The sequence below is a fragment of the Aotus nancymaae genome, unplaced genomic scaffold (assembly GCF_030222135.1).
Source record: "Aotus nancymaae isolate 86718 unplaced genomic scaffold, 86718_ANA_hifiasm-v0.15.2.pri h1tg000059l, whole genome shotgun sequence".
NCBI classification, from domain to species: domain Eukaryota; kingdom Metazoa; phylum Chordata; class Mammalia; order Primates; family Aotidae; genus Aotus; species Aotus nancymaae.
Window position 1 is genome coordinate 12504561 of NW_026988473.1, and position 55249 is coordinate 12559809.

The window sequence follows — 55249 nt, forward strand, 5'->3', positions numbered from 1 at the left end:
TTGCGGCCGCGATCCCAGGGGCGAGGGGGCGGCGGGAAACGTGCTCGGGGTGGGGGGAACGAGTTCTGGGATCGCAAATAGCATAGGAAAAACGTGTTAATTGGAGTTTTATGCAGATGAGCTGGGACCAGGGACTGTGGGGTAGAAGGAGGTCCGGCCGCCTGCCGGACCTCGAGGAGGGGTGGAGGGCTCTGGCTAGGGGAGTGATGGACGCCTATCCAGATATCCGCGTGTTGAGCCTCCGGGGATGAGAGGCTCCGTCTCTGACCCTCGCCCCAGAAACGAGGTCGGGAGCCTCTCCAGGGTCTCCACGACCTGGATCTCACATCGCCACGAAGAGAGGGCGGGGCGCACCCTGCAAGTGTCTGCTTCGGTTTCTGGCTGCTGACCTGTCTCACCTTGGCTCATGCCCCCTCCTCCCCCGTCTGGCTTGGGCTCCACTCACTTTGCCTCCTCCATCCTTTGTTCCCCACACCTGGCATCACCCTCTCCGCGCAGTACTGTCTGAAACCTTCCCCAAATGTGACCCCTTCCTCTTTCGCATTCTCCTGTCTGCCCCCCACCGACCACTCCACTTCTGATGCTTATCTCAAACTTTGGAGGGGCTTCATAACCCACCTCCACTTGCTAAAATGCAGATTCCAGGGCCCCCTTAGCGATCTGATTCAGCAGATCTGAGGGACTCAGGAATCAGCTTCCTACTTAAAGCAGATGCAAAAGGCCCTTCTTTTCTAGAAACACTGGGCAAGGGATTGGTGGGCTGGAAAGACTCGGCAAAGACGGCCCCCACCCCTCCTCAGTGCTCACCCCTCCACACAGGAGAATTGAAACTTTCACCAAGTGTAGTCCTCTCTGCTTCTGTGTGATGGTACCAGGCGTGGAGGAGACGGACAGAAGGAAGGGAGGGAGGGAGGGAAGAGAAGGGGAAGGGGAGGGGGAGGGGAAGGGGAAGGGGAAGGGGGGAAGGGAGGAGGGGGAAAGGGAAGGGGAAGGGGAAGGGAGGAAGGGGAAGGAGAAGGGGAAGGGGGGAAGGGGAAGGGAAGGAGAGATGAAGGAATGGGTCTGCGCCTGGCTCTTCTCTCTCGGAGCAGGATCTTTCCTTCCTTTCTCCACTGCCCACTTTCCCCCACTGCTAGGGCTTCACCGTCTATCTCCATCTCTCACTCCACCAGCCTTGCCCACTTTCTTATCTCCCTGCCACCTCCTTATCTGAAGTTTCTACCAAGGCCAAAGGATCTTGAGGTGGGCAGTTTGGGCCTGAAGGGAAGGCCAGAACCAGCCAAAGCTCCTACCTTCAAAGCAATAGCCAGAGACACCTTTGGGGTTGGAAGAAAAGCTGAAAGAGGGAGGCAGAGCTTGAGGAAAGAGAATAATAACAGCAAGCATGTAGGTCACCTTTCCTTGGGCTATTGCACTGATTCCCCACAACAAATAGATTTAGGCCAGCACGATTGCCCCCAGCTTACACAATTAAAAAAATAAAACCTTTAATGTTCAGAGAGCTTAAGGAACTTGCTCAAGGTCACACAGCTTACTACTGGGAGAATAACTAGGTCATTCATCCTTCCACTATCCCAAAACCGTTTCTCCAGAGGCCACTGGATATCTGTCCCAGGCCTGCCCTCCTGCAGGGGCAATGGTTGGAGAAGGGCATCATGTACGGAGATGAATGCAGATGCTCAGGTTTCAGAACATTTGACAGGTCCGTCTGGAAGCATTAAAAATTCATGTAGAAACCTGACCCCAGCCGGACCTTGGGCCTGCCACCTGGACTATCCCTGGCCTCCTGGCTTCTCAGAGTCTGATGGGAAATTTCCCTTCCACAGTGTCCTGAGAGTCCCAAGTCTTTGTATTTCACAGCAGAGGAGTTCCTCTTGGATTAGGGATGGAAAATTGGGAGCCCGCAGCTAGGAAAACAGGGCTGGGAACCCTCCCCCTACTCTGGGTGTAAGAACCTTAGAGGCTTAAGGGCTTATAAACCTAGTCATCTGGTGTCCTTCTATTCCTCTCCCCAGGCGGTTAGATGCTCCCTCTCAGTTCCGGAGGACTAAAGCCTGGCTGTGCTTCCCAAGGTGGCCAGTCGGGGGCAGCCGTCTGCTTAGAGGGAGACGGAGCCTGAGCCTCTATCTGCTGCTTTGAAGAACCCCCATATGTGGTCAGAGAGGTGCAGTGTTGGCCTTGGGAATGGGCTCTGGAGTCTGTGATCTGAGGATGAGGGAGAGGTTTCCTAGTTCAGGGGAGACTGAGAAATTTTACAGGGTATTCAAAGTTGGTTGGTGGGTTTCAGATACGGGATAACTGGTGGCCAGTATGCTACACACATTCTAGCTGGAGTGAAGGTTTGGGATGAGACTGTGAGAGAAAAGGCTGGAAAAGCAGTTGGTACCAGACTCTGAGGGATCTTTGATGCTCTGCTAAGGTGTTTTACTTTACCCTATAGGATTAGGAAGCCATTATAGGCTCTGGAGTGACATCATAACATATGCAAATTTTGATCAGATGAATCTGGTCACCATGGTATGGCTGGGTGCGAGGGAGGGAGAGATTGCATGTAGGAAACCAGCGAGGAGGTTATCACTGCTTTCTTTTATATTCCAGGCATGAGGTAATGAGTAGCTGGAGTGGGGAGGTGGTGGGGAGAATGGAAAGGAAGATATAGACCAGGGCTAGGCGGGGGACTGGGTAACCGAATAGATAACAGAAAATTAGAGAAAGGGAGGAGTTAATTACAACTAGTCTGGGTGTCTGGCAGATGAAAAGAATGCAAAATGGGGGTACACTCACAGAATGTGGGAGGTGAATGAATTTTGCTTTTTTCAGGGGATAGAAGAATCTCAGACAAACCCCTTCCTTTCTCTGGCCTCAGCTTCCCCATCAGACAGTTGGTGGGGTTGGGCCGGATGGTCTTGAACGTCCCTCCCATTTCAGGGTGTGTGGGTCAAGGCGGTAAATCTGGGTTGTTTGGAGAGCTTGAGGGTCTGTGCATGTGAGATTGCTGGAGGTGGTCTCTGTGCTGGGTCCTGAGTGCGTGTGTGTGCATGTCAGAATTTGGGGGGCATCTGCCTGTTTGTGGGACCTGTGGGTGGTTTGCATGTTTCCACATGCTATATGGCTTTGCTTGGTGAGAGTGTGCGAGCGCTTGAGTGTGGGTGTGCGCGTGATGGGCGTCCGTGGGTCTGTCTGGGCTGGCGGTGGGAGGGGTGGGGGTTGCTGGAGAGTGGCATTGCTTCAGGCTTCTTCCTGAGGCTCACACACTCCTCCTGCTTTCACTGTTCTGAAATAGCATCTGGACCGAAGGCCCATGAATATTTCACAACGATAATTCTGTGACCTGGACAGCCTGCCTCTAATTTACCAGCAGCCCCCCTCCCCCTGCCCAGGCCCCAGCAGCCCCTCCTCCACCAGAGCTCTTGCCTGGCTGTCCCCTCAATCCAACCCATTAACCTCAGAGCCAGCCTGACACAAGCCCCCGAAAGACCCCAGACTCCGAGCTCCCTGGGTTCCTGACCAGCTGCTCCCCCCAACCCACCCCCCACCCTTATCCAAAGTATACATGCCTCAGGCTTAGATGCTCATTTCTTCTCATTTCTTCCTCTTCTTCTCAAGATCATTTGACCTCCCCGGCCAGAGTCACAGAACCTCAGCATGCCTCCTCAAGCCCTAGCATCTAGGCCCCCTTCTCTGTCTTTCTATTCCCACCTCCCAAGCTAGGTTTTTTGTTTTGTTTTGTTTTTGAGACAGAGTCTCTGTCACCCAGGCTGGAATGCAGTGGTGCAATCTCAACTCACTGCAACCTCTGCCTCCTGGATTCAGGCGATTCTTGTGCCTCGACCTCCTGAGTACCTGGGACTATAGGCACTCACCATCATGCCTGGCTAATTTTTTTGAATTTTTAGTAGAGATGGGGTTTCCACCATGTTGGCCAGCCTGGTCTCGAACTCCTGACCTCAAGTGATCTGTCCACCTTGGCCTCCCAGAGTGCTGAGATTACAGGCATGAGACACCGTGCTCCGCCCCAAACTAGATTCTTCAAAAAAGTTTTTTAAGATACTGGGTCTCAATATGTTGTCCAGACCGGTCTCAAACTCTTAGCCTCAGTGATTCTCCCACCTCAACCTCCCAATTAGCTGGGATTACAGGTGCAAGCCACCACACCCTGCCTGAGCTAGATTCTTAGCCCCAAATTCAAACTACCAAACTTCTCTCTAAGTGCTCAGTCTGATGAGACTCACCCCTAAACCCCAACCCAAGTCCTTCTTAGCCTGAGCCTCTTCCCTGTCCCAGCCTCTCCTCCACACACCAGAAAGATGAAGGTTCTGATTGTACCTCAAGCCAGTAATGCACCCCAATTTGGGATTCCTGTCCCTCTGATCACCCTAGCTCCTTGGTCCCTCTTCTAGCCTGTTTGGAAACCTGCTTCTCTGAGCTGGTTCATCCCTGATGGCTTCTACCTCACAGGAGCCGAGAGAGAGGATCACATATCCACAGGGTAGCTGTGTGCAGGTGTGTAGGCTGTGCACTGCACAGAGGCACTTAGCCAAGGAGGCAAGTGTGCGCTGAAACCCAGCCTTGGTCTCCGTTTGCTAAGGTGTTCACCCTGGCATGGGGCTGCGTTCTCCTGAGGGAGAGGTGCCTTTTTCACATTTACCCAAAGCCATGGGTGGGCTATCTGGGACCGGGAGTGTGTACAGGGGACCTCCTCTTTCCTGAAGGCACCGGGTCTGGAAGAGGTTCATTAACCAGGCAGGAGGTCTTCCCCAGGCTTAGTTCCTCAAGCGCCAGACAACTCAGGGTTGGCTGCAGCTCCTCCCCTGGACAAACGAAAAGAGGTGCCACCAGCACGCACTCTTGGCTGCCAGATTGCACCCCACCTGAATGCAGGGCTGCAACTCTTCCCAGGGAGAGCGCACACCATTTCCAGCCAGCAGGAAGCTCTTTGATGGCGTGGGAGGGCTCCCCTTCTCCAACCCTCCTGGCCCTGAAATCCTTACATCCAGAGACCTCATCCCACTTTCCGGGTCCCAAGTCAACAAATCTTCCAATAGATAAAATAATAGAATTTTTTAATAAATTTTTTTTCCCAAACAATTTCTTTTGATCTTCACCACGCAGGGGCCACGGTGGAGAGGAAAGCTCTCTCCAGGTGCCCTAAAAAGTGTCCAGGGTAGACTTAGGAGAAAAGTATTCCTCCAGTGTCAGGAGGTTGAGGGGCTAGGGTAAGCGGGGGTCAGGGTCAGCCTGGCCCTGACTGAGGCATCCCCCAAAGGGTCCTGGGTGGGGCTCCCTGGGGGAGCTTCCAAAGGCTCTGCTGGTGGAAGATGCTCTACAGACAAAAGCCCCTCTGGGGTCCGCTGTGGGCCCTAGGAGTGCGGGTCGGCGGCTGCCTGGGGGGGGCCCACCCCAGCATTGGGATGGGGAAGAGTTAATGGCCAGAGTTGGGGAGGGCACGGCTGAGCCGCCACACACGCCTTCTTGGGGCTGCCATAAGTCAGGACAGCCCAGGAGGCAGCAAGGAGAGGCGGCCTGGTCCCCGGGGCGGAGAGGAGCTGGGTGGGGGAAAGGGAGGCAGCAAGGCCGGGGCAGGGGCGGGGCGGGGGCCAGAGCCGCAGCTCGGGGTGGACGGGAAGCGGGATCGGACACTGGCCTCTTCAGTCTCAGCACCGCAGTCAGAGGTGGTGGGGCGCCAGGAGCAGGAGGCAAAGCAGAGGGGTGGGGAGCCCGGCCGAGAGCGCAGGGCCTCGGGAGTCCGGGGGCGCCTGGCAGGCAGCGCCGGGGCACGTCTGCTCCCCACGCTGGTCCTCACCCCCGTAGCCCCCCCAGTAGTCGTCCTCGGTGGGCGCGTCCCCGCCCTGGCGCCCCCGCGAGTCTTCGGCGGGCAGGTCTCGGTAGAGGGTGGAGGGGTCGGCGGGGGGCGCCCCGGCCTCGGCCACCCCGTAGAGGTGATTGGAGGAGCTGTTACCGCGGGCACGGCTGCCCGGCCGCGTGGGCGTCGCGGGCGGGCACGCCTGGAAGTCGGCCTCGCGGAGCGCGCGCAGGTCTCGGCCCTGGCGCTCCGGGGGCGTGGCGCAGGTCACGTCGGAGCTGGACACGCGCGCGCGCTGGAACCAGGCCCAGAGCGGCCGCGCGCGGCAGTCGCACGCCCAGGGGTTGGCGTTGAGCCGCAGGAACTCGAGCGAGGGCAGGTCGGCGAGCGCCTCGCCAGGCAGCGAGGCCAGGCTGTTGTTGAACAGGTAGAGGATGGTGAGGCGGCTGAGGCCGCGGAAGGCCGCGCGGTGCACGCCCTGCAGCCGGTTCCCGTGCAGCAGCAGCCGGTCCAGACTGCCCAGGCCGCGGAACACGTGCTCTGTGAGCAGCCGCAGGCGGTTCCCGTGGAGGAAGAGGTGGCTCAGGTTGGCCAGGTCCGCGAACAGGTCATCCTGGGTGGGGGAGGGGCACAGAAGAAGAGAGTGGGCCTGAGGCAGGTTGCGGACCCCGCTGGGGCCTGGGCCGGGGGAAGGAAGGGGCTGCACCGTGGCAGAAGAGAAAGGGTTGATCTTTTGATTCATAGCGTCCTGGGTTTGGATTCTGCCTCCTGTAACCTATTTCCGTGGAAAAAGTGGTATTGGTGAGGTCAGTGGTTCTGAAACTTTCAGGTCTATTAGGATCGATCTCCTGCGGATCTCTGGCGGGGGGCGGGGACAGAGTTTCTGATTCGGGAGGTCTGGGGTGGAGCCTGGGAATCCGCTGGTCCACAGGTTCCCCAGGGAAGCCAGGGCGGCCACGGCAGGACCAGTCTGAGTTCCAGAACTTCTGGTCTGATGAAGTGTGCACACTGGGGAGCCAGCCTTTCTGACTTCAAATCTTGGATCTGTCATGAACTGACTGTGCAACCTTGGGCAAGTCACTCACGAGCCCCGGGACTCAGTTTCCTCATCTGTGTAATGTGGAGATTAAATGAAGCAGCATGCATGAAGGTGCTTGGAACACCTTTCCTTGTGGAGTTCTACGAGTTCCATGACTTAGCCATTATTCTTTTTTCTTTTTTCAATTTTTGTTTGTGTTTGTTAGTCATTATTCTTACCTTGGCCAAGCCGGTCATCTCTTTGTGCCTGTTTCCTCATCTATAAAATGGGGATGCATATACCTACTTCATGGGTTTGTTCTGAGGATTCCAGAAGAAGGTTCACATAAAGATCATATGAAGGAGGTGCTGGGCACGTGCTGGGCACACAGGGAGTCAGTCTGGTGATGGAGCCCACAGGTGCAGCTCTTACAGCCCTAGTGCAAAATCCAGCTAGCCTTTTCCCTAGATGTGTTATTTTAGGCAAGTTTTAACTCCATGGAGTCTCAGTTTCCTCAGTATGTGTACCATTCCTTATTATGTATGACCCCCTCAGGAGGCTAAATGAGGGTTGGATGATACTGTATCCCAGGCCCAGAGAGGTGCTGGGAGCTGTTCAAGGTCACACAGCCCAGTGGCTGATTTGATTAGTGTCAGAGCCAAGAGCTGGGAGTTTTGAGGGAGGCAAGGTTAAGAACAGGATGCTGTCAGGGAAGGGGGCAGGGATGCTGATACTGTACCCTTAACAGGTACATAGTCAATCAATAAATGATGGTTACTATGACAATAGGGGCTCAGTTAGAATTGGGTCCTGTCCCTTTCCTCTAAAAAAGGAGCTCACTGGGGGAAGCAAAGTCCTGCTACTAGGCTGCGTTTTGGAGGACAGGACGTCAGCTCTACCCGCAGAGGCAGCAGGAGAGGAGAGGAAGGAAGCCAAGTTGCATTACTACTCCGCTTAGAGGCACTGTCCCACCTGCCTGGGGCTAGGGAGTCACCTAATCAGGCCATGTTAGTGTGAGAAGGATCTTGGAACTATGGATCAGAATTAACAGGGATGGGCGTGGCCCACGGTGGCAGTGGGGACTCGTGGACTCTGCATTATAACCAGTTTACCAGGGCTTTCTGTTGATCAGCTGACTTGGAGCTAATGCCGCAGCACCCATCAGCCCAGCTCACTTTTTACAGAGGAGAGCACTGAGGCTCAGGGAGATAAGGGCTTGCCAGGGAGGGGAGCAGGGCTTCAGTCCCCTGACCTCACTGCCTTGAGGTCCTCTCCTCTCGTGCAGGGCATCACTGTGGTCAGCAGGTTCCAGGAGGTCCAGTTCTCAGAACAGGAGCATCCATTCTGCTCAGGCCAGCTCACCCCGGAGGGTGGGGGCTGTTTCCTGACTGTGGCTCTCCCTCCCTCACTGCCTGGGGAGCCGTTCTCCCATGCCTGCCACCCAGAGCCTGGTCGGAGGCCTCAGGTTTGGGGAGGGCGTTGACTCCCAGCCCACACCCACAGCCTCCACCTTCCTGTGCTCCTGCATGTTCTCGCCCCCTCCCATCTGGCTTCCGCCCTCTTTGCTACAGGAACTGAGCCTGCCAAGAGCCCTCCTCTTGGCCACATTGAGATCCGTCCCCCTCAACCTTCTCAGCTGCCTCTGACACCAGCATTCTCCGCCCCCTGCTGCCACCACCCCAAATACTGGCTCCAGCCTCCAGCTGGCTCCTTGTACCTCCCTGGCCTCAACCTGGCTCACCATGGCCTGGTGCCCTTGATCTTCTCTTCCAGGCCCATCCAGGGGGTAGGCTTGGAATCCCTGCCACTCAAACACCTAAATAGGGTTCCTCTTTTCATGGAGTGTCAGCAAGAGTAGGACACACCCAGAGATGTATGGTCAGAGGATCGATAAGGGGCTGGGGGTGGGGGGAGAGGGAGCAGGGGTAATCCACACTTTGGGGACCTCAGGAGTTCAGGAGGAGTAGACCAAAGGTTCAGAGATCCTAGGGAATTCAGGTGCCTTTGACCCACAGCCCCAATTTTTGGCCCACAGAATTTCTTGATTCCAACCTCTTCTCTCCTTTTGTTTCTCTGCAAAAGTCCTGCCCCTCCCTTCTCTGAGCCTCCGCCTTGGGGTCCAATGCCCCCTCCCCCCATCCAAGTTGTTGCCAAATCCCATTGCCACTTCCTTGACTGTAGCTCTCAAATCCGGTCCTTCCTCTCTCCACCGTTAAAACCGTTCTCTGTGCATTAATAAGCTCTTGACTTTCACAGCCCTAGCCCTCTCCCCGCCCCTCCCTATCTCCCCTCCCTCTGGGCTGAGAGCCTCTGCTCAAGTCATCCTCTTCTATTTCAAAAACCACATTTCCCTCGCCTCCCCCCTGGCCGGTTCACAGCTCTCTGCAACCATTTGGAATCTTAACGCAGCATCCCTGCCCGCTTCCCTGACAGCATCCTGTTCTTAACCTTGCTTCCCTTCAAACTCCCAGCTCTCAGCTCTGACACTAATCAAATCAGCTGCTGGGCTGTGTGACCTTGGACAGCTCCAAGCACCTCTCTGGGCCTCGGTCTCTTCATCTGTGAAACAAGGGACTTGGGATAGGCGATCTTTAAAATCCCATCCTCATCTGCTTTTTATGAATTGGTGAGTTCTGGGATGTGCCTCATTCATTCAGCAGAGCTGTACTGAGTGTCTGCTCTGTGCCAGGCACCCCCGCTCAGAGTGCTCATCAGTCTATGGTGGGGATCATCGTCATCATCGGCGTCAGCACAGTCAAGCAGGTAACTTATTGAGCTCTTACCATGTACCAAGCTCTGTGCTACACAGATCCTATATAGTAACTTAATCATCACAACCTTATGAGGTGGATACTATTATTATCTCCGTTTCAGATTAGGAGAGGGAGCCTCAGAGAAGTGAAGTGACTGGCCTAGGGTCCAACAGCTAATATGCAGTGGAATGTGGCTTCCAACTCCAGAGACCTCTGGACAAGTGCACTCGATTTAGACAGACCTAGGTCAGTTGTAGGTCATGTTCCTTACTAGCCGGGTGACCTTGGCCTATGCTGTTACTTTGCTGGGCTTCAGTGGGTGTTCTCCCTGGTAAATGTTAATGGATAGCTACCATTCATTGGATACTCACTCCGTGCCGGACACTGGGCTGAGCTCAGCAGTGTCTCCTTTAATTCTCACAACCCCTGCTCCCCAAGGTACAGGTTATCTCCATTTCACAGAGGGGTCCATCGAGGCTCAGTGGTTAAATAACTTGCACAAAGACACAGAGCAAATTGGAGGTGTGGCTGGGATTCAAACTAAGATCTGGTCTGCTTGAGTGTAAAGACTGCTTTTAAACCATTCAGGCCAGCTGCTCTGGGAGGCCGAGGTGGTGGACCGCTTGAGCTGTGGAGTTTGAGACCAGCCTGGGCAACATGGTGAAAGCCCACCTCTACAAAAATACAAAAATTACTGGGCATGGCACTTATCTGTGGTCCTAGCTACTGGTGAGGCTAAGCTGGGGGATTGCTTGAGCCCAGGAGGTTGAGGCTGCAGTGAGCCAAGATTGTGCCACTGCACTCCAGCTGGGTGACCCAGCAGGACTCTGTCTCAAAAACGAAAGCAATAACAAAACAAACAAACAAAAACCATGCAGGCCACGGTAATGATTCTAAGAGAAAACAAGTGTCAGCCGAGTGTGGTGGCTCACACCTGTAATCCCAGCACTTTGGGAGGCCGAGGCGGGTGGATTACCTGAGGTCAGGAGTTTGAGACCAGCCTGGCCAACATGGTGAAACCCCATCTCTACTAAAAATACAAAAATTAGCCAGGCATGATGGCACACGCCTGTAATCCCAGCTATTCATGAGGCTGAGACAGGAGAATCGGTTGAACTGGGAGGCAGAGGTTGAAGTGAGCCAAGATTACGCCACTGCCCTCCAGCCTGAGCAAGAGAGCAAGACTCCATCTCAAAAAAAAAGAAAAAAAAAGTGTCTTTATCATCTGGCTACACTTGAGTAGGGAATATGCTCTGGGAAAGCAGGGCTACTGTTTCTGTCTATTCTCCCCTGAATCCCTCACACCTGGAACTCTGCCTGGCATGTGGTAGGTATTCAGTAAATATCTGTTGATGAATGAACTCACCTGGCATGGTGCCTGGCATACAGCAGACAGTCCCTTAGAACCTCCACCCAACCCCATCTCCATGTCTACCTTCCCTATTCTGAAAACCTGTGGTCCTCTGGTGGAGCTTCCTCTAAAGCTCCCCTTTGGGGCAGGTCTGGCTCCTTCCTGGGTCACACCTGCACTCTGCAGATCTCACCCCAGCCCACGTGTTTCCTCACCTGCCTGTGGCAACTCCTAGCCCAGTTCCGCCAGGCAGAGGCTGTTTTTTCCATCTCCTCTATATAGGGCCAGATGTGAAGATGCTTCCTTTCTGTGATGCCTGGTACTGTTCATGCCAGGGGCGTGGAGAACAAACACTTCCCATTTCAGAAGACCCAGTGCCCACCTGAGGTCCCCTCTGCCCAAGCCTTTGCTGACCTCAGGTCCTGATTGCTGTTCTTGGCCTGAGAATCAGTGGAGGATAGGGTCATAATAACATGATTTCTTCAGCACTGAACAATGTGCTTTTTTGTTTTGTTTTGTTTTGTTTTGAGACGGAGTCTTGCTCTGTCACCCAGGCTGGAGTGCAGTAGTGCAATCGTGGCTTGCTGCAACCTCCACCTCCCAGGTTCAAGTGATTCTCCTGCCTTAGCCTCCCTAGTGGCTGGGATTACAGGCACCCGCCACCACGCCTGGCTAATTTTTGTAGTTTTAGTAAAGGGAGTTTCACCATGTTGGCCAGGCTGGTCTCGAACTCCTGACCTCAAGTGATCCACCCTCCTCAGCCTCCCAAAGTGCTGGGATTACAGGCGTGAGCCACCGCGCCCGGCCTGAACTATGGGCTTTCTAGACACTAACTCATTTCCTATTTACACCATTCTTGGTGGAAGGTATTATTTTCATTATGTCCAGTTTACAGATAAAGTAAGTGAGGTTCAGAGAGGGTTAGCAACCTGCCTAAAGTTAAATAAGTCAGAAAATAGCAGATCAGGGATTCAAGCTCAGGCCCTCTGACTCCAAATTCCTCCTAAACAACCAATATATATTGATAAGCAGATTCTGAAAGCATTAAATGCATGAATAATTTGTAGTAGTATTTGATCTCTACTCTACTACCAGTAGAAGTACTGGTAGCAGCAATTATTATTATACTGCCCATATCTTGAGAGTATGGCCTTGTGCTAAATGCCTTACATTTTAATCCTTACAAAACTTCTTTTGTTTTTTTTAGACAGAGTTTTGCTCTTATTGCCCAGGCTGGAGTGCAATGGCGCCATCTTGGCTCACCGCAACCTCTGCCTCCAGGGTTCAAGCGATTCTCCTGCCTCAGCCTCTTGAGTAGCTGGGATTACAGGCATGTGCTACCACGCCTGGCTAATCTTGTATTTTTAGTATACACGGCGTTTCTCCATGTTGGTTGGTCTGGTCTCGAACTCCCAACCTCAGGTGATCAGCCTGCCTTGGCCTCCCAAAGTGCTGGGATTACAGGTGTGAGCCACCATGCCCAGCCTACAAAACTTTTTTTTTTTTCTTCAGCTTTTCCCTACTTTCTTTCCCACAACAAAACTTAAATAAGGATTATTATTGGCCGGGCATGGTGGCTCACACCTGTAATCCCAGCACTTTGGGAGGCCGAGGCGGGTGGATCACCTGAGGTCGGGAGTTCGAGAACAGCCTGGCCAACATGGTGAAACCCATCTCAACTAAAAAATACAAAAATTAGCTGGGCATGGTGATGCATGCCTGTAATCCTGGTTACTTGGGAGGCCAAGGCAGGAGAATCGCTTGAACCCAGGAGGCAGAGGCTGCCACTGCACTCTTCTGCACTCCAGCCTGGGCGATAGAGTAGGACTTCGTCTCAAAAAAAAGATTAAGTACTATCCTGACTACCATTTTAGAGTTGAGGAAACGGAGATAAGGAAATGAGGTTAAGTAATTTATCCAAAGTCATATCGGAGCCAGGATTTGAACCTGGATCTTTCTGAGTCAGGTCAAAACTGGTTCCTTCTGAGTCAGGTCAAAGTCAAAAGTGTGTGCTTTTAAAAATGAGCCTGCTCAACTATACTCCAGAGTACCGTCCCCTTGTACCAGACTACGAGGCTCAAGCACCAGCTCTTCCTGGCTGTGTGGCCTCAGGAATACTCATTCCATGTCCCTAGACATTTTATGTCCCTCACTGTCCCTACCACCAGGTTGTGTGAGGCTCGATGTGATGGGGAGAAGACATAAGCCTCCGGTCACAGCGACAATGGTTGAAAAGATTTATGATTAGAGGCGACTCTATATCTATAGAGTCTTCAGGGCCCCAGCCTCAGCTTCTCCATTGTGAACAAGGAGGTGAAAATAATCTCCCAACTGGGCTGTGGAAGTGAGATGAGGTGGCTGAGTGCTCTTCATCAACTGTGAGGTGCCAGGCAAATTTAGGACTCACTCATGACCTCAGTATAATCCTTGAAGTTGACCCAGATCTTCAGGATGGAGTCCAAGTTGGGCCACTTCACTGAGACCAATGTTAAATAAGGCTTGTTTCTTTTTTTAAAATAGTATTTTAACAAGCATTTATATAGCGCTTACCGTATGCCAAGCACTATTCTAAGTGCTTTACAAATTATTCATGCATGTAATGCTTTCAGAATCCCTAGGAGATGGGTACTCTCGCTACCCCCATTGTACAGATGAGAAAACTGAGGTCCGAGCAGGTTAAAAAATGCCACACACTTGTCAATGGCAGAGTGGATACGTGTAAAGTGCTCGGCACAGTGGCTGACCCCCATGTGCCCTCTAAGTGGTGTTGGCTACTATTACTATTGTCATTATTTATACAACAATAAGAATAACGTAAGACATATTTCTCCAATATACTGTGAATGTTACTCCTTTCCCTCCTCCTGGGAATGGTATCTCTGTGAAGGCAGGGAGTTGGGTCTGACCTGTTCACTACTGTATTCTTAGCATCTAGCTTGTGGTGCGTGCTCAATACATGTTTGTTACATTGTTATGGCTGTTGTTATCATCATGAGCCTCATTGGCACTGACCTGATTTTCCAACCAGCAGATTGGTGACTAGTTAGGCACTAGCCCTAGATGAGGCAGAAGAAGCACCTTCCAGGGGCAAGCAGCGAGAGGGCAGAATTTGGATATTCTCACCCCCTTCCAGCCAGAGGCTGTGTGGACGAGGGAAGATTTTCTCTCAGGGTGGTTTGGAGGGTGTGTTATTGCTTCCTGGGGAAATGGAGTGGAAGGATCTGAGTGTCAAACAGTCAGCTTAACAACAACAATAAACTATCATTAGATCAATAATCATAACAATAAATAACAATTACTGTTATTCTTTCCATTTTCAGAGCATCCATTTTCCAGCTGCGTAACAGAGATTTACCCTTTTTTTTCCTTTCCCTGCATTGAGATGACAGGTTTGGAAAACGGGAATCTAGAAGGGGTGTGGATTTCTCCCGTCCCATTACCCAGTGAATGGGAGAGAAACGCAACTTTCTGTGGGATGCTAGTGGCCATGGCTCTGCCTTCTCTCTACTTCCCCGGGATGTGGGCAGACTTGAGGGTGGGTGAGAAAAGCAGCTGCAAAGGCCTTTGGGCAGGGGACCCTGGGGGAGGGCAGAGTCCCCCAAAGGCAAACACGTGAGATCACAGAAAGAGACATATACACACACACAGACAGACATGGGGGTGTGTGCGGAGTGGGTGTGTGAAGGGAGACAGACAGAAGAGGCAGAAGACAGATGGGGGAGGCAAGTTAATGGAGAGGCAGTGATGGACAGAAAGGGATAGACAGGAAGAGGCAGAGAGGTGAAGGTTGTGGACAGTTAGAGGGGGCGGGGGCAGCTAGGGACCTCAACAGGTAGAGAGACAGACAGAAGGGACAATTCTCCCCTGGAGAATGTGAGAGAGACAGAAACTTAGAAGAGAGACAGAGACAGAGAGAGATGGAGATGCTGAGGCAGGAAGGGTGGCCTGGGGAGAGAGGAGGGACACACACGCCGGGGCAGGCTCACCTGTAGGTGGAGCAGGCTGTTCTCCTGGAGGTAGAGGTACTGCAGGCTGACCAGGCCTCGGAAGATGTTGCCGGGCAGGCTGCTGAGCTGGCAGCGGTACAGATGCAGCGACTGCAGCCGCTCCAGGCCCTGGAAGGTGTCGGGCTCCAGTGAGCGCAGGTGCCGGTTGTCACCGAGGTCCAGCTCCTCCAGGGCTTGCAAGTGGCGGAATGTGCCCGGGTAGATGGTGGAGAGGTTGTTGGAGAAAAGCCACAGGGTGAGCAGGTTGGGCCCAAAGGTGCCCGGCCGCAGCGTGCGGATGAGGTTGTTCTGCAGGAAGAGTCGCTGAGTGCTGGGCGGCAGGGACAGCGGCACAGAGGAGAAGTTGTTGGCCTGGCAGCTCACGGTGGGTGGGGATGAGTAGCAGGTGCAGAGCATGGGGCAGCTGGGGGCTGCCGGGGGCAGGGCCAGGAGCATCAGCAGGAGGCAGGCCGAGGCAGGAGCTGTGGGGAGAGGAAGCAAAACTTACTAGGTGGGCTTCGAGGGCCGGAGTGCCAGCCAGGGGCCTGCCCACCCACTTGGTAAAGACCTAGGGGCGGCTAAATAGGGTGGCTCACACCTGTAGTCCCAGTACTTCAGGAGGCCAAGGAAGGAGGATTGATTGAGGTCAGGAGTTTGAGACTCTATGGGCAACATACGGAGATCCCTGTCTCTTGAAAAAATAAAAATAACAAAATCAGCTTGAGCCCAGGTGGTCAAAGTTGCAGTAAGCTGTGATCGCACCACTGTACTCCAGCCTGGGTGATGGAGCAAGACCCTGTCTCCAAAAAAAAAAAAAAAAAAAAAGTAAGTGTTTTACGATTACTTTCTCCTCCTGAGTTTCTCAGACCCACTATGGGCATGGTGGCATGTGCCTGTAGCCCCAACTACTTGGGAGGCTGAGGCAGGAGGATCGCTTGAGGTCAGGAGTTTGAGGCTGCAGTGAGCAATGATCACACCCTGGCACTCCAGCCTGGGCAACACAACGAGACCCTGATTTGGGGAGAAAAAATAAAAAATAAAAATAAAGGCCTGGCACCCTGGCGCTCCCACGTCGGGGGACTGAAGGGACAACATCACAGCCTCGAGTGGCCTGGCCACTTCCACTTTCCAAGGCTTCTGGTGTATTAAAAAATAACGCCAAGAGGACATTGCAGAAAGCACTGTGACACGTTTAAGATTATTTGAAGAATGATCATCTTTTCATTCCTGTTTTCACTGTTGCATGTTTGACCTTGTCTAGAGATTAATGTCAAAAGACTAACGTCGAAGTTTCTCTGCGTCGGTATCGACAGTTGGGCTGGATGGTTCCTTGCTGTGGGGGCAGCCCTATAAAAGGCATTTAGCAGCATCTCTGTCTTCTACCCACTAGATGCCAGCAGCACCCTGCCTCCAGTTGTGACAACCAAAATGTCTCCAGACATTGCCAAATGTCCTCTGGGGGGCAAAGTCACCCCATTGGAGAATGAGCGGAAGCAACCTGAGACCCTGTGGGGATCTGAGGCCCATGTGAAATGGACCCGTCCTGGGGTCTGGTCTTGCCAGCCTGCTGGTGCCCACTGCCCTTACTTTCCTGTACTTTTCACCCTTGCAGAGTCAGAGCCTCTCTGTGCCAGGAGGGGCCTTAGGGGCCAGGGCTCGGTGGGGTCTCTAAGTGGAGCCACCAGCCACAGGTGACATCATCAGCTGCAGTCCTGGGAACATGCAGAATTCCTGGGGGGACAGCCTGGGAATCTGCATTTTACACCCCAGGTGCTCTTCTTTCACAGTTACTTAAAAACATTTTTTTTCCTTTTGGAGGCAGGGTCTTGCTCCATCGCCCAGGCTGGAGCGCAGTGGTGTGATCACAGCTTACTGCAACTTTGACCCCCTGGGCTCAAGTGATCCTCCTGACTCAGCCTCCTGAGTAGCTGGGACCACAGGCCTGTGCCACTGCACCCAGCTAAAATTTTTAAAATTTTTGTAGAGATGGGGTCTCACTATGTTGTTCAGGCTGGTCTCAAACTCCTGGCCTCAAACAGTCCTCCCACTTCAGCCTTCCAAAGTGCTGGGATTTCAGGCATGAGCTACTGCGTCCAGCCAAAGCTTTTTTTTTTTTTTCCCCAAAGTAACTTTCGAAGGTTGGATCATATCCAACCTTCTTATACCAATGGAAAAGCAGGCTCAGAGAGCCTTGGGGCTAGAGAGTGGAGTGCAGGTGCCTGTACTCATACTTCAACAGGGGTCCAGGACCTTTTGCCTTCCTGCCCTCGCTGTAGCTGATAAAGTTCAAGGCTGGAACTAGCTTGAACCTGCACTAGTGGAGTGCAGGTGCCTGTACTCATATTTCAACAGGGGTCCAGGCCTTTGCCTTCCTGCCCTCGCTGTAGCTGATAAAGTTCAAGGCTGGAACTAGCTTGACATCTACACTTTATTATGATTTCCAGGTGACTCCTGGGATTTTCTTCTGGCAATTTTGCCTGGGGAGGAGGGGAGACTGCACCCCCAAAGCGAGGCAGTCATTTCCCCGAAAACACAGTGACTGAGCACCTTCTGCTTCAAGCAATGCCCTAGGCTTTTGAAGGCAGAGGGGAGGAAGGCCTGTTTCTGGACCCTGAGATCCTGGGGCTCCTTGGGGTTCAGAGACCCAGGGAGAGACTGAGAGGTTGGTGATTTTGAGCGTGGGCTCTCTGAGCCTGCCAATTGCACATGCGTAGTGGTTGTTTTATGTGTGATGTGTCACGCTCCTGAGGTTGCTGTGTATGTGTGAATATGTGTATATGTCTGTGATTTTTATGGTGTGAACCAGGTGCTTGCCAAATGTGGTGCTGCTGGGCCAGGTGTGCATGCATGGCACTGACAGGCCCCGAGTGTGGCGCTGGCATCCAGATGCCCTGGTGTTCCTCCTCCAGAGGCGGGAGCACACAGGTTCGGGTGGAGGACCCACACCCCTGGTGTGCTGTGCTGTTCCTCGATTTTGGCCCCCCAACCCCCGTGAGTGTCCCTGGCCCCTCCTGGCGCTGCGTCGGTGCGTGCTGGCTATCCTCCGCGTGTGTGTGAGCGCCGGGCCCCGTGCGTGTGTAGGCTGGGTGTGATGTAATACTCAGTGACACAGCGGCTGCTGTTCCATTCCTTCACACCACCTCCGCGCTTCTCGGCCCTTCTCACCCCTCCCCCGTGCGGCGTTTCACGATTACTTTCTCCTCCCGAGTTTCTCAGACCCACGTGGGGTGGAGGAGCAGTGTCTCTCACCCCTCATGTGAACCAGGCAGAGGTGGGGTGTGGAAGCACAGGGGTGACCCCAGAGGGTTTCATGAGAGTTGAGTTTTGGGGCTTAGAACTGGAGATTTCAAAGCCGGAAAGGTCCCCTCGATTCCTCTGGTTCAAGCATCTGTTCTACTGAAGTGATGATTGGAGCTCAGAGAAAGCAAGTGACTTACCCAAGGTCACACAGCAAAGTGCTGGCAGGGCAAGGACCAGAAAAGTCTCTTGATGCCCAGCCAGGGCACTTCCCTTCCTGTCAGAGTCACCCTCTGAGCTCCACCTCCCTAAGGACTTGACACCAAAAGAAGCCAAATCCCTCTCTGATCCCTTAATCCTACCCCTTCCACAAGCTCACCAGAGTGTGAGCTCTGATGGCTACCAGCCCCTGGAGGATTACAGAGCTCTTCCCCATCCTCTGGACTGACCGCTGCCCCAGGAGAGGAAGAGGGAAGGATGTGCCATCTCAGAGGGCCCCAGAGTCAGTGCCCACTCCCCTGGCACCAGGGTCTCTTCCAGTCTGGAGGGTAAACTCTGCAGGAGCTGGCAAGGGTGCCCACCCCTCCTTCTTCCCCTAGACCCTCCTGCCCCTCATCTGCCCCCATTAGCCCTCTTCTCTTCTCTTTCCCCACACTCCTTCCGTCTTCTTCCCATGTCTCCCCGCACTAGGGCTCACCTCCCCCAGCCTGTGATAGTGGTCCCTGCACGCTCTCTGAAGAGGGACCCCGTGCGGTGGGGAGGGGGGGCCCTCCATGACAGCTGCTGCAGAACAGTGACTCTGTTGCCATTTCTGGCCCTTGCCACTGCCGTGCAAAGCTGCTGTAACCCAAGGAGCCTCATCCATAATTCAGGCTGCGGCTCTCACTGGAGACAAGGAGGAGGAGAGGGTGGGGGGCTCTGGGCTTCACTGCCCCCAGGCCCGCTGGGGCTGGAGCGAGCACTCCAGGGCAGAGGTGGCGGGACTTGGAGAGGGTTGGAGGACTAGAGAGCTGTGCCTTTCCCTCCCTCCCCCTCCTTGGTCCCAGCCCTGCCCAGTATGTGTGCCCTTTTCTTTCCTGCCACGTCCCTTCCCCACCCTGAGTTCTCACGCCCCCTCACCACCACTCCTTCAGGTCCATGCCTCCGCCTCTCTCTTCCGAGGACCACAGTTCTGCTGCTGGCCTTCATTTTGTGAATTCCCAGTGGAGACCGGGGCAAGAGGCACAGAGTATCAGAGCTGGGAAGGGGAATACCTCGGTGGCCACCTAGAGCCGACCCCTCACGTCACAGGTAGTACCACGGAGCGTGGGGGAGGGGAATTGTCAGTTTCTGAGCACCCCAGGCCTCCTGGCCAGGTCTCTACGGCCTGCCTTCACTGTCTTTCTCAGAAGCCTTCACTTCCGCCCTCCACTACTTCATGGGCAGAGGAAAGCCCTTTGTAGCAGCTCCCCCACCCTCTCTGTGCACCCCTCCTCTAAAGCCAGCAGGGGATGGCTAGAGCTGCAGGGGAGAGTACAGCAGGGTAGGAGGAAACCAGGAAGCACCTGTTTTGTGTCAGGCACTGCATTTGTAAGTTAATTTCTTTATACATGTTAATTTCTTTATGCATGGAACACAACACATACAACCCTCTGGAGGTCAATATTGTGGCCCCCAATTTGCAGATGAAGGTAGGGAGCCCCAGAAACATGACCCGCTGGCCTCAGGCCACGCAGCAAGTACAAGGTGGAACCCAGATCGGAAAAGAGGGGCGTCAAGCCCATGTCAGAGGGACTCTGACTTTTCTTCAAGAGGCTGCCACATCCTCCGCAGAAACCACGACTGGATGTGTGAGACACTGCCCTTGAGGTAAAGGCAGGACAGTAATTGCACGCAGGTGCCTAGGCCTGGGCCAGCCACAGTGCTGAGTCTGTTTGGCTACTCAGGGTCAAGGCAAGGAAGGGATTCCAGCTCTCTTTGCAACTCTCATCTCCTAGGCTTCCAGTTTCGGTTGCTCTAGAGTAGTGATTACATTTGGGAGTCAAGAGATGACCCCTGTCCAGAAGATATGGCCAGAACTGACCAGGGGAGCGAGTCAAGGGAGGCCAGAACATGATATTGATCCTGGAAGGCTGAAGTGTCCAGAGCCAAAAGTATCCGTTCATGGAAGGACCACTGTCCAGGACTCTGGCTATCAAAGCTTGGAGTACTAAGGCTCAGAAACAAAGTTCTCAGCCCACAGGCCACTCTTTGGGCCAGAGTCCCCTGTAGAAGAAGGAACTTGAGGAGCAGAAAACTGAACCCAAGGTAGGGGGCAGAAGCCAGGGTGCGCACCCACCCACAGGGCAGAGTTGCTGGAACAGAGTAGTCCCAGGAAACAATGCTCCCTGGAAAGGCAGCTGAGGCCTCTCGCTCTGGAAGGAGGGGCACAGGGTCCCAGCCGAGAAGCAAGGGTTCCACATCCAACAGGCTGCTTCAAGGAAAGGCCAGGGCCAGCGGGCATATGCTGAGGGGGCAGGGGCTGAGGAGGTGGGAGCTGAGGAGTGGGATGGAGGTGGTGGTGATGCCAGTGACGCAGGGGCCTGGGGAGGCACTGACGCGGGTGACGGAGGTTTAGAGCTGCTGCAAACAGCTTCTCACTCTGCCAGAATTTAACACCCCAAAATAAGCAGTCACCGCAGTGGTGGCGGCGGCAGGATCCAACGTCGGGCCGGATAAATAAATGGCAGCACAGGAGCCAGTCTGGGTGCCCACCCTCAGAGGCTGCCACTCCCCTCCAAAGTCCTCACCCTCCATCCCTCACAGCCACCCCCAGGGCCCTGAGCTCAGAGCACCCCCATCTGGCCCACCAGCCACTCCCTGAGAGAAGGGACATGGCAGGCAGGCGCTTTGGGAACGGAGGGCTTCCCACGTGGAAGTGGCTACCAGAAGCCTCTTTGTCTCATCCCTGGGCAGCACCCCCAAGCCCTAGTCCTTTTCTCCCAGCCTTTCTCTTCCTCCTCCTCGTCCCTCCTCTCCATCCCCTTTCCCATCCATGGTTCCCTATCCCCAACCCTCTTGCCTAGTTCCTGATACCCGTTCTCTAGCCTCCATCCCCATCCTTCTCTGGTTTCTGATTTTTCCATTCTCTTTTTCCATTCCGGTCCCCAGGGTCCCAGTCCTGATTCTCTTTCCCATTACCTCCATGCCCGGATTCTGGGCCCCCTGCCTAGTCTTCTTCCCACTCTTCCCCTGATCTGGTCTTTCCTCTCCTTCCCCCTTCCTTGGTCTTCAGGGGGAGGTCCCATTTCCCTCCACGATTTTCCCTTTTCCCGTCTAACCTTCATTCCTTCTCCTCCTCCCCTTCCCCCCCCCCCCGCTCCATCTCCCTCCTCCTTTCAGCTTCCCTCATCACTTTCTCCATCTTTGACTTCCCCTTCCCATCCCTCTCCCCTTGACCCCTCCCCCCATCTCTGGTCCACACCCTCATCAGTCACTCAATCAGTAGAACTACCCTCTTTCTAGCGCCCTCCATCTGTCCTGCCAAAGAGGGCCACTTGGGTTTCCCTCCGCACCTCCTACCTCCCCAGACAGCCCCCTACCCACATCCTCTGTCTTCCCAGGTGACCGGAAAGTGCTGAGGCACCGGCCAGGAGGAGTTGCTGAGTCGGCGCTTCCCCAGCCGGCCCGAGTCCTCAGCGTCTCCCGGAGCAGGTGGAGCCGGGACGGTGGAACCTGAGCCTCCCTCCCCGCTCCGGGCCGGGTCCGCCTGCCCGCTGCGTCCCACCTCGGTCACGAGCTCCCCGCACGCGCTCGCAGGCGCCCAGCCTAGTGCCCTCCTGCTGAGAGCAGCCCTGAGGGCGGGGGCGCGGCCTCAGCACTAAGCTTTTCCCCTTCCCCAGGTTACCCACCCCCCAACTGCCCCACCCTCGATCCCTGAAAAAGGGGACGCCCTGCTTCTCTCCCCAGGACGCCCTCCGCCCTCCCGCCGCCGGTTCTTACCTTGCAGCAGGCGCCGGAGCCCGGGCAGCATCTTGTCTCGACGCTCGGGGGAGGGGCAGCGGGGGGAGGGCGCTCCCACTCGCTCCCTGAGCCCGCCGGGTGCACGGCGGGGACCCCGCGGGGCTCCGGAGGGCCCGGGAGTCCCCGGGCTGCGTGGCCGGGCCGCGGCGCTCTACCCTGCGCCCCCCGGGCTGCGGGTCTCGGGAGGAGCCATCGGCCCCGACGGGACGGGGCGGGGCGCGACGGGGCGGGGAGGGCTGGGGCTGGCCGTCAACGCCCAGCGCCTGCACCCCGCTAGCTGCGCGGTCCGCGCTGGAGTCCGTCAGTCCGTCGGTCAGTGCGCCCAGGCTGCTAGCCGAGGGAGAGTGGGGACAGCGAGGAAGCTCTTCCCAACCACCCCCACTCCTTCCCGCACTCGCTGGCTCCTCCCTCGCTCGCTGGCTCGCCGACTTAACCCTTTCTTGGCCACTAGGAGGCGGGAGCGGCTTTCTAACCCCCTCCACCCCGGCCTCCTCCCCTCGCTTAAGGGACCCGGAGGACTGTGTTCGATCGTCCTCGCGGCGCCAAGCTTCTAGAGAAATCCCTTCTTGGGGGAGTGCGGTAGTTGAGGGGGAACCCCGTGGACGTGCTCTGTTCTCCCCTCCCAACTTTCCAGGAGAAGATGAGCTTATGGGTCACACCTGCCCCGGCCCCCAGCCGCGTCCCTCGCGCCAGTGTCCCGGTCTTCAAGGTTTCTGTCCCCTGGGACCGCTCCAAGATTCCACTTTTCCTTCCATTCCCAGACCTCAAGCCCAGTGTGCGACTATAAGAATAGTATATGCCAGAGTTTTTGCGTGCAAGATCGAGTGCCTATGAGCGTGCACGTGCGCGCAGGGACGCTTGTGCAGGTGTAACTCAGGAGGCTTGCACGTTACCCCCTGTACGGGCCTGGAAAAGCGGGGGGCACGTGAGTGTGCACACGGGTGAGCCGCTGAGAGCCCGCCAGCGTGCATGTCTGAGCCGGTGGGAAACATGAGGCTGTGTGAGGTTTTGCGCTTGCGATCTTGGGGATGGTTGGAGAGGGAATAAGTGCCCGGTGTGTGTGTGCGCCCCTCAGTGCAGTTACGAGCGGGTGCGAGTTGGGCGCGCGTGCGAGGGTGTGCGTTTTTATGTGTATGTGTCATGTGTCTGGGAGGGGAGATCTTATCCCCCTCGGGGGCGCAAGAGAGGACCCAAAGCTGGGCAGGAGACCGTTGGCTTCGCACGAACCTCCTCTACCCATTTTTAAAGAGGGGCGGATCTGGTCTCACTGGAACCCCTCTGGCCCTTGGTGACCCGGTTCCGAACGGTCCCAGCCGACCCGTGACCTAGGCTCTTCCCTACAAAGGCTGCGGGGTTGTTGACCCAGGTCTCGACTCGGCCCAGCGCGTCCGCGGAGCCGCCCCGGCGTGGGCTAGGCTCGAGGCCCTCGGGGGAGCCGCTTCGGGTACCGTGGCCAGGCATCACGGGCTGGGTTGGGGCTGCGGGAGCCGCAGGTGCGGCCGTGCCGGGGCCTCTGAGCCCCGCAGGGCTGCGGCTCCCAGGAGCACAGAAGCCCCTCGCCCTGCGGCGCGCGCCGCGGCTCCTCCATTCCTATCTGTGCCAGGGTCCAACGCAGTGCCTGGCATACAGTCGGCGCTTGATTAATGCTGGTTTTATTCTTCCCATTCATTCTCTGCTCCTTCCACGGTCTCTCGTTCTTCTGGCGTTCTCATTCGATTTCTCTGCTCTTCTCCCCACACTCTTATTCATACTTCGTGGTCTCCGTCTCTCTGTTCCCTCCCTCCCTCCCTCTCTGGGGCCTCTCCTCACTCTTCTCCGTTTCCCTGCCACCGTCTTCTGTCTTTCTCACGGTCTCTCCTAGTCTTCGTCTCCCTCCTCCTCTCCGCGGGGCTCCCTGCGTCTCTGTCTCTCGTCTCTGTATGTCTCGGTGTCTCTGCCTCCCTCTCTCTCCCCGACTCCCCCAGTTTCAGGCTCCGGCTGCAGCCCCCGGGCACCTCGGCTCCCGGGCGCCCCCTGCCGGTTCCATTATCGGACCTTCCGGGGCTCCCGGCTCCTCTTTATGCCCCTAAAGTTCCTCTCCCGCCCCTCCCGTTTTCGGATCAGGTAGAAACAGAAAGGAACGTCTCTGGGGCTCCCGTCTGCCCCCACCCCCGCCTCCCCCTATCTCCAGGAAGCGGGACAAGCCCCTGCGTTTCCCCGGGACCCACTCCGACTGGGGCCCGCGCCTAGGGGGAGGGCCTGGAGGCGGCAGCGGGGAGGGAGTGTTGAGGGTAGCAGGGTGGGGTTTGGCGTCCTTCCCCGGAATGAGCCGCGGCACAATCTGTCGCTGGGTTTGTTTGCCGAGCTGCCTCCGGAGCGCAGTGGGGCTGGCTCCCGGGGAGCGAAATATCACAAGATGCGGAGACAGACGCTGAGGGGCGGGTGGGCGGCGGGCTGACTCAGGTGTGCTGTCATCGGTTCCCCGGGCTCGCGCTCTTCGAGAGGGGTGGGAGGGGACCCCGGGCCCCCAACGCAGGCGGAACCCCGAAGCTGGGAGGGAGCCCCGCTCCCGGGACGAGCTGCGGGGAAAGGGATGCCCCGTCCAGGAAGTCGCAGCCCCTCTGCGCAGCCCCGCCCCTTATACAGGTGTCACGGTTTCCCACGATTATCTGCTGACTCACCCCCTCCACCCCCAACTAGACTGCCAGCTTTTTGAGGGCAGGGAACTCGTGTCATCCATGGTCGTGTTTCCAACAGGTATCCACTGAAGACTTTTGGGTGGCTGGCTGGTGGGTGGGTGGGTGGGTGGCCGGCTGGTTTCATTTTACAGTAGGTGCCACAATGCATTCGGTGTTCTCTGTAGAGAACGCTGACCCTTCTTTCCTCCCCCACCCACATTTGCTGTCCCCACCCGACCCATCTCCAGTTAGGTTTGGGGGGAGGGGGGATGATTTGGAAACTTCAGTTCAGAGACCAGAGTTTTCCAGGTGACCCTAAGCAATATGCTCCCCTTCCTTGTGCCTCAGTTACCTCATCTGTACGGTGAGGCTACCCGGTCATTCACGAGGCTGCATTAAGTCTCCAGGCACTCCAGGTATGAGAGAGTGCTTGGGAAAATTGAAAAGTGAGTTTGAAAATTCAATTGAAAAATTGAAAATTGAAAAAAGTGAGTGTGTGTGTGTGTGTCTGTGTGCGTGTGTGTAGGGGTGGTAGGTAGCTGATGTCTTTACTATTTTGGCACTAACTCTGGTGGCAATGGTTGTCCCAGTGGAATCAGACACACCATGCCTGAACACGAGTTGGGCTTCTGCAGTTAGACGTTTTGAGATCTGAGGAGTAAGCTGATGGCAAAGGGTAATCGAGAACTCGGCCTCTGGCTGGAGTCCTGGACTCTGTGCTGGAGGCTTGGCCGGGCTTTGGGGTGCTGGGTCTTCAGGCCTGGGCTGCAGAGCTGGCCCGCCCTCTGGTGGCTCTAGGTGGATCTGCGGCCCCACGGGAAGCCAAAATCTCTGGAGATGGGCTCAGCGTCGGATATTCCCTGAGAAGGAGGAGGACCCCCCCTGCCCCCACCCGCATTGTCTGGAGAACAGTGGGCTTTGGAAAGGAGACCAGGTAGAAGGAGGGGGATATTGGCACAGAATGAGTCTGGACTTCCTCTATGAATTCCCACTTACTAACAGCGCAGCTACTCTCAATATGTCACCCAAGAAACCTCTTCCCTCTGGGCAGACCCACCGAGTGAGCCCACAGAACCTCGCTGGCTCTTCCCTCCACCTCTTTGGCACCTTCACTGTGTAGAACGCTTGGCGGTTAGTGTAGGAGGTGCGGTGGCTCAGTGGAGGAGAGCACAGGCTTTATGGGTTATGTCCTGGCTCTGCGACTCTAGCTGGGTGGGGGGGTGTCCTTGGGGAAGTCACTTGCCTTTTCAAATCCCAGTTTTTCCATCCAGAAGATGGGAGGGTCTGGGCGTGGTGGCTCGCGTTGGTGATCCCAGCACTCTGGGAGGCTGAGGCGGGAGGATTGCTTAAGACTAGGAGTTCGAGACCAGCCCTGGGGACTTAGCGAGACCCCTGCCTCAAAATTAACCAGTCAATCAATCAATCAAAAAAGAAATTGGGGGGTGGTGTCACTGGTTTCCAGCACAAGTTTGAGGCCAGCCCTAGTGACTTAGCAGGACCTTGTCTCAAAATAAATAAATGAATGAATAGATAAATAAATAAAGATGAGAGGGAGGAGGGTGATACTAGTTCCCAGCTCATAGCGGTGTTTGAGGATTAAAAGCATGAAAGAAGCTAACAGAGCAGCTGATCCTGTGTTCGATAAATGCTAATAATATTATTTTCACTTTTAGCTTAATGACAACCTGGAGAAATAGTCATTGCAGTCTAGAGGCAGAAAGAAAAATGATGACCTGACCTGCTGTCTTTTTTTTTTTTTTTTTTTTTTTTTTGAGACAGTGTATCCTTCCGTCTCTGTCGCCCAGGCTGAAGTGCAGTGGCACAAACCTGGCTCCCTGCAACCTCTGCCTCCCAGGCTCAAGCAATCCTCCCACCTCAGTCTCCTGAGTAGCTGGGACTATAGTCAGACACCACCATGCCTGGCTCATTTTTGTAGTTTCTGTAGAGATGGGGGTCTCGCTGTGTTTCCCAGGCTGGTCTTGAATTCCTGGACTCAAGCAATCTACCCGCCTCGTCCTCCCAAAGTGTTGGGATTGCAGGTGTGAGCCACTGTGCCCAGCTGACCTGTGGTCTAATAAGGGGTGAGTGGCAGAGCCAGGTCTGGGGGTCCGTCCTTCGATATGACTTCCTGCCCACCTGTACTACCCTTTGGATGACCTTCCCAGCTCCACCCTACCTGGCACTTGCCAGGGCTGCCCACTGTGATAAAAGGAATCTTGGCCCGAATTAAAAGTTCTGAGTTCCAGCCTGCCTCTGGACAGCTATGTAACTGGGACGGATCTCTCCTCTCTGGACTTCAGGCTCCCATCATTGAAGGGAATATCTTGGACTCTATGTTGTTGAGAGTCCTGCAAAGCTACATCTTTGTATCATCCTGGTGTCTCTGTGACTCTCAAACTGGAAGCTACCAAAAATGGAGCCTCTCAGCTAGATTCCATGCTGTCTCCACTTTCCCAACTCCGGGCATGTGATGTGGGCCCTGGGGGAAAATCAGGTTTTCTGGAGATTCTTTCAGACCCCACCCTGGGCTCCTCAGCTCTCCCACTGGCCACCAGTCAATGCTTGCTGCGCTGGGAGTTGGAGGGACTGGGCTGCACGTGTCACTCAGAACCCTTCCACAGCGAGTTCCATGCCCTGTTCTGCCTGGCCTGAGGGGAACAGGACTCCTTTCCAGGCCCTTTGTAAAACAGGGAAGAAAACCTAGATTAGTATAAAGGGCAAGGTTGTCAGAACGTGTTTTTCTCTTTCCCTGTCTCATTTTTAGGGCCCCTGTCCATGTATTTTATTTATTTGTTTTTTTATTTACAGATGGAGTCTTGCTCTGTCACCCAGGCTGGAATACAGTGGGGAGATCTTGGCTCACTGCAACCTCTGCCTCCTGGGGTTGAGCAATTCTCCTGTCTCAGCCTCCCAAGTAGCTGGGACTACAAGTGCCTGCCACCGCACCTGGCTAATTTTTGCATTTTTAGTAGAGATGGGGTTTCTTCATGTTGGCCAGGCTGGTCTTGAACTCCTGACCTTTTGATCCACCCACCTTGGCCTCCCAAAGTGCTGGGATTACAGGTGTGAGCCACCACGCCTGGCCTATTATTTATAATATAATGGGTATACATTAAGCGCTTGCTTCATGTCATGAACTTATGTGTGCTAGCTGATGTAGAATAACTCTATGGGGGAGAGTCTATTAATATCCCCTTCTTACAGATGGAGGAACAGGCTCAGAGAGATAGTGCTGCTCTTAGATCTGGGCAAAAAGTGTCCTTCCCTGAGCCCTGTGTTTTAGAGGGCTCTGCTCTGGCCCTCTTCTAGCCAGTGTCCCTCCATGGGGCAAGAAGTCCCTAAGACCAAGTGATGTGCCTCCTAGAGGCTGCATCTCCCTTCTAGACCTCATTTTGGGTATCCAGGACCCTGGAATTTCAAAAAGCCCAAGTCGACTTCCAGGGCCTTTGTGAGCTTCTTCTCTGAACTGCCTTTCTGCCAGTGCATGAACCCATGGCCAAAGGGTGGCCAAGGGGCAGACGTTTGGAGAGGGTGTGGTTGGGCCTTAGACATGTGGGTGGGATATTCATGTGCTTGGATGTGAGGGTCCTTGTTGTCTGAGATGGAGCTGTGGTTGGGAAGAGAAGGGGAGCTGGGTGTGTGTGTGTGTATATATATATATATATATATATATATATTTTTTTTTTTTTTTTTTTTTTTTTTTTGAGACAGAGTTTTGCTCTTGTGCCCAGGCTGGAGTGCAATGGCACTATCTCGGCTCACTGCAACCTCTGCTTCCTGGCTTCAAGCAATTCTCCTGCTTCAGCCTCCCGAGTAGCTGGGGCTACAGTTACGTGCCACCACACCTGGCTAATTTTTGTATTTTTAGTAGAGATGGGGTTTCACCACGTTGGCCAGACTAGTCTTGAACTCCTGACCTTGTGACCCACCTGCTGCCTCAGCCTCCCAAAGTGCTGGGATTACAAGTGTGAGCTACCGTGCCTGGCTGCTAGCTGTATTTCTATATAGAACTTCAAGGAGTTGGATTATTCTAAATTTGAACCTAGATTTCCAAGGTCAGGTTCCTTTGCAAAATGCAAGAGTGATGCTTGCAGTTGGGAGGCTAGGGATGCCTTGTGGGCAGGGGTTGCCTGGCCTGGACTAGTAGGGTAGTGCCTCCCAGGCTGTGGTACCAGTGCCATCTTTGTGCTCCAGCCCTGAATCTGCAAGTGTTAGGGGCTGCTGGGTGGAGAGGTCACATAACTTCATCAAAGGTTATGTCAAAAGTTGACTTAAAAGCTGCAAAGCCAGGCTATGAACTCAGGTCTGTGTGACTTTTCTTCTTTAATGAAGCTCCATACTAGTCTTAACCAGAAGTCAGAATTTTGGCTCCCTGGAGTTCTCTTGGTCAGAAAGTTGAGTCCCACTGTGTTTCTTAGAGCTACCTTCCAGTGAGGATATGCAGAGAGTAAACAAATACTTGGAAAATAGTTCAACCTGTTCGTGATCAAAGAGATGGAAATGAAAGCCGTGTGAGGATAGCATTTCTTATTAAATTAGCAGAATTTTATAAACACCATCACCCAGCGATGGCAAGGTTGGACGACGTCTGTGTTCTTACGTCTCTGGAAGCAGAGTGCAAAACTCTGGAAAACAATCTAGTAAAATATAACAAGAGCCTTGAAAATATTATTACCTTTTGACTGACGAATCTTACTTCTGGGATTTGATCTTAAGAATATAATGCAATAGACAAAAAAAGCTTCAGCATGACCCTGGCATTACCCTCCTCCATTTCCCCAGACAGTGAAATAGTTAAGAAAACCATGGTTGATATAGTCAATGCAATATTGTGCAGCCACAAAATGACAATTACGAAGAATATACAGAAACATGGAAACTGTTGATAACCTCATATTCGTTGATAAAAGGAGGGATACAAACATTTGCATGAACACCGTGATAGCCACAATGCAAAGTAAGTATTCATGTTGACAAAGTCTGGAGAATATAAAAATGAAAATTATTGAAGGTTGGGAGAATGATGGGTGGTTTTCCTTGTAGTTGAAGAATGTTGTTCATGTTGAAAAGTTATTTTCACAACGGAGTGAATTCTGTAAAGATAAATCTTTACTCTTTAATCTTATAGAATAAGGTCAAGATGCTTAGCCTGTGCTCACTCTGATTACAATGATCACGTTTATTAGCTACACTTACTACATTCCAAAGAGTGAAGTGAGCAAATTGAACAGGTGATTTATTACTATTATTATTTTTTTCTTTTCTTTTTTTTTTTTTGAGACAGAGTTTTGCTCTTGTTGCCCAGGCTGGAGTGCAATGGTGCCATCTCAGCTCACTGCAACCTCCACCTCCTGGGTTCAAGCGATTCTCCTGCCTCAGCCTCACAAGTAGCTGGAATTATAGGCATGCACCACCATGTGCAGCTAATTTTGTATTTTTAGTAGAGTCTGGGTTTGGTCAGGATGGTCTTGAACTCCCGACCTCAGGTGATCCACCTACCTTGGCCTCCCAAAGTGCTGGGATTACAGGCATGAGCTACTGAGCCCGGCCCTTTTTTTTTTTTTTTTCTTTATGAGACAGGGTCTCACTATGCTGCGGAGGCTGGTCTCAAACTCCTGGGCTCAAGCAATCCCACTACCTCAACCTCCTGAGTAGCTGGGATTACAGACTCATGCTACCATGCACAATAAAATCTTGTGATTTTACAGAGAGCTTGTTTGAGATTCTGGCAGGGGAGAACAGGTACTCACATACCCTTGACTGAAGAATGGTCCTCCTTTATCGGGAAAGGTCTTCCTCTTTGACCAGGTGTGCAGTTCTGGGAGGAACGCACATGGAACGGTGAGGGAGAAAGGGGACACCTGCTCAGCCCACCTGATCAGCTGAATCAACTCTGGAGATCGGTGGGGTGATGGATGTCACAGCCAGATCGTCCTCACGTTTTGTGATTTTATTGAATCTTCACAACAACCCCATGAGATAAAAACTAATGTCTTCAATGTACAGATTAGAAATCTGAGATTCAGTGAGGTTAGCCCTCCTGCCTAACTTTATGCAGCAAAAACCCTGGATTTCAGCCCCAGGCTGTGTAATTACAGAATTTGAGCTGAATTCCAGAATTGGCATTGTATGTTGATGTTTAAAGAACTTCAGTTATTAATGTATCACCATCATGATTTTGGGGATAGCTGTGGCTCACACATGTACCGTGACTTAATTTTAAAATTTAAATCAACTCACTTTACATTTAAATGCCTACTTTAGCATTTTTTTAAAAGCAAGAATCCCCTTGGAATCATTCATTAAATGTGTTGGTTATTTTTCAGTGCACAATAAAATGAAAACATTAACAGTATAAAGAAATCATACAAGATTGTGTTGTACACCCCTCTTTGGGAAAAATGGAACTACCTTATGCTCCAGCCCCATTCTGGTCTTATCAGCCCCTTCCTGGTCCATCTCCCAGAACTTCCCCAGCCTCACTCCGCTGAGCAAGCTCAGACCACCCTATACCTCTACCCAGTCTCAGCACTTCCCCAGGTCTTGCCTGAGCCAAATCCAGTTCAAAAACCATTAGTAGACAAAGAGGACACCTATTCAGAAGCCTGCCCACTACAACAATGAATTTCCATTTATTAAGCTCCTACCGTGTACCAGGCATTATTCCAGAAGCTTCATACACATTATCTCTATTGACTTTTTATAATGACCTTTGAAGTGGGTGTGATTTTTTACTTCTTTTTTTTTTTTTTTTTTTTTTTTGAGGCAGAGTCTCACTCTGTTGCTAGGTGCCAGGCTGGAGTGCAGTGGTGCAATCTCGGCTCACTGCAACCTCCACCTCCCGATTCAAGCGATTCTCCTGCCTCAGCCTCCTGAGTAGCTGGGACTCCAGGTGCCCACCACCATGCTCAGCTAATTTTTGTATTTTTAGTAGAGATAGGGTTTCACCATGTTGGCCAGGATGGTCTCAATCTCTTGACCTCATGATCCACCCGCCTCAGCCTCCCAAAGTGCTGGGATTACAGGTGTGAGCCACCGTGCCTAGCCCGATTTTTTACTTATTATATATTAGGAAAGTGAGGTGCACAGGGGTAAGGCATTTGCTTATCACATGGTGGATAAGTAACAGCCAGGGTTCAAGGCTAGTACTGTTGACCCACAAAGTCCTTTATCTTACTACTCTCCTTTTAAGTTTTTTATTTTTATTTATTTAATTTTTTTTTTAGAGACAGGGTCTTGCTCTGTTGCCCAGGCTGGAGTGCAATGGTGCAGTAGTAGCTCACTGCAGCCTCAAACTCCTGGGCTCAATCCTCCTCCCTCAGCCTCCCAAGTAGCTGAGACTATAAACATGCATCACTACATCTGGCTAATTCATTTTTTATTTTTATTTTTTGTGGAGACAGAGTGTCACTATGTTGCCCAGGCTGATCTTCAACTCCTGGCCTCAAGCTATCCTCCCACCTTGGCCTCCCAAAGTGCTGGGATTACAGGGGTGAGCCACCATGCCCAGCCCTCTCTTTATTGATACATTATATTTGTACATATTCATGGGATATATGTGATATTTTCTTATGCGCATAGAATGTGTAATTTTGACAGGGTATTTAGGATATCTATCACCTCAAGCATTTATCATTTCTCACATCCAAATACTAACCAGGCTCAACCCTGATTAGCTTCCAAGCACAAACAAGATCTGGCACATTCAGGCTGGTATGGCTGCAGACAAGCAGTTATTGTTTCTATGTGCTGGGAACATTTCAAGTCCTCTCTTCTAGCTAATTCGAAATATACAATACATTGTTGTGAACTATACTCACCCTACTCTGCTATCGAACATTAGAACTTATTACTTCTATCTGATTGTACCTTTGCACCCACTAACCAACCTCTCTTTATCCCCCAACCCTAGCCTTATTAATGATGAGGGTTATATAACAGGCCAACAGCTTCCTCTATTATGTGCTTCAAAGTGGGCCTATAAATTTTTTGCCTCTCCAGGGTGTGAGGAAAAAAGGCACTCTCATTTATTACAGGTGGGGGTGTTCAATGGTATGACCACTTTGGAAGACAATTTGACAAATAGCTATTAAATGGAAAATGCATATCCTCTTTGACCCAGAAATTCTCATTTTAGGAATTTATCCTACAGTTATTCTTGAAATGTGCAAAAAGACATTTGTAGATAGATGGATAGTCAATGCAACCTTGTTTGTAAGTAGCATATGCTGCGGAACATGTAACCTAAATATTATCAGTAGGAGATTGGTTACATAAATTTTAGAACACCCACCTGCAGCCATCAAAAAGAATAAAGAAGGTTTATATTTATATTTTTATTTTTTTGAGACAGAGTCTCACTTTGTCTCCCATCCTGGAGTGCGGTGGCTTGATCTTGGCTCACTGCAACCTCTGCCTCCCAGGTTCAAGCGATTCTCCTGCCTCAGCCTCCTGAGTAGCTGGGATTACAGGCATCTGCCACCGCACCTGGCTAATTTTTGTATTTTTAGTAGAGATGGGGTTTCACCATGATGGTCAGGCTGCTTTTGAACTCCTGACCTCAAGTGATCCACCCACCTTGGCCTCCCAAAGTGCTAGGATTATAGGCATGAGGCACCGCATCAGGCCAGGTCTATATGTTGTTATATTGAGCAATACCAAAGACACTAAGTTAACAAAATAAGGTACGGAACAATTTAGTAATATGCTACTATTGATGTCAAAAGCCTGTGGGATGAAATAGAGTTACAATAATTGTACACATATGCTGATGCATGCATTGATATCTCTAGAAGAACGTGGAGAACATGGGTAACAACAGCTGCCCAGACTCATGTATTGGAAGGACTCTGGTTGAGAGGGGAGAGCTGGGAACTGGTCTTGCCACAGGGTTTGCCTAGCCATCAGACTGCCCTCGAGACTCAGGCTAATTTGAGGGATGTGGGAATATGTGTAACAGACGTCATGGAGAATCTAACTTCAGCCAGTATCACTTCCACCCACATGCCCACACCAGCCCCCCAGGCACTGCTCCTGATGGATGAGATCTGGTTGTTTAAAAGGGTGTGTTGGCCAGACGCAGTGTCTCATGCCTGTAATCCCAGCACTTTGGGATGCCGAGGCGGGTGGATCACGAGGTCAGGTGTTAAAGCCAGCCTGACCAATATAGTAAAACCCTATCTCTACTAAAAATACAAAAATTTTCTGGGCATGGTGGTGCACCTGTAGTCCCAGCTACTTGGGAGGCTGAGGCAGGAGAATCGCTTGAACCCGGGAGGTGAAGGTTGCAGTGAGCCAAGATCACACTACTGCACTCCAACCTGGGAGACAGAGCAAGACTCTGTCTCAAAAAAAAAAAAAAAAAAAAAAAGTTTGTGGCATCTCCCTCTACCAACTCTCTTTTGCTTCACCTTCTACCATGAGTAAAACGTCCTGAGGCCTCCCAGAAGCTAAGCAGATGCTGACACCATGCTTTCTGTATAGCCTGCAGAACCATAAGCCTCAGGCTAATTTGAGAGGTTTGGGAATATGAGTAACAGAGATCACGGAGAATCCCAACTTCTCCTCCCAGTATTGCCTCCCACCAACATGACCACACCAGCTCCACTAGGCACTTCCCCTGATGGATGGGAGGCTTATTTTCTTCATTATTTTTATTTTTAATTTTGAGAAGGAGTCTTGCTCTGTTGTCCAGGCTTGAGTGCAATGGCGCGATCTCGGTTTACTGCAACCTCCGTCTCCCAGGTTCAAGCAATTCTCCTGCCTCAGCCTCCTGAGTAGCTGGGATTACAGGTGCATGCCACCACGCCGGGCTCTATTTGTATTTTTAAGTAGAGACGAGGTTTCGCCATGTTGGCCAGTCTGGTCTCCTGACCTCAGGTGATCTGCCCACTTCAGCCACCCAAAGTCCTGGGATTACAGGCGTGAGCCATTGTGCCCAGCTAGGAGGCTTATTTTCTTTATAAATTATCCACTCTCGGGTATTTCCCTATAGCGATGCAGGAACAGCCTAATACATCCAAGCTCAGCATCAGTAGACCCAGGTGTGAGAGGTTGAGATGTCAAGGTCTGAGTGCCGCTTCCACACACCTTCAGGACCTACGGACTCCCTCTGTTTGTGTCTTTTCAGTAGAAGATGTTATCTTCTCCTTTCTCTGAGTCGTAGTTGGTGATAGTTTCAGAGATAGTTTTTCAGTCGAGACATTTCAGTGGCTTCACTGAGCCCGAGTTCCCTCACCTCTCCAGGACTTTATTTCCTTGTTTCTAGAACAGGGATAACACATACTCCATAAGGTGGTTGTGAGTGTAAGGGAGCTGGTACCGGGTGGTGCATAAGGACAGGATAGCGCAATGATGAGACCGCTCAAAAAGCTAAAAGTTGGCCTGAGAGGGTGACACCTATCAAATCAGCACGCAGTGGGAGTAGAAGGAAAGCCCCTCATCAGTTAGAATGTTTGGAGGGTGCAAGTTATAGAAAACCCAGCCCTAGTCGGGCATGGAGGCTCACACCTGTAATCCCAGCACTTTGGAAGGCCGAGGCGGGCGGATCGCCTGAGGTCGGGAGTTGGAGACCAGCCTGACCAACATGGAGAAAGCCTGTCTTTACTAAAAATACAAAATTAGCCAGGTGTAGCAGTGAATGCTTGTAATCCCAGCTACTCGGGAGGCTGAGGCAGGGGAATCATGGAGGTTGCGGTGAGCCACGATTGCACCATTGCACTCCAACCTGGGGAACAAGAGTGAAACTCAGTCTCAGAAAGAAAAGGAAAAAGAAAACCCAGCCCTAACTGGCTTAAATGGCAAGAAGATTTATTATATTACCTATCTCAGGCAGCAGCAAGCCCAGAGGTAGGGGACTCCAGGTTGGTTGATCCAGTGGCTTAATGATGTCATCAAGGACTCAGGTTCTTTCTGTCTTGGCACCTCCGTCTGCAGGGCCAGCTTCATTCTAAGCCAGATTGTTCCTGTCCTGATAACAAGTTGGCTGCTGGGTCAGCCAGCGCTGCATGCCTCCCTGTTCATCCTCAGAAGCAGAAAGTGGCCCTTCCCCAGTTATGGAATGACTTTCCTTTCTGTTTGGAATTGCTTAGGTCAAAACTCACCTGAAGCCAATGATTGTCATCAGGAAGGTAATATACATGGATTGTCTTAAGTCAGGGTTCCTGAGCCAGTCTTGGCCAAGGAGTATGATACTGTCATGATTGTCTTGGACTCATCAGAGCAGCTCTGCAGATGAGATCAAAACCCCAAGCCACATTCTTCCGAACAGTTGGGGAGTGGGAAAGAGATGCTTTGGGAGATGTCAAACACAGTGTCTATCTCAGATTCCTAGGTCCAGGTCACAGCATCTTGGTTGGATATCAAATGTAGAAAAAGAAAGACAATCCATTCATTTATCTACCTATTCATCTAGTTTTTGATTATTATTATTATTATTTTTTGAGACAGAGTCTCGCTCTGTCACCCAGACTGGAGTGCAGTGGTGTGATCATGGCTCATGATCAGCCTCAAGCTTCTGGGCTCAAGTGACCCTTCCATGCGCAAGTGATCCTCCTACCTCAGCCTCCCAGGTAGCTGGAACTCCAGGTGCATGCCACCATGTTCAGCTAATTTTCGCATTTTTTGTAGAGACGGAGTTTCGTCGTATTGCCCAGGCTGGTCTCGAACTCCTGAGCTCAAGCAGTATGCCCACCTTTGCCTTCCAAAATGCTGGGATTATAGGCATGAGCCACGGCTCCTGGCTCATCTGTTTAATAATTTATGAAACAACTACTGGGTGCTGAGCATGGGGCCAGGGGCTGGCGATCTAGCAGAGACCAGGCAGATCTCTGCCAAATCCTTGCTTTCTTCCAGGTTTTGCTCATAATTCCCCTTTTCAGTGAGGCCTCCCTGACCTCCATACTCCATTCCTCCACCTGATCAGCTCTGCTTTTTCTTTCTTTCCCATAGCACTCACTACCTCCTAACATACTACGTAAATTATTTATTTACTAGGTTTACTGTTTATTGTCTGTCTTCTGCTACTAGAATGTAAACTCATGAGAATAGGGATTTTTGCCTTTTTACTGACTGTTGTGTCTGCAGCCCCTGGCTTAGTCCCTGGCACACAAGAGTCACTCCATCCACCACTGTTGAATAAGTGACTAAAGGTACCTGCCCTCATATTGTTATGAGGGGGTGTGCATATTGTTAAAGAAAAATCTGTGGTCAGTCACGGTGGTTCATGCCAGTAATCCCAGCACTTTGGGAGGCTAAAGCGGGAGGATCACCTGAGGTCGGGAGTTTGAGACCAGCCTGACCAACATGGAGAAACTCCATCTCTACTAAAAATACAAAATTAGCCAGGTGTGGTGGTGCACATCTGTAATCCCAGCTACTCGGGAGGCTGAGTTGGGAGAATTGCTTGAACCTGGGAGGTGAAGGCACATGCCTGTAATCCCAGCTACTTAGGAGGCTGGGGCAGGAGAATCGCTTGAACCTGGGAGGCAGAGGTTACGGTGAGCTGAGTCTTGCCATTGCACTCCAGCCTCGGCAACAAGTGCAAAACTCAGTCTCAAAAAAAAAAAAAAAAAAAAAAAAAAAAAAAATTCAAGGAGAAATCAGAGGCAGAAAAAACTGAGGCACAATAAAATTTTGGAAAGTTTAAATAAGAAGCAATCCATGAATGGGGGTAGTTTCAGAGAGAGTTTTTTGGTCATGACATATTTCAGTGGCTTCACTGAGCCCAAGTTCCCTCACCTCTCTAAGACTTTATTTCTTTATTTCTAGAACAGGGATAACACATACTTTACCAGGTGGCTGTTAGAATAAAGGAGCTGGCAGGGGGCGATGTGTGAGGACAGGATAGAACAGTGGTGAGACCGCTTAGATGACAAAGTGTCGGGGACAAGTATTTACGAGGGAAATGTGGGAGCATGATAAAGAAATTATTTGGGCTGGGCACGACGACTCACAACTAATAACGAAACTTTGGAAGGCCAAGGTGGGAGGATCACTTGAACCCAGGAGGACGAGGCTGCAGTGAGCCGTGATCTTGCCACTGCACTCCAGCCTGGTCAGCAGAGTGAGATCCTGGCTCAAAACATTATTTGATTAGTTAGTTACATAGTCACCTTATTTGGTCTATTCCATTTGAAAGTTCCTAGTTCGATAATTTTAAGTTTGTTGGCTGTTTCTGATTGGTTAAGCTTAAGTTTTATTGTCCTTTAATGCAGTTGTGTGCCCCATAATGACGTTTTGGTCAAGGAGAGACCACATATACAGTGGTGGTCCCATAAGATGATAATGGAGCTGAAGCATTCCTGCTGTCTATGGCGTAGCGGTCCTGATATTGCAGCACAATGTATTGCTTATGTTTTGTGGCAATGCTGGTGTAAACACACTTACTGCACTGCCAGACATGTAAAAGAATAGCACAGGTCGGGCACCGTGGCTCACGCCTGTAATCCCAGCACTTTGGGAGGCTGAGGTGCGCATATCACGAGGTTAAGGGATCGAGACCATCCTGGCCAACATAGTGAAACCTTGTCTCTACTAAAAATACAAAAATTAGCTGGGCATGGTGGTGTGCACCTGTAGTCCCAGCTACTTGGGAGGCTGAGGCAGGAGAATCGATTGAACCCGGGAGGTAGAGGTTGCAGTGAGCTGAGATCCGCCACTGCACTCTAGCCTGGCAACAGAGCGAGACTCCATCTCAAAAAAAAAAAAAAAAAGAATAGCACATACAGTTATGTACAGTACATAATATTTGATAATGGAAACACATAATTATATTACTGGTTTATGTATTTACTATATTATTTATTTTATTTCATTTTATTTTTGAGACAGAGTCTCATTCTGTCACCCAAGCTGGGGTACAGTGGCGCAATCTTGGCTCACAGCAGCCTCTGCTTCCTGGGTTCAAGCGATTCTTTTGCCTCAGCCTCCCGAGTAGCTGGGATTACAGGCATGCACCATGACGCCCTGCTAATTTTTTTGGTATTTTTAGTAGAGACAGGGTTTCGCCATGTTGGCCAGGATGGTCTTGAACTCCTGACCTCAAGTGATTTGCCCACCTTAGCCTCCCAAAGCGCTGGGAATATAGGTGTGAGCCACCACACCTGGCCTATTTATCATTATTTTAGAGTGTACTCCTCTCCTTATACTTATAAAACAAGTTAACTGTAAAACAGCCTCAGGCAGGTCCTTCAGCAGATATTCCAGAAGAAGACAACATTGTTATCTTAGGAGATGGCAGCTCCGTGGATGACGCTGTCTCTGAAAACCTTCTAGTGTGGAAGTGGAAGACAGTGATATTGATCACCTGGACCCTGTGTAGGCCTAGGCTAATGTGTGTGTTTGTGTCTTTGCTTTTAACAAGAAAGTTAAAAAAGTTAAAATAAATAAAATAAAAACTTTTTAAAATAGGAAAACGCTGCCCTGGAATGGTGGCTCACACCTGTAATCCCACCACCTGGGGAGGTCAAGGAGGGTGGATTGCTTGAACTCAGGAATTCAAGACCAGCCTGGGCAACGTATGAAACTCCATCTCTCCAAAATTAGCCGGGTCTGGTGGCATTCGGCTATAATCCCAGCTAATCGAGGAGCTGAGGTGGGAGGGTCACTTGACCCCAGGTGGTTGAGGCTGCAGTGAGCTGTGATTGTGTCACTGCACTCCAGCCTGGGTGACAGAGTGAAACCCTGTCTCAAAAAAAAAAAAAAAAAAAAAAAATCTTAAAGAATATTAAGAAAGAAAATATTTTTGTGTAGCTGTATTTTAAGTCAAATGGTATTACAAAAGAGTCAAAATTTTTTAAAAATTTAAAAGTTTATAAAGTAAAAAAGCTAAGTAAGCTAGGGTTAATTATTGAAGAAAGAAAAATATCTTTGTATAAACTTAGTGTAGTCTAAGTATACAGTGTTTTTATTTTATTTTATTGTTTTGAGATGGAGTTTTGCTCTGGTTGCCCAGGCTGGAGTACATTGGCATGATCCCAGCTCACTGCAACCTCTGCCTCTCGGTTCAAGCGATTCTCCTGCCTCAGCCTCCCGAGTAGCTAGGATTACAGATACCCATAACCACACCTGGCTAGTTTTTTGTATTTTTAGTAGAGACAGGGTTTCACCATGTTGGCCAGGCTGGTCTCGAACTCCTGACCTCAGGTGATCCACTTGCCTCAGCCTCCCAAAGTGCTGGGATTACAGGCGTGAGCCACTATGCCTGGCCAGTGTACAGTGTTTATAAAGTTTCCAGTAGTGTACAGCAATGTCCTAGACCTTCACATTCACTCACTACTCACTCACTAACCCAGAGCGACTGCCAATCCTGCAAGTTGCATGCATGGTAAGTGTCCTATACAGGTGAACCATTTTATATATATTTGAGACAGAGTCTTACTCTGTCACCCAGGCTGGAGTGCAGTGATGTGATCTTGGCTCACTGCAACCTCCGCCTCCCTGGTTCAAGTGATTCTCCTGTCTCAGCCTCCTGAGTAGCTGGGATTACAGGCACACACCACCACACCAGGCTAATTTTTGTATTTTTAGTAGAGATGGGATTTCATCATGTTTGCAGGCTGGTCTCGAACTCCTGACCTTGTGAGTGATCTGCCCACCTCAGCCTCCCAAAGTGCTGGGATTACTTTGAGCCATCCCACCTGGCCCTCATTTTTTATATTTTATACTGTATTTTTACTGCACCTTTTCTTTGATTAGCTACATAAATGTTTACCATTGTGTTACAACTGCCCACAGTCGTCAGTACAGTAACATGTGTGGGTTTGTAGCCTAGGAGCAATAGACGATGCCATGTAGCCTACATGTGTAGTAGTCTGCACTGTCTCGGTTTGTGTAAGCACACTCTATCATGTTTGCACAAAGATAAAATTACCTGATGACACATTTCTCTGAGCAGATTCCTGTTGTTAAGCAACACATAACTGTTTAAGCATTTATAAGAAACAGCTCAAGTTCAGTTCCTTTTTGTTGTTTAATTTTTTTTGTGTGTGGAGACAGATTCTCACAGTGTCACCAAGGTTGGGGTGCGATGGCACAACCATGGCTCACTGCAGCCTCCAACTCCTGGGCTCAAGGGACCCTCCTGCCTCAGCCTCCCCAGTAACTGAGACTACAGGTGTGAGCCACCATGCCCAGCTAATTATTTTTTGTCTTTTGTTTTCTGTAGAGGTGTCTGCTATGTTGCTCAGGTTTGTCTCAAACTCCTGGGCTCAATCAGTCCTCCTGCTTTGGTCTCCCAAAGGGCTGGGATTACAAGTGTGAGCCTGCGAACCTTCTAGTGTGGGAGTGGAAGACAGGCCCAGCCCATTTACGTTTTCAAATCCAGCAAGGTTTAGGTCACCTATAAAGCTTAACTCATTTTGCTCGCTCAAGGGGTCTTCAAGCCTGGCCTCAGCTTTCATTTACTTTAGCAGTGTGTGTGTGTGTGTGTGTGTGTGTGTGTGTTGGTTTTTTTTTGTTTTTTTGGGGGGACGGAGTCTTGCTCTATCACACAGGCTGGAGTACAATGGCACAATCTTGTCTCACCACAACCTCTGCCTCCCAGGTAAAAGCGATTCTCCTGCCTCAGCCTCAGCCTCCTGAGTAGCTGGGATTACAGGCACATGCCACCACGTCCGGCTAATTTTTTGTATTTTTTGTAGAAACAGGGTTTCACCATGTTGGCCAGGCTGGTCTCGAACTCCGGACCTTGTGATCTGCCTGCCTCCGCCTCTCAAAGTGCTGGGATTACAGGTGTGAGCCACCATGCCCGGCCGTGTGTGTTAATGTACATGCATGATTGCATCATGATGATGGAGTGCACAAAGGATAGGGTTGTGACAGCCCAGAGCTAGGGGCTGGAATCTTATGAGATGTTCATGGAGCCCCAGAGGGAGCTCAGTGCAAGTTCATTTCTCTTTTCTGGTTGAGAGGTGGCTCGGAGGAAGAAGGACACACAGGGAGTGTCTCAGTGTGGGATGGAGGCTTATGGAGAAGGGGTGGCCATCCAAGGCTTGGACAAAGGTCATGATGACTTCGACCAGCAAGCCTCAACTCTGTAGACTTGGTGGGGACCAGGCCCTCCCAAACACACCCGACAGGTGCCTGTCTTGGGGACATTGTCGCTACCCATCCTGCTGATGCTCTGCTGTCCCCTTCCCATGATGTGGATCTCTTTGCTGTCTCCCATCCTTGCTGAGAGGGGATCGGTTCTCTTCTTTCCAATACTGAAGATCTTTAGTAAAAGTTACCTTTTTTCCTTTTTCTGAAAGTCCCTCTCTTGAGAAATCAGGACAAGTGAGTCAAGGACAGGTCAAAGAACAGTGTAGGCTGGGTGTGGTGGCTCATACCTGTAATTCCAGCACTTTAGGAGGCCAAGGTGGGCAGATTACTTGAGGTCAGGAGTTCCAGACTAGCCTGGCCAACATGGTGAAACCTTCTCGCTACAAAATACAAAAATTAGCTGGGCATGATTGTACGTGCCTGTAGTCCCAGCTATTTGGGAGGCTGATGCAAGAGGATCACTTGGACCCGGGAGATGGAGGTTGCAATGAGCAGAGATTGCGCCACTGCACTCCAGTCTGGGCGACAGAGACAGACTCCGTTTCAAAACAGAAACAAAAACAAAAAACAGTGTAGACTTTGTGTTTCTCTCAAAAGCATTGCCAAGCCAGTGCCCCCAGGAGTGGCCCAGAAACCCCCACTCTTGCCTCAGGGTCAGTTCCCAGCCTCCCTGGGCACTTCCCCCACGTACGAATCCCACCTACTTTTTTTTTTTTTTTTCCATTTTCCGTTTGAGTTTCTCTCTTGTTGCCCAGGCTGGAGCACAGTGGCTCGATCTCAGCTCACCACAACCTCCACCTCCCGGGTTCAAGCGATTCTCCTGCCTCAGCCTCCCGAGTAGCTGGGATTACAGGCACGTGCCACCATGCCAGACTAATTTTGTATTTTTAATAGAGACAGGGTTTCTCTATGTTGGTCAGGCTGGTCTCAAACTCCCGACCTCAGGTGATCCACCCTCCTCGGCCTCCCAAAGGGCTGAGATTACAGGCATGAGCTACCATGCCCGACCAAGTCCACCTACTTTTTGATTGTCCTAAATCCAGAGTCTGTGGCCTGACCTGGTTTGTCACGCTCTCAATCCCTCCCCATCCCTAATTGGGAGCTGCAGGTGTGCGCAGAGGAGGCACGCCACACTCAATACATCTCGCATCCTCGCTGGACCCAATCCATTGGCTCGGTGATGTACGGACTGAGCCTCATCATAGCTGTTCGTTCCTGTTGTCCTTTCCAGATCAATCTGCCAGCTTGGCTTCTCTGAGCCCTGCTTGCCAGCATTCCTCCAATCCCACCACTTCCTTTGGACCTCTTTGTCAGATGGCTTGCTTTATCTAAAATTTTCAGATTTGACTTCAAGTCTTTCCTTTGTCCCTTCATATGGCTTAATGGCTGACCCTGTAGGAGGTAGAAATAAAGTGAGGAGCCCCAACTTTGAGGTGCACAAGTTGGAGGATTAGAAAGTCCAGCCACAGCCCGGGCCGCTGTGTCTGGAGGCCTGCCGAGCTGCTCCATGGTTGAGGGTGGGGCATACAGGAAGCCTTCCTTCTTCTGCAGCCCAGGTGCTCTGGCTGCCCTAGCTGCCTGGCTCTGGTAGAAGAAAGAAAAGTTCTGTCTCTGACTGGTCACCTAATGACACAATGAGATTGCACATAAAGAACACTCAACCCGTGTCTGCTCTTCCCAAAACCTTGGGCCTCTGACTGCACCATGGAGTCTGAGTATCACTCCCCGCCCCTGCCCCGCTCACCTGCTGAGGTGCTAGGCATGTGCCTAATCGCTTAATTTCTCTGTGCCACCTCTTAGGTATCACTTCCTCTGAGCCCAAATACATATCAGGTGTTGGCTGACACCTGAATAGTTACTCCTGGGAGGTGTCTGCTTCTCACTGGGGACTCCAAAAATCAAACCGAAAGCAAGGGCAAGCGCATTCCTATCGGACTTCAGGCTTGCAGGAGCTGGAGGTGGGGTGGGGGGGCCTCAGGGAGGGCATGAGGAAGTGCTTTGCTTTGCAAATTGTAGACAACTGTGTAAATAGGAGTGATTATTCTGTCCATTCCCTTTCTTTTCAACATGAATCAGCATCTCATGGCCCATGTTCCCCTATGAAGAATGGAAACTGAGGCTCTGGAGGGGTGTAAGGAGGAACCAGCCTTGAGCTTATATTGTACCCTTTCCTCCACAGGCACATCTGTGTTTTATTTTATTTTTATTTATTTATATGTTTTTTTAAGGCAGAGACAGAGTCTCGCTCTGTCACCCAGGCTGGAGTGCAATGGCACGGTCTCGGCTCACTGCAACCTCCACCTCCTGGGTTCAAGCAATTCTCCTGCCTCAGCCTCCCGAGTTCCCGGGATTACAGGTGCCCACCACCACACCCGGCTGATTTTTGTATTTTTAGTAGAGACAGGATTTCACCATGTTGGCCAGGCTGGTCTCGAAATCCTGACCTCAAGTGATCAGCCTGCCTCGGACTCCCAAAACGGTGGTAATATAGGTGTGAGCCACCACGCCTGGCCACATCTGTGCTTTAAATGGGAGGAAAGGGATTAATGTGCATTTTGTGGACGCTTGAGCCGTTTGTGTCTAGGACTCTTATGATCTTCATGAGTTTTCCCCAGGAAGGACACCGCTCCTCTTAGGGAGTGAGGACCTCCAGTCCCTACAAGATTCAGCCTCTCAAAATGCAGGCAGCAGTTCCAGGCCTGGACTGGGTTCTGTTGACACCAGGAGAGGGCGGGTGAGTGGTGTTTGGGACGTGGGAAAGTATTATGAAAACAGAGATGCTCCAATTCCTAGCGGTTCCCAAAGGAATGGTCCATGAAGGTGGGAAACCATTAAGCTACTTGGCATCTTAAAACCAAGTGGTTCAAGTTCTGAGATGGTTAACACGCCTTACAGCACCCACCGCCGCCGTTACTAGGAAGGAGCTCTGGTTGATGACGTCCCACACGGCGGGTACCTTTATGAACAGGAATTTGCTTTTTCAAATTCCAGAGAAGTAAGAGTAAAGTTGACTGTTCTCTATTCTTGAAAAATTTGGTTTTAGGGTGAATTCAAGAATGACTGACTGTACAGAATGGGGAGCAAACTTGGGAGAAATAAGGCACAGGTCAGAGCTCTCCCAAAAGTCCCCCAGACCATCAGCTATCTCTGAGGGTAGAGCTCAGGAATCTACAATCCATTTTCAAATTAAAGTATATCATACATTCTGTTAAGGGCACAGAACTTAGGCCCACTGAAATTTTACACATCTATACAGCTGTGTAACTACCATCTCGATCAAGACACAGAAGACTTTCCAGGCACTCAGACTCCATCATACCCCTCCCCAGCAGAGGTAACTGACCCACCTCTCCTGCTCCAGTGCTAATTAACCACTATTCTAACCTTTTAAGTGTTTGTTCTAAGTGTTTGTTTCACTCAATTCTCACTATCAATTAGTTTTGCCCGTTCTTGAACTTCACACAGATACACATTGTCAGGCGTGGTGGCTCACACCTGTAATCTCAGCACTTTGGGAGGCCAGGATGGGAGGATCACTTGAGCCTAGGAGTTGGAGGCTACTCTGGACAACAAAGTGAGACCCCGACTGTACACACACACACACACACACACACACACACACACACACAATTAGCTGGTCATGGTGGCGCATGCCTGTTGTCTTAGCTGTTTGAGACAACAGGAACGAAACTGACTCTGAGGCAAGATTGGAGGTGTCTGGGCCACTCCTGGGGACACTGGCTTGACAATGCTTTTGAGAAAAACACAAAGTCTACATTGTTTTTTGTTTGTTTTTGTTTTTGTTTTGAGATGGAGTCTGGCTCTGTCACCCAGGCTGGAGTGCAGTGGTGCAATCTGGGCTCACTGCAACCTCTGCCTCCTGGGTTCAAGTGATTCTCCTGCTTCAGCCTCCCGAACAGCTGGGACTACAGGTACACACCAGAACGCCTGGCTAATTTTTTTATTTTGTAGAGACGAGGTTTCACCATGTTGGCCAAGCTAGTCTGGAACTCCTGACCTCAAGTGATCCACCCACCTTGGCCTCCCAAAGTGGTGGGATAGGAGAATCTCTTGAGTCTGGGAGATTGAGGCTACAGTGAGCCATGATTGCACCACTGCACTGCAGCCTGGGTGACAAAGTGAAATCCTGCCTCAAAAAAGAAAAAAAAAAAAATATATATATATATATATATACACACACACATATATATAATGTAGTTTTTGGTATCAGGTTTCTTTTGCTCAACATCACCTCAGCAAAATTAATCTACATTGTGTGATGAAATGTTGATGCTTTTTGTGGTGATGCAGTATTCCGTCACGCGACTGTAGGACAGTTTGCTTATCTGTAGTCCTATTGGTGGGCAGTTGATCTGTTTCCAGGTTCTGGCTATTATGAATAAAGTTGCTATGGATATTCTTGTACACTACTTGTGCTGAGCGTATGCACTCATTTTGCTCGTGTAAATATCTTGGATGGAATTACCTAATCATAAGGAAAGTGTGTTGGCTTTGTAATGTGCTGACTTGCCTGTGCTGAATTCCCTTTCTCGTGTATTTCTGGTTCGAGTGAGACGTGAGGGTGACTCTTGAGGGAATCTGCACCGCGGAAGGGAAGCAGCAGTCAGTTTGTGGCTCACACACGTTGTGGCTGAACTGCTGGTGCACCTGGCTGGCAGGCAGCTGGCTTCTCCTTTGGCTTCGCCTACTGTTGGGCCAGGTGTGTATGTGGTTAGCTCCAGGCAAAGAACCTGGGCTTCTGCAGAATACTCACATTAACGATGACAGAGGCAACAAAAGCTGACATTGATTTAAAGGCTTCAGTTCATCCTCATGGGGTTCCAGATCATACTTTTGGGGCTCAGCTTGCTCTGTCTTCCCCACTTTATATCCGCTTTCCCTTCCCAACCGCCTGACCTGTGGAATTCAACTTCAACATGACATGCAAAGATAATAGCCTTGCGAGACTGCTTAACTACTGCCAGCAATTGAGTAAGGCCAAATCCCCGTGGTGATCAATAGAGAGAGTGGTTCCACATCCCTGGTTGAACCTGGCTGATTCAGTGTTTATTTTACTCAATTTGAAACTGCCACACACTTCTCCAAAGTGGCTGTTCCTGCTTACTCCCTCCAGTTGTTCTGTGTCCAAGCCCCACCTTGCTGTTTTCATTCTTTTAAATTTTACCTATTCTGGTGGGTGGATACCTGCATTTTTTTTTTTTTTTTTTTTTTGAGACAGAGTTTTGCTCTTGTTGCCCAGGCTGTAGTGCAATGGCGTGATCTTGGCTCACGGCAACCTCCGCCTTCCGGGTTCAAGCGATTCTTCTGCCTCAGCCTCCCGACTAGCTGGGATTACAGGCATGCACCACCAAGCCTGGCTAATTTTGTATTTTTAGTAGAGACGGGGTTTCTCCATGTTGGTCAGTCTGGTCTCGAACTCCCAACCTCAGGTGATCCACCCACCTCGGCCTCCCAAAGTGTTGGGATTATAGGCGTGAGCCACCGTACCCAGCCCAATACCTACATTTTTAAACAAGCTCTCTTTCAGCTTGGTTTGAAAGCTAATGGGTAAGAAACTAGTCTGAGGAAAGAGCTTAGTGCTTAAAGGATGCCAGTTTAATTTTCAATGATATCTTCACCACTTACTGGCTGCATGATCTTAGTTGACTTTTTATCTCTCTAGGCTTCAGTTTTTTCATCTATGAAATGAATTATTAATCATCGCTAACAAGTATTGACTGCTTACCAGATGGCAGACACTGTTCTAAGCACTTTATGTGTATTCCCTCATTGAATCCTCTTGACACATGTTGAGGTGGGTGCTATGATTGTCCCTAATTCAGAGAAGGGGAAACTGACTTAGGTAATCTACCCGAGGTCGCGGAGCTTATAAATAACAAAGAGTCAGGATTCAAACCCAGACAGTCTGGCTTCCAAGTCCATGTTTTTACCATCTCTGTCCCTCCATTGTAAGGAAGGGTGAGGACACAGTGATAACACTGAACTGAATTCTCTGCCAAGAGCAGCAGAGCTGGTATGTATTGATTATTCCTCTTCAGTGGGTCTCAATGGGAAATTGCCTTTCAGTTCTATTAAATATGCAGAAATTAATCAAAGCAAACAAGGATACAAAAAGCCTTCCACAATCATGATAAACGCAGCCAGAAAGGTAAGACATTCATAGGATCCAGAAAAATCCAGCACTCCAAAGGAGAGCACACCCAGATGGCTTCTTGCCTTGGATATTCTGATCCTTGGCAGGATGGAGGCTTTATAGAGGTATGTCAGGCTTCACCTACGTGTCAATCCATCAACTCCCTTCACTCTGACTTTGTACTCAACAAAGAACCTTCTGGTATTGATTTCCTTTCCCAAAAGCCTGTCCTTCCTGAAAGAGATTGTGCTGACCAGTCAGCCTCAGGATTCCTGTCTGCTGGGTGGTTTCATTTCTCACTGTAAATTAATAAATTGCATTTCAGGTTTATCAATCAGTCTCTTATGAGTTTGTTTACTGTGGGTCATTTCCCCTATACTTAATCACAACAACTAAGCTCCCAGGGAGGGGCTGGGGGGGGAACACCATTGGGGTAGCATAACAGATATCCAAAGAGTGGTATGAAAAGATAACTATCAGGCTGAAGAGGACACAGAGAGGACTTCTGTATGGGGAAGTGAACATCAAGACAAGATTCCTGGAGGTGGACCACACCGGCACAGGAAAAGAGGCACTTCAGCATAATGGTGAAAGCATGGGCTCTGGAGTCTGCCTATCTGCGTTGGAAGTCTGTCTCTTCCCATTTACTGGCTGAGTGACTTGGCCAAGTTACTTTATGTCTTGAGGCCTGAGTTTGTTTGTTTGTTTGTTTGTTTGTTTCTTTTTTTTTTTTTTTTTGAGATAAAGTTTTGCTGTCGTTGCCCAGGCTGGAGTGCATTGGCACGATCTCAGCTCACTGCAACCTCTGCCTCCCGGGTTCAAGCGATTCTCCTGCCTCAGCCTCCTGAGTAGCTGGGATTACAGGCACCCACCACCACACCCAGCTAGTGTGTGTGTGTGTGTGTGTGTGTGTGTATTTTTAATACAGATGAGGTTTCAACATGTTGGCCAGGCTGGTCTTGAACCCCTGACCTCAGGTGATCCACCTGCCTTGGCCTCCCAAAGTGCTAGGATTACAGGCATGAGCTACCACGCCTGGCTGAGGCCTCAGTTTCTTCATCTTTAAAGTTGGCATAATGATAATACCTCCCCCTCCTTATAGGGTGGCTGTGGGCATTAAATAATAATATGTATTACACATAGCTCTAAGCACAATGCCTGTCCCACAAGCAGCACTCAGTAGATTGGCATTACTGTTGCCATTATTAATACCCAAAAGGGTGCTCTCATTGAGAATTCTAGAAAGGCACACTTTGGAGGCCTGCTGCCTCCCTGGTGCCCCCAAGGCAATTTTGTCTTAAAAGGAATAAGAATTGAGTCTGTTTTGCTTTAAGACCTGCATTTTTTGCAGGAGGGCAGAATGCTTTTTGCAGATAGGGCTCTTACCTTGAGAGTGTTCACAGCCCATCTTGTGGTTTTGCAGCCCTCGAGGAGAGCTGCACGTACAATCTATAAGAACCCATCAGCCCTGGAACTTCCGTGGTTTCGGAGTCACTCTCAGGCCATCTCAGCTTCCAAACAGAGGCTCCCAGGGCAGACTCGCCATACAGGCCTTTTCTGCCTCTCCCGTGCAGCGTCTGGAGGCAAATTGCTGCACCCTGTGACAGAGCCCTGCTCAATGTCAGCCTCTGTACGGAGTCCCAGCATTTTATAAAGTCAGGGCAGAGAGAGGCTCAGCACTCACTTCACAGAGGAAGGAATGGAGGCCCCAAGAGAGAAAGGTGCTCAGGGTAGCCCACCCGGGGGGCTCCAAAGTCGGGACTGGACCCAAGGTCTGCCACTTCCTTGTCCAGTGCTCTGTCTACAGTCCCCAGTGGAGACTTCCCTAATTTCAGCACAGACTGGCTTCTGGTCTAATGCCATGCCTGGAGTACCATATGGGGTTACATGTGTTCTTCTGGCAAGGGGAGGTTCCCCTCCACCCCAGCTTCTCCTCCTCCCTCCAGCTAATCCCTATCCCCTTCCCCACCCTCCTTCAGCACCATGGAAACTGTTCCAGTGTCTTCCTGCTTCTCTTTGCCTTTTTCCACAACAAAAGTCCAGTGTTCAATTGGTCCCAGCTATTTCCTGCTCTTTTTATCTTGGGGGAGTTGGGCAAAGCTCCCAATGTGAAAAACCCCGTTGTTTTTACTCAGGAATTCTGTCTCCTCCTCCTGAATCCATTTCCTCTTTTCATGATTGGGCATGTGGATGGGTGTGGGTGTGGGTGTCTGTGTCAGCAGGGCAGGGAGACACAGAATCACAGAGAGGCAGCACTTCTCTCTCTCTCTCTCTTTTTTTTTTTTTTGAGATGAGTTTCACTCTTGTTGCCCAGACTGGAGTGCAATGGCGAGATCTCAGCTCACCACAACTTCTGCCTCCCAGGTTCAAGCGATTCTCCTGCCTTAGCCTTCCTGAATAGATGAGATTACGGGCATGCACCACCATGCCCAGCTGATTTTGTATTTTTATTAGAGACGAGGTTTCTCCATGTTGGTCAGGCTGGTCTTGAACTCCTGACCTCAGGTGATCTGCCCGCCTCGGCCTCCCAAAGTGCTGGGCTTACAGGCATGAGCCACCATGCCTGGCCCTTCTCTCTTGTTTTAAACAAGGGTGCCTTCTGAAAGGACTACCCATCTTCATTCCTATTAGTAATAATTGGTACCCCCATCAACCCAATTCCAGAGTTCATGCTCTGTCTAGCTCTTGGGAAGCCTCCCAGGAAGGCTGGGTAGGGCACAGATTAAGAGTATCAGCTGGCTGGGCATGGTGGCTCATGCCTGTAATCCTAGCACTTTGGGGGTGCCGAGGCAGGCAGATCACTTGAGCCCAGGAGTTTGAGACAAGTCTGGTCAACATGACAATACCCTGTCTCTACCAAAAATACAAAAAAAAATATCTGGGCATGGTGATATACACCTGTAATCCCAGCTGCTACTCGGGAGGCTGAGGCAGGAGAATCACTTGAACCCGGGAGGTGGAGGTTGCAGTGAACTGAGATCACGCCACTGCATTCCAGCCTGGGTGGCAGAGTGAGACTCTGTCTCCAAAAAAAGAAGAAAGAAAAAAAGAAAAAAAGCATTAGCTGCAGTCAGAGCATCAGGTTTCCCAGTCCCACCACTGCTACCGGGTGATGTCGGGAGAGTTGCTTGAACCCTCTGGGGCTTAGTTGAGGGAGAGGGTTGAACCCTCTAGGGCTTAGTTGGCCCAGATAATAGATGCTAATAACAACGCCTATCGTGAGATGAGTGACAGATTAAGCAAAAAGCGCTTTGAATCAGATACATAGCCAGTGCTCAGTACACAGCAGGTATTATTGATATTCATCATTTTTCTTTCTTTTTTTTTTTTTTTGAGACAGAGTTTCACTCTTCTTGCCCAGGCTGGAGTGCAATGGCAAGATCTTGGCTCATCACAACCTCCACTTCCTGGGTTCAAGCGATTCTCCTGCCTCAGCCTCCTGAGTAGCTGGGATTACGGGCATGTGCCACTACGCCCAGATTTTTTAAATTTTTGTATTTTTCAGTAGAGACAGGGTTTCTCCATGTTGGTCAGGCTAGTCTCAAACTCCCGACCTCAGATGATCCTCCCTCCTCAGACTCCCAAAGTGCTGGGATTATTGGTGTGAGCCACTGAGCCCGGCTGTTACTTGCCATTTTTCTTCTCAGGGGTGGGACGTGCCTTCATGTTGACACTTGTTCCCCAGCCTGGTCCTTAGAGTTGCAGGTTTAGATATTGTCAGTGCACTGAGAAATTTCTTTCTAGCAAAATCTATTGGGAAGTCAAGTTACTGGTAAACGGCTGCTTGACGAACATGGAAGTGGAGCTGGGGGTTGGAACGGGGTAGCAGGAGCCTCATCAGGCCTAGGATGGTGGGGCCTGGGGCTCCCCTTTCTATAAGGCCTGGCCCAGCACTCCCTGTGTCTGGTCTGGTCAGGGAGCTCTGTTTTCTGCCTGGTGAAAGGGAGACTGATCCAGGTGCGACATCCGCTGTCTCTAGCATCCACCGAATGGCTGCTCTGCGGGGCCGGAGTGGCCCCCTCCCTCCAGTGCCTCTTGGGGAGTCCTTTCAGATTCACCTCTGTCAAAGAGAAAGGTTTCCCCAGAACAAGGAGGCCTCATCTTTACTTGGCTGTGTAGTTGTTCCCCACCCTCCTGAGAACTGCTTTGAACACACTAGGAGATACCCCGAAGAGTCCAGCTCTAAGGCTCCATCCCCTTCCTGTCTACTCTGGCTCATGAGCAGACTTCCCACAGCTTACAAAACAATCCAAGCCCCTGCCTTAAGCCCACACAGTCTCGGGTGGGGCGGTGGCACTGAGTGCATCTGAGGTTACCTAGAGATCAGTTCTCTAAGACGGGGCTTCTTAAGCGAGATCAACTGAGCTCACCCATCACTCAGTGGATTTTTTTTCCCGAATTTCTTTCTTTTCAACGTTAGGAGCACTTTGCAATTCTCCCCAAATGTGACTTTATTTCCTCTTTGTTTTCCAGCAAGTCCATATTTGTTAACAACAATAGCTGCTATTTATTAATAGTGTACTAACTGGGCAGTTTTCATACATTATCTTTAATCCATACAACTCGATACCAATTTTGTAGATGAGGGGACGGAAGCTTGGAGATATCAGTAATTGGCTCCATATCAATGTGCTTGTATTATTTCTGGCATCAGCCTCAAGATGGTTAGCATGTTCCCTGCAGGTGAAATGAAGATGTTCTCATTTAGCTTCTGCTTTCTGACTTCCAAAGCAGGCTCTAGAAACCCCTTTCAAGACTGTAGGTGGGAAAAGCAACCATTGTAATTTGCACGAGCCCATTGTGAAAGGAAAGCTTATGTCTGTTTGTTTTTGTTTGCTGATGTGTTTGGTGTAGCCGAAATCAAAGCCCTTTATGTGAATGGCTCAGAATTTATCTACAGCTACAAATTTAGAAAGTGATGTCAGAGGGAAGGAGAGAATATCTGGACTCTGTCCAGAGACTGGCAATTGCCCTCGCTGAGGTTGTTCAGAGGAGGCTTGAGGAGAGGGGTCCGTGGAGAGGTGGGGGCTGCATTGGAAGGCGGCACTCTTGAGAACTAGAGGATACTAACCATTGCCTGTGCCAGGGGAATAATGGGGTGCAGCTCACTTATATTGCCCTGTTTGGCAAACCTTCTTTCCCGAACCTAAACATATCCATCTTCCCATGCTGGCCATAAAAACACCCATACGGCAGATCCTGGATATCCAGACCTGCTGATGACGGGAAGGAAAACCCCCTCCAGCATTGGTACTTGGGTAGGACGCAGGATACCCAGCTCTGTGCTCCCTCTTCCCCTCAAAGCAATATCCCATGGCTGGCATCCCCAGAACCTGGACTGGTCCTTACCAGCCAGTTAACTGGACCTCAGAAGGGTTTTGAGCAGCTAAGGGATGTCATCCAGCGGGAACCATGGAAATAAACTCTTGCAGCAGAATGACGATGGTTTGGATGCAGATGATGCCTGTGAGAGAGATGATGAGTGTCTGCACAGAGCAGTGGCCAAGGACGGATAGGAGCGATAGTAAGGGGTGAAATCAGTAGGACATGATTGATTGATGTGGGCTGAAATCTTAACGCCCTCACTTAGACGGTGACGCTGGCCTCAAATCTTGCCACTTTCATCACCAATCTGTGCTCTAGCTGGTTCCCAAATGTTCTCGTGCTGTTGAGGTTCCATGACTTTCAATGCGCTGTGCTGGCCTCTGCCTGGTAGACTTCCCTCACTCCAGATATCTGGGGTCTCTTTGTCTCTCTCCCACTAGAGAATGAGCCCCTTGAGGGCAGGCACTGAGTCTCTTCTCTATGAATCCCGGCACCTGGCACAGAGCCTGGGGCGCCACATGTATTGGTTGAACCAATCAATCAATAAAAAAAAAAGATGTGAGATGATGGGGAAGGAGGCGAAGAGAAAAGGGATGAAGACATTGGGTGCGCTGTCAGACCTTATTATAATCACTCCTCTCTCTGATGTTACTCATTAATCCTCATCAGAGCCAGGGAGGAGAGTGATAGAGTAGCATCTGCCTTTGCTGGCTGCTGGAATTCAAACCAAAGAACGCAGGAATGGTTCAGAGGATATTCTGATTTCCTGTTCCAACAGTTTCAGTAAGACTTGTGTTAGTAGAGGCTGTGTCTTCCACAGACATTGATGGGGGGTGTGGAGTGCAGGCTCTGAAAGCCAAGAGAGGTAACAAGATAAGGTGGACAGAGCCCTGGACGACCTGTCCGTGTCCTGTGCTCCAGTCCTGGATGTGCAGATAGCCCGTGAGCCGGACCTTTCTCACAGGCTCCTGAAGATTAACATTCTAAAATCTCTCTCTTTGCTTTGACTTTTTTCTGTTCTCCCTTACTGATCCCCCAGGTCCCCAGGAGACTAAGATGTATGCCAGAGCAGAAGATAGGGCATGCATGAATTTCAGGGTCTTTGTGTCTTGCGGTAAAATACAAAATCTTGGATCTTAAGTCCTGTTTGTCCCGGGCGGCTATATTTTTGTGGATTTTTCTCCTGTAAATAATGTTACTTTAAGAAAAGACTTGTTTTCTCTATCCAAATATCTGTTAAGATGGGGTGATGGGAGCTTTCAGAGTTGGGAAGGTACTGTGACTTCGTAGAGTGACCTTGGCAAGCTCCTTTGAAATTTCTCCCCAAAGCTGCTTCCCTGGCTCTGTCTACATAACTGCAGACTAGAAAATCCACTACCCTACAGTCTGCCGACAGCACCTGTACCGTGCAGGGACCTCATACATTCCTCTCATACTTCTTTTATGACAGTTCCTATAATTAAGGTACCATTGTCCCTGTCTTACAGATGGAGCAGTGGAAAAGCTTGCCTCCGGTTGTATAACTAGCGAGTACATTAGGATACAGGACCCCAGCCACCCCTTCCTCCCTTCAGCCAAATCACTAGGGTAGGGTCACAGACTTTATCTTTTGTGCTTTGGTGGTGATCTGGAAAATACTCAGTTCTGGCCATCCCCTACACCAACTTCTGTTTCTTCCTCTTTAACAAAACGAGGAGTGGGCTTGGAATAACTGGAGTTCCTGGGGCTCCAGGGAACAAGAAAGCTGGCATTGGGAGTCTGCAGACTGCATCTAATGTGCAAGAAGCTCTCCCCCAAACTGGGCTTTTGGCAAGGAAATGGACACACAGGCCAAAGAAGACGTTAGTCAGCTCCCGTGCTCTGGGCTGGAAGGATAGTAAGGCAGCTGCTTAGACTGGCTACCTCTGATCACAAGCTCCGATGGGCAATTATATATGTCTTTGA

The 55249-nt window shown here is 50.8% G+C and overlaps 1 protein-coding gene across 1 annotated transcript; it reads right to left on the reverse strand.

The window, feature by feature from the left end:
• Positions 1 to 5042: 5042 nt before the first annotated feature.
• Positions 5043 to 22475, reverse strand: RTN4RL2 (reticulon 4 receptor like 2). Its single transcript, XM_012476506.3, has 3 exons — positions 22109 to 22475; positions 14912 to 15393; positions 5043 to 6416 (listed from the first exon to the last, which is right to left on the reverse strand). Exons 1-3 carry the CDS (start codon positions 22137 to 22139, stop codon positions 5667 to 5669), a joined length of 1263 nt encoding a protein of 420 aa, XP_012331929.1. The 5' UTR covers positions 22140 to 22475; the 3' UTR covers positions 5043 to 5666.
• Positions 22476 to 55249: the final 32774 nt, after the last annotated feature.

Bases quoted from the DNA above. Each gene is read 5' to 3' on its own strand.
- RTN4RL2 (XM_012476506.3), bottom strand. From the start codon at position 22,139: ATGCTGCCCGGGCTCCGGCGCCTGCTGCAAG. The intron at 15,394-22,108 runs GTAAGAACCGGC...CTCTCCCCACAG, and splicing joins GCTCCGGCGCCTGCTGCAAG to CTCCTGCCTCGGCCTGCCTC. The intron at 6,417-14,911 runs GTGAGCCTGCCC...TCCCCCACCCAG, and splicing joins ACAGCCTGCTCCACCTACAG to GATGACCTGTTCGCGGACCT.